The sequence below is a fragment of the Glycine max genome, chromosome 19 (assembly GCF_000004515.6).
Source record: "Glycine max cultivar Williams 82 chromosome 19, Glycine_max_v4.0, whole genome shotgun sequence".
Lineage (NCBI taxonomy): Eukaryota > Viridiplantae > Streptophyta > Magnoliopsida > Fabales > Fabaceae > Glycine > Glycine max.
The window spans coordinates 13,119,022-13,191,110 of NC_038255.2; the positions used below are offsets into that span (position 1 = coordinate 13,119,022).

A 72,089-nucleotide genomic window follows, 5' to 3' on the forward strand; every position below is an offset into this window, starting at 1 on the left:
GTTTTCATCCATAAATATAAAGAGAAATAACTAAAATGCACAGAAAATGAGAAATATATTATGTAAATAAAAATGCCAGAAGCAATCAGTAAGATAAAAATAGAAACATTATTAATTAACTGAAAAAGAAAAAGGTGATTTAAAAAATAAAACATCAAATATGATATATAATAAGTTGAAAAGTTGATAAGATAAAAAATAAACACACTTGCTAAAGTTAAATCAACAACACATAATAATAATAATAATAATAATAATAATAATAATAATAATAATAATAATAATAATAATAATAATAATAATAATAATAATAACAAAATTAATTAATTAATTAAATACAAAAAGAGAAAGTAAGGAAAATTTTTAATTTTCATTGCACTACGGACGTGATTTGTCTCCCTGTGAATCTCAGCATTAAAGTTGGTAGAGTATTTTCAATTACAATAAATAAGAAATTCATAGTATAATTTGTATTCACCCATAAATATAAAGAGAAATAACTAAAATACATAGAAAATAAAAAATATATTATGTAAATAAAAATGCAGGAAGCAATCAGCAAGATAAAAATAGAAACATTATTAATTAACTGAAAAAGAAAAAGGTGACTAACCCTTTATTCTTTTTATATAAAAATTTTCAAACCCCACCAGAAAAAGGAAAACTACTTGACATATCCTATTTTATACATCCAGTTTAACAAAACATGGGTTTTCAATTTAATTATAACTCATTAAGTATTGTAATCAACTGACATAGACACCCTCTTGATGAGTTCATTTTCATCCGGAAAAGGGAAAAATACATTGCAATATGAAACTCTTTTTCACTCTCACAGATCAAACTAACTTATATATGATCAATACAACATATATTGTAAAATAACAATTATATGTAATATTTTTTTTATTTCTTATTTCGCTGATCTTATTACTACACCCTTCATCCACAATTTCTGCAATTTGGCCAAAGGTGACGCACGGTAGATAGCAAGTTATCAAACCTGCATTGTTGATAATTACGAATTAATCATTGAATCATGTAAGAAATCAATTTTAATTTTTTTATTGAATTATATCGTACTAATTATGCAGCAAAAAAAATGTACAACTTAGAAGCGAGAGATGATGTTTCTATTTCGTCAATGTCTCGGAGCTACATATATTATATTATATCGATCATATAAATAGATATAGATATAGATTTTACATGTCTTGGGGTCTTCTCCACAGCCACAGAATTCAGCCGAGCATTTGGGAGGGGAAGAACGGCCACCTAACATGTTTCAGGTACAAAGAAAATTCTTAAGATAAAATTGAAAGAACCAAATCAAATGAAATGATGGCACGAAAATGTTTCAGCTAGATCTAGAGGATGTCCTCCAATCACAAACCTACCTGAAGGGTTGAGGTGGAAGATGGTATTGTCATCAGGGTACTCAGCTGGGATTTTACATGTGTTCGGGTCTTCTCCACAGCCACAGAATTCAGCTGACCATTTGGGAGGGGAAGAACGACCACCTAACATGTTTCAGGTACAAAGAAAATTCTTAAGATAAAATAGAAAGAACCAAATCAAACGAAATGATGGCACGGAAATATTTCAGCTAGATCGAGAGGATGTCCTCCAATCACAAACCTACCTGAAGGGTTGAGGTGGAAACAAACCAAACCCCAAATTAAATTAGCAAATTTTAATGTCTAATGAAATTTGACTCCATTTCAGAAAATGAAAATCTATACTGTTTGCAATTAAACCTTATATAGTTGAATGTCTCATAGATTTTCCTATGCAAAACATTACCTTTTCTGGTAAAATAACACAATATTTCCCAGATGTTTATAGAGACCATCTTTTTATTGGGTTGGTGGGTAGTGGCCACTCATTTCCCTTGTAAGTACATGCTGGCCTAAAAGGAAAAGAGTTAGGCTACCCTTGGTACATTACTGTTGATATATAACTGGAAATCTACAGACTAAAACTGTGTTCCTGATAAAATACCTGAAGTTCAATGTTAATGATATATTTAGTTGTTAATCTACACACTACAATTGTGTTCCTGATAAAATACCTAAAGTTGTCAAAATAGTTCTTACCTTACTATTGTTGTGTCCTTGTTTGAAGGCCTCAGTTTGTTTAAGCAATTTAGTTTTCTTCATCCTTGGTTGCCTTATTTCTTTGGTCTATAATATATGAATGGCATGTTTGCCTTTTTTTTTTGGTGAAGATGGGAACCAAACCTCTGACCTTTATTCCCTCACCTTATAAAATCCTTCAGGGATTCCAAAAATCTCATGTCCTCAACTAACTCTGCACTTATGTCATAAAGTTTGGAAACACAAATAGCTGTTGTTTGACGAACATATGGATCATCATCCTATCAAAAAATACCATATACGAATAAGAGATACAAACAGGGCAAGAAAAGAAAAACAAACTTTGGCATTGTGGTCAACCAGAGGAATTTCAAATTTAATTTAATAATAGATATATGTAAGTTGTAACGGTGCCATGTAAGTACCTTTAGGCATCTTTGAAGGGGATCACACAGATATTCAATAATTTTATCAACACGAATGCAGCCCATTGTCCATACAGCTAAGGCACGGATCAAACCAAGATGTGTGCATTCTTCCCCATTTTTTGCTAAAAAATCTGCCATACCCAAGAACCAAAATCATATAACAAAAATGGTACTAAAATTATATGCATAATAAACTTACGTTTGCGATTCAGCAGTTTAAGTTTCAATCTCTTTTTCAATTGAATTTTTCTCTAATGATCTAGTGGTATCTTTGGTATCCCCTACTCAACAAATTAAGCAATATCAGCTGGAGCAAATCTACCAAATCTGTTATTAGCTTAACATACCAAACATACAATATTCTATTGGTCCATGAAATTTTTTGCAAGATAATCACATTGAAATAAAAAATAAAATATATACAACACAATAACAAAAAGCATAATTATTAAATTGAATCCTACACAACTCACGAATTCAGTGTATAGGAGACAATAACATTTAGCGAGAATCATAAGAATGAAATTACAATACAGTTAGAAAAGTTACAAATTGCAGCGATAGGGAGTGGAAGTGACATTACATTATCAATAATGACATTACATTAATGACATCACACAGTGTGCCTTGCATGCCCATCAAGCCGGAATTGATATGCTATTGTGTTGAGCGTGAACCCTATAAATTGAGTACTTTTTCTAATTAATATGAATTGATAAAATAAAGTAAGGAGAAATTTAGAGAGAGATATTGATTTGGTATTTTCTCTTTTTCTTGCTGTTTAGGTTTTTATATATAATTTAAAAAATTAATATCATAATTGAAACTGACCAAAGTGTTCATATAATTATTTAGAATTTGTGCATTGAAAGCTTACTTTGAAATTTGTGATTTAATATGATGTATGCTAGTTTATATATATAGAGGTAGTTATTTATATTAATAATTTATGTAAATAATATTGTAGTGTTATCGTATGATTCCAAAAATTATTAAGTGTTGGAGTTTGATAATATTATGGTTAAATTTTATGAACATGTGTATGTTGTACCTTATGAATATCATTGGAAATGTTATGAGATGGTTGATGTGATGTTATGAGATGTTAAAGTATGGACATGATATCGATTGTGAATAAGTGGATGTGTTAACATTTGATGTTACATTAATTATATCGTGAGCTATGAATTATATAATAACCCGACTAGTGTTTTTGCGCAGTGTTAAAGAGAAAGTGTAGGTTCCTAGTTAGGAACCAGTGTTAAATTGTAGCGCAATTATGTTAAACATGTTTGAAACATGAGTGTGAGGTCGTGGTATTGTATAATTCATGAGCAGTGCTTATAAATGAAATATGTGATGAATTGTGGAATGATATGTTGCCTTGAGATTATAATATTGTTATTGAGATTGAGTAAAAGTGTAAAGTAGAACAGGTGTTGAATTGTGAGATATGTGAAAACATGTGATGATGGATTGTGACATTATGAGATGTGAAATTGTGAATGAGTTTTGTTTGTGAATAAGTGTGTGATTAACTCTTGATGTGACATTATTTGTGTTGTAAGCTGTGAATTGTACAATAACCCGACCAGTGTTATCTTGAGAAAAGTGTAAATGCGCAGTGTTAAAGAGAAAATGCAGGTTTCCTATTTAGGAACCAGTGTTAAAAAGAAAGTGTAGGTTCCTATTTAGGAACCAGTGTTAAATTGTAGCGCAATATGTTGTACGTGCTTAAGACACGAGTGTGAGGTCGTGGGTATTGTATAATTCACTAGCAGTGTCTGTGTGCTAAAATGATTTTAGGGGTTGGACCTGAATCAGGAGGGAGAGGCCCTGACAGACTCTTCGGAGTGTAGGCCTTGGGGGTCACCGGATTTGAGTGCTCCTTTAAGCCTATGCTGATCCCATATGGTTGGAGCATTCTCGCAAAACATCGTGACCCTGACTGGTCTCCCTATGATCTTACTTAGTGAGAGTGACCTGGCAAACCCATTGTGTGGTGTGTCTTGTTATGTACTCCTAAGCGCCCCAGGGTGGTTTTTTCATTGACATGGTACCACATTGCATATAGGCTTGAGTCTTAGCATAACTGTCTCATGCACTTGCTAATTGTTTATTATGAAATTGATGTGTTATTATGTCTTGATCAGAGAATGTGATTTTTGTGTAATGTGATTGATGATTGAAAAGTGTGATTGATGGATGAAAAGTGAACTTTGAATGACAAAGTGGTGGAATTACGTGAATTACGTGTAAGTAAATTTTATTTAGTTTACATGATATGTATATCTAGTTGTCTTGTTTCTCCATTAATTAGGAAAGTGATGATCTTGACACCATCAAAGCTTGCATGATTTACATTTTCCCCCTTTCTCAAGCAAATTCTTAATTCTTCTTGACATCATCAAAATTTTCATGATTTACATTCCCCCCTTTTTGATGATGACAACCACCTGTAGGTTAGGAGCAACAACAAAGAAAAAATATCTATTTGCATATAGTTTACTCCCCCTTGGTTTTGCAATGATTGCTTATATGAGACAGTTGAAGATTTCATATTTTTCATATGTTAACAAATTGTCTCATAAACAATAGATAATTTTTCTTACTATTTTATCTTTTATCTTTCTCTCCCCCTTTGTCAACATCAAAAACAAATCATGAATAGAGAGGAGAAAGATGTTACCACTTGTTGCAATGTATGATAATCAAGTGATACCAAAAGGCATTAAAACAATCATTCAATATTATTCAAGCAAAAACAATTACAACGACACATCAATCAAACACAATCAAATACAATCAATCATCAAATATTTCAAATCAAATTAATTAAATTAAAAATTAACAATCAACTAACTATACATAATAATTTCTATTAAAAAAATTCAAATTTTAAATTTTAAATTTTAAATTTTAAATTTTAAATTTCAAATTCCAACTTCCAACTTCAAATTTTAGTAACTTCACCTTCCAACTTCCAACCTCCATTTTCAACTTTCAACTTCCAATAACTTTCATTTCCAACTTCCAGTAACTTCCACTTCCAACTTCCATTTTTAACTTTCAACTTCCAATAACTACTTCCAACTTCCAACTTCCAAATTTGAATTTCAAATTTCAAATTTTAATTTTCAATTTTCAAATTTAACTTTTCAAATTTCAATTTTCAATTTCAAAATTCAAATTTCAATTTCAAAATTTCCTTTTCTAAATTTGAAATAGTTTTCTTAAAACATGAAACTTATTTGAAAAGTTTAATAGATTCTTTAAAAACAATCAAAAACTCAATCAGGAACAAACATCAAAGACAATACAATCAAACACACAATCAAAGATACAATCAATCAATCATCAAACACAGTCAATCAAATTCAATCACAATCATCAAGAACAGTCTAAAATCAAGTAGAAAACAAGCATCAAAAGTAATCAATCAAAGACAAGTGACCTGTTGGTATCATTTGATATTACTTGTTGGGGTTGTTGATCAAGTGGCCTTTGTTTGTTGTCTCCATATATCATATTCACTTTTCTTGGGGAGAAATGTGGCCTTCGTTTGTTGTCTCCATAAATCACATATTCATTTATCTTGGAGAGAAATATGAATAAACTTTGATGCAGCGTGTTTGGAGAAATTGCTATCAATGTATCGACTTTGCTCTTCTCCATTTTCATAGTCTTTCATCATGATACCCAGACTTATGATTTTCTTCTCTGAATCACTTGAATAATTTATGACATTATCTTCCCAAGTGATATATCCTTTCTTTTCTTTCTTCTCTTTGAAATTCATCTTGTCGGATTTTTCCATTCTTCTTTTAAACATAGGACAATTGAATCTCATGTGCCCAAGTTGATCACACTCAGCATTTTGGGGCTAAAGAGGAACCTTCTTCTTTCTTCTTTCATCATCATCTTCTTTCTTCTCTAGTTTTTTTTATGTAGTTGCATTTCTCTCTACCATTGTAGGAATAAATGAATCAAATTCAATGGCTTCCCATATCTTTATATCTATGGCTTCTATAATGATCTGCATTTGGGTTTTCCAATAATGATAACCCTCACCATTGAACATAAGAGCCTATTGATAGAATTTTCCTCAAAAAATGGAAATTTGGATGAGGCCATATCTATTCTTGAAGTTTTTAAACTTTATACAAGAATCCCGCTCTGATACCATTTGTTGGACCTTGTGGCCTCAATAATCTTAAGAGGGATAGGCTTAGAATGCAGAAGAAGCAACAACAATCAATTTAATAATGTTCTATAAACATGCAAGGCAAAATTGATTGCAATAACATAAATGAGATAAGGGAAGAGAGAATGCAAACGCAGTTTTATACTGGTTCGGCCACAACCCGTGCCTACGTCCAGTACTCAAGCAACCCACTTGAGATTTCCACTATCTTTGTAAAATCCATTACAAAGTCTGAACCACACAGGGACAACCCATCCCTTGTGTTCAGGAATCCTTTACAACAAGAGACTCACAGTCTCTTAACCAATCTCATTGAATAAGAAGAATGGAAGAAGAATTCTCTCTTCAAGAGAAGAATATTACAATAAAGATCATGTAGGAATCCTTATAGATTTTGCAAGTGTTTGGCCAAGGATTTCTTTTGAGAGAGCATTTGACAATGAAGTTCTTTTGGAATCTCTCTCATTGTCTTTTGAGAGGATAAAACACTTTTGTCAAAAAAAAACTCTCTCTTCAATTTCGTCCCAAGTCACACATATATATTGGCCTTTGATGACCATTCAAAATTCAAATGATAAGATGTGACTGTTGGCGATATTCCTTGAAAATCCTCTCTGGTAATCGATTACAGAATTAGTGTAATCGATTACATAGTTGTTTTTCTTGAACAGTTGTGACCCTTCATTTAAAATTTGAATTCCCAACATTCAGAGTCTCTGGTTATCGATTACATATGATGTGTAATCGATTACACACTTTCAAACCATTGGTAATCGATTACATGTATTGGTAATCGATTACATGTGCCTTGAATGACTTGAAACCTTTCATTGTGAGGCAAGGCTTGATCTTGAAGAAATCTTGAATCAAGGCTTTGTTTGTTGAAACAATCTTGTATTAATCTTGAAGCAAAATGAGCCTTGTTTGATTCTTCTTTTGACATCATCAAAATCATGTATACATACATTCACAAGAGTGACCTGGCAAACCCATTGTGTGGTGTGTCTTGTTATGTACTCCTAAGCGCCCCAAGGTGGTTTTTCACTGACATGGTACCACATTGCATATAGGCTTGAGTCTTAGCATAACTGTCTCATGCGCTTGCTAATTGTTTATTATGAAATTGATGTGTTATTATGTCTTGATCAGAGAATGTGATTTTTGTGTAATGTGATTGATGATTGAAAAGTGTGATTGATGGATGAAAAGTGAACTTTGAATGACAAAGTGGTGGAATTACGTGAATTACGTGTAAGTAAATTTTATTTAGTTTATATGATATGTATATCTAGTTGTCTTGTTTCTCCATTAATTAGGAATGTGATAACTCACTCCCCGTGTGTTGTTTGTGTTTGGATCCTGTGATGATCTTGAACTTTGTGTTCGGGAGAGCAGATGACTAGGTGAATTGATTTAAGGAACCTTGTTTTGAAGGACGTCGAGACACAACACTCTGATAGGATGTGGCATTGGGGTATAAGGTTTTATATTAATTGTATGAAGTCTTAGACGGTCTTGCTTAAACCGAGATAACTTTATTATTTATTTGGACAAGTTTGAATATGTTGTAGAAGAAAGTGAATGTGAGCCTTTTATCCCTTTGAAAAACTTGTATTTACAAATGTAAAAAAATACTATTAATTAATATTTGGATTTTTATTCCTTTATCAGTATATATGTGAAGGGTAGAGGGTGTCACATTCAGTGGTATCAGAGCCAGGTTGAACCTTTCGGCCAGTGTGTTATGTGCTTACCATATTCTGGTGTGCACTCTGTATGGTTACTTGTGACTAGTTTTGATGAACATGCTTGAATTATTAATTTATTTTCCTTTTCATGATCGAATGAGACTTAAAAAAAAAATAGTTGTATGTGCCTTGCATCCTTAATGTTTGCTATACCATAAATCCACTGTTGAGTCATGAGTTATGAGACTGGCCATCTCTATAATTTGTGAAGTGCGGTTCGACATTATGGCAAGCCGTTAGGTGATGCAAGAAGCCTTGATACTGATGGATAATGCTTTAATGAGCCCTTACCTTCTTGCGTGTATGTTGTTAATAAACTTATTTCTATCTTGATGTGTGGATTAGTGTTGTGAAAACATTTTGAACCATATATATGTCTTGGATGAGTATCTCTTTCTTGATGTGTAAACGCATGACTACTTAACTCACTTTATTTTGTGTGTAGTCGTGAATGTAGTAGTTGAAGTTTGTGATTCTTTAATACATCCTTATTAACTATTAAATTCTTACTTCTTATATGTACGTTGTATACATATTATAAGAACCTTATAATTCTGGGTATGTTAGTAGTATGGTGTTTTGCCTTAATTGCATAGATAGTATGGTTGTTTGTGATTTCTTGTTCTTAGCAATGTTGATACTCTATAGTTCGAGGACTCGTATCGAGATATATTTCATATAGAATACTCTTTTGACCATACCTTCTGATTCTAGTGTAAACTATTCTTTGTGTTGCGTACTTAAGTTGAGTAATTCGATTTCACTTGCAAGCTTGAGTATAATTCATTGTTTGTGCTATGAGCCTACATCAAACAATTGGATTATTGATGTTTTTGTCACAATCAAGTGATAGTTGATGTCTCCATATGTGCGTACACTGTGATTATGTTTTCGTTTCTAAAATTCATTTGGAGTATCTACTGTTGATTCTAGATGAGTGATCCTTCTTGATTTAAAATTATTGTCTCCTAATCAATCGAGTGTTCATCTTATTATTGGCTGCTCATCTTCCAATCATGTCTAGTTAAAATGCTTGATAATCTTTCTTGTTGTTACTTCTAATACGAATAAAGAGAGACTTCGCCTTTGACAATCACGTTAAGATGTTTTGAGAGGAAATACTTGAGTAGACATGATCATTGTTACCTATAGACGAAAGTCAAACTTAGTAAGACGTGTACCTGTGTTCCTTGAGGATATGTTTAGTTACCACCTGAGTGCAAGATTGAGAATCTTATAAGTATAGTACCCATAGAAACTTGTAACCGTAGTTCGTGGGAAATATCTAGTGTAGAGTTGTTGGAGAACATAGTGTAGTTGGAAAAGTTATGAAGTATAGTTAAGAGGTTTAATGTGGAACCTTAAGAAGAGAGTAAGGTAGTTAGTAAGACATTAATTGTTAAGCATAGAAGGATTCAAGAGTGAGTGTTCTTGCGTAAGGTAGGTGACCTAAAAGATTATTGATGATAGTTGTATGATTAGCAAGATAAATATTAGTTCTTTTTACCTTGTCGCAACGTGCCCTTCGCGGGCGAGCGAGGGCGAGGCTCACGGGTGCGCTTTCCAAAGGAGGAAAGGTGCGCGGAGTCGCCACCAACATTTATTTGTGGAAAACGTCGGGAAAACCGAAGGAAACCGGTCAAAATGAAAATTCTAAGTTCGGGAGTTATATTTACGCTTGAGGAAGGTATTAGCACCTCTCACGTTTGTTTCGAAGGACAACAACCTATTTTTTAGAATTGTGGAAATTGTGTTACCTTAACTTTATTTCTTTTTATTTTTTGAGGTCGACAAAAGCGGGGCTCTTGCTCCTACGTACCCTCCATCAAAGAGGAATTCAGACCCACGTAGTTCTTTCTTATGCGTGAATCAAGTGATTCTTTTACATGAGGGGTGATCATTTTAAGGCGTTGGACCTTAAAAATGATCATTTTTACTTAGTAAGAAACTGAAATGATAAACTTTCAAAAAAACCTATTTTTGTGGACGAGCTTGACTAGGCGAGTTTGATTTTAGCCTTAATTTCACTTTAGTTATTTAGTCAATTCAATTAAGAATGAGAAATCCCAAAGAGAAAACGTCCAATTTATTTTTCAATTTACTAAAGGTATTTTTTTTATTATTATATTATTATTTTACCTCTTTTTTTATTTCCAACTTGGTTACGGCACGACCGAACGGTCGGAATTTATTTTAACCAAAATTAACGGATGATACAATTCAAGTGATCGGTGGAATTTTTTTTTTTTTTTAGATTAGGCGAGAAATGACTTAAATAAATGGCTTAAGCACGTCAAAAGGGGGTATAAAAAGCGAATGAAAACGAGAATAAAAATACATGAAACAAAATGTGGACCACCACGGGTACATAGAATGAATTGAAAAGCTCGGTTTGAGGTACTTACCCGTTGAAGACTGAAGAAAACGAAGAACGAACGATGAATCTTGAAGAACGGTCGAGAATCTTCGCGTAATTACTCACGGAAACATTACGAAAACGTTACGGAAGCGCCTCGGCTTGGATTTTCTTCACAGAAACAATTTTCCTCAGCAATTTCGAGAGAGGGAGAAGTGCCAAGAAGGCTGAACCCTTTTCTTCTTCACTCCTCCCCCTATTTATAGCAAAATAGGGGAGGAGCTTGCCACCCAGCTCGCCCAAGCGACCTCAGCTCGCCCAGGCGAGCAAGGTTGCTTCCTCCAGAAGCAACAGCCTTCTGGAGGAAGGATCTGGAAGGCCCAAGTGGGCCAGATTGCTATTTGTACCCCCCTTTTTACTAAATGCACCCCTTTCTATTTTTTGGTAACTCTTTTCCGTAACGTTACGAAACTTTACGAATTTCGTAACGATACTTATTTCCTTCCGCAAGGTTACGAATCCTTACGGATTATGTATTTACTCTTTTTTAGCTTTCGAAGAAGTTACGGAAACTCACGAATTGCGCAAAAACACCTCTTTTCGATTTCCGCCACATTACGGAATTTCACGGATCGCGCAAGCCTGCTTCCTTTTGATTTCTGACACGCCTCGAGACTTCATTTATTGTGCAACAAAGGACGCCAAGTATCTCAAAGTGGCTAACCAAAGGTTGCATGTCATCAAGTAATAATCCCCGGACGAAATTAGGGTATGACAGTTGCCCCTCTTTACTTACCTCTCATCGGAGATAAGAGGAAAGCAAAGATAGGACACTGATTTCGTCCGTCCTGCCCTTTCCGCGATGACGACTCTCGTCTCTACTCCTTCTTTTTTCTTCTGCACAAAACAAAATACAAACAACAACAAGAACAACGAATATAATATACATATACACATATACACATATTTGGCGAAGGAACCGATCCGGAAAACAACAAAAGAACGTGTTTCCCAGTCACCAGAGGCTTCGCGCTTGATAATGGAGGACACATGAACAGCGCTAGGCAATGACATTCATGGGGCTATAAAAAAGGGTGGAGAATGGAGGATTGCCTTGAGGGTCCGCACTTAGGCAATCATGAAACACAGCTCCAAACTCGAAAGTGGAGGACACATGAACAGCGCTAGGCAATAACATTCATGGGGCTCTGAAAAAGGGGAGAATGGAGGATTGCCTTGAGGGTCCGCACTTAGGCAATTATGAAACACAACTCCAAACTCGAAAGTGGAGGACACATGAACAACGCTAGGCAATAACAATCATGGGGCTCCGAAAAAAAAAGGTGAGAATGGAGGATTGCCTTGAGGGTCCGCACTTAGGCAATCATGAAACACAGCTCCAAACTCGAAAGTGGAGGACACATGAACAACGCTAGGCAATAACATTCATGGGGCTCCGAAAAAGGGTGAGAATGGAGGATTGCCTTGAGGGTCCGCACTTAGGCAATCATGAAACACAGCTCCAAACTCGAAAGTGGAGGACACATGAACAGCCCTAGGCAATAACATTTATGGGGCTCCGAAAAAGGGTGAGAATGGAGGATTGCCTTGAGGGTCCGCACTTAGGAAATCATGAAACACAGCTCCAAACTCGAAAGTGGAGGACACATGAACAGCCCTAGGCAATAACATTCATGGGGTTCCGAAAAAGGGTGAGAATGGAGGATTGCCTTGAGGGTCCGCACTTAGGCAATCATGAAACACAGCTCCAAACTCGAAAGTGGAGGATACATGAACAGCCCTAGGCAATAACATTCATGGGGCTCCGAAAAAGGGTGAGAATGGAGGATTTCCTTGAGGGTCCGCACTTAGGCAATCATGAATTACAGCTCCAAACTCGAAAATGGAGGACACATGAACAGCGCTAGGCAATAACATTCATGGGGCTCCGAAAAAGGGTGAGGTTGGCAGGACCAAACGGTCTACCGGGTTCTTCCACCTGAAAGGCAAACATGCTTTTTGTAAAGAAAAATAAATCATTCGCGAGAGCACCATATCTTAGAGAAACAATATACTTGTGCCAAGGGTAATCTTCCTTGTAACCGCGAATGAAGGGCAGGACGTCAACTTTTAGCTTTCAAATGAACATGCAGGGGAAACATCGGGCTAAGCTGAAAATAAATCACTCATAGTGTATAAAACTCACAAGGCAAGTGTTTTATCCTATTCCCAAACCATAACTGCACCATGACTTTATTTTGCACACGACTTCCTATCGAATCAAAGATCAAACGTACGATGACGGACCAATAGGATTTTCTCGAGGGTGGTGTTTTTTGGAGAGGAAGCTGGGTGTTTCGGTCTTTTCCTCCTTGTTTATGTGGGGTGGGATATTGCCAGTCAAGAATGATTCTGAGTGGCAATCTGGCTTTGAAGAATTTCTGTCCTCTTTCTTTCATTGATCGAGAATTGCTTCTTTTCCCTTTTCACTTCTTTTTGATCTTTGATCGGGAATCCTTCTTTCCTTTCTTCTGTTCTTTTCTTTATTTTCATTTTTCTTTCTTTCTTTCTTTTTTTCATTTCTTCCTTCTCTTTCTTTTCACTTTTCCTTCCCCATCCCTTTCTTTGGGAAATCGGGTTTAGCATTCTATTTGCTCTCCCTTGAGGAGATTCCGCTGTCCTTTGCTTCGGGGGAAAGGAGGAGGATTCTTTTGATAGGCCAAGGTTCAAAAAGTCCAAGGTTGTGTTTCAATGGGGTCTTTTATTGTGGGAACCCAATCTTGATATCTGGGGCGAAACAAATTTGGGTGTCAAGGTGTCGATTTCGGGCCGAGCTTCCATATTGTTCCATAAGGCACGCGTGACAATGATGATTTGAAAACAAACGTGCAAAATTAGTCAAGGCTACAGCCAGGTGGGCACTCAAGCATCCTGTCTATGGCATTGTGATACTACGGTTGGGAATTTACACAGACAGACCCAACGTTTCCAAGTTATGTTCTTTCATCAGTTCAATGAATTCATCCATCCTTATCTCGGTTCATTCCGGAAAATAAACTCTTAGCATCAGTCCCTTGTTTCCATAAGATACGTTTGCTCTTTACGAATGATTTATACTTCTTAACTATAACATGTCGACCTTCGCGGTCTTTCTTTCTCTTTACTTTTTGTTTTATTTTTATATATGTTCACTAAAACTATACACCTGTGGTCCTTTATGAGGAAAACCTTTCTTTGTACATCTATATTTTTATACATGACAAACTTTTTCTGTACACGCATTAGAACTCTTCTCTTTACGTCACACGGTCTATATACAAACCCTATTTACATTCAAAGATTTTTCATTTTTCCCAACACACACTTATGGTTCACACAAAAGTTTCTTCATATACACTCGTTGCTCACACACACAAGAATTCCTTTCCACGCATCATTTACACACAAGAATCCTTCTATACACATTTTCCTTTTACATACATGTATAGATAAAAACCTTTTTCTTTTCTTTATGAACATGACTTTTATTCACAACGCTTCTTTCTTTTTATTAGGATTTTGGTTCATTTTATTTTTTAGAACGACGTTCCTAAATGAAAAACTCTACACGGTTCCAGAATTCCGACAAACACTATTGACAACAACGAAACAAGTACCGACGTAACAACTCAAATGATATGTATGTACAAAACAAAAGTCAAAACATGAAACAAACGTTAGTCCCTTAGTCAAACAAAAATAAGATGATATGTAACAGAAAAAAAACAAATGGAAACAAAAAGAAACATGGATCAAGGGATCTCCCAATCATGTGGCCCCGCTTCCTCCTAAGAAATCAAGTAAATCGGTCATCTCCTCGTCCTCGCGGGCCTCATCTGCCTCGTCGGGAGCCTCTGCTGGTGCCTCTGCCGGTGCCTCTCCTGCCTGGGCCTCAGGCCAATCTCCAGGCCATGTGACCTCTGCCCTGAACTGGTCCGGAGTAGGGCACGGAAAAGAAGTAAAGCCCTGGCTCTGCAGGCTGAGACTCATCTGATAAAGACAATCATGGGTCTGTACATGTGCCCGGTGGTTGGCCGCCTGCTGGCGAACCAAATGCCGCAAATACTGCTCCGTATCAAACGATATGGCTGGTCCAGCCTGATGAGGTGGCGGCGCGTCTGTGGCCTGCGGAGCATTCCCCTGGGCCTGTCTCTGTGTGCAATACTTCTCAATAAAAGCTCGGGTGATGGGCGGCCGAATCACCTTGCTAGGTGCGACGGGTACGCCGAACGACTGGCAGAGTCCTGTGATCAAGGCAGGAAATCCCAGGGCCCTGTTGGACTTATCCGGGTCCAGAGGGTGCCTGGTAGGCGCCATACCTGCAAATATATAGATGGCATCAGCGATTAACTGAGCCACGTGAATGCTCATCCGCGTCAGGATGGCGTACACCAGCTGACACTTCGGCAGGGGGAGGTCGAAATTATGGTCGCTGGGCTGGATGTTGCTGAGCAGCAAAGTCATCCAAATCTGAGTCAGGGTGGTCATGTTGGTGCGCATGATCCGCACCCGTCTCCCGGCAGCAGTCCAGGCAAAATCTTGCCCCGATATACATAGCAACTGGGCGATGGCCTCCTCATCGAACCCATCGGACCGGTTCCTCCTCTGGCCATACTCGCACTCCTGACCCTCTTCCAGCACTAAAGGATATCCCAGGAGCTGGCCGATAGCATCTGCATCAAACGGGATCCACTGACCCCTTACCCATGACCTCATATCTCGCACGCCTTCCTCCGTAGGCCAAGCATTGGCATAAAATTCGAGGACTATGTCTGGATCAAACTTGGCCATGGGGGTAACCAGTGATGCCCACCGCCGGTGAACTATCTCCTCCTGGAAATCGGTATACTCATCGTCCCTGAGCTGGACGCGTCACTCCCGGAGAAATGACCATCCCTTGATGGCCTCGAAGCGCTGCTGGTGTTCAGCGCTCCTAAAGCGGTGACTATCATACTCGGGAGCGGAACTAGTTCCTTCGGCCGCTTTATCCTTCTTGGATCTCTTTGAGGCAAGTTTCCTCGGGGCCATTTCCTGCGAGAACAAACATTTGGAAGTTAGTTTTACAAGATAATGCTTATCTTAACACAAAAATGTCATGCCAATCCCTCTGATTTAGACCAAACTCATATGATCCATTCATGCACACGCGCATGTGTAGAAAATATCCTATTACTCATGTCAACATACAAGAACATCCAACATATTCTAATTGCCATACACCTATATACATTCTGAAAAAGAAAAACACACTTTCATGCTCAAAGTGTTGCGTCAAACTTTACACCTAATTTATATCCTAAACATTTTGCTATCACAAACTACCTACATACATTTGAAGTACACCATACAAATTTTTGTTGTTTCTCTCATATTTATTTATATGCACATTGGAAAGCTAATTACATCCTGCACACATTTGCATCCAAAAGGGCATTCCATACTATCATACATTCATTTAGGAAGAAAATCATTCACACTTTGCTAGGAATTTTATGCTCCTTATATTTACCTATGTATACATACTATTGCAAGGCTTTTTCCACGCTACCTCTATGTAAAGTATCAAACATGGGGCAGCCCAAACTCGAGCAAAAACTCTCACAAGCAAGTCCTAATTTCCATGTTTTTCTAATTCTAAAACCAAATTTTGGATTCCTAGCCATAAGCATGTTTCCTTGCATTGAAGCTACAAGTTTGGGTTCCTAAGCTTGGAATTGCATCTGGGCACCTATTTTGAATCTCCTATGCTGTACCTACATATAAGAAACAGTCCCACTCTCCCAATTTTACAAAATCATATTTCTACACCATTGGGGCATTTCACCGAGCACTTGGTGAGCGCATGCTTGGACATAAATTGCAAGAGGATGGGGACAATGTGGCATGCCCCATTGCTTCAGAATACAGCATAGGCCTAAGGTCTTCTCATTCAAATCCTCAATTCAAGAAAACAAGCATAAAAAACAAACCAAAACTGCCCCACAAATACAAGCACATTCTCACAAATTGGAGCACCAAAAGATGAAGAAAATATGCCAATGGGAAGCTAAAAATATTAAGGATTGAATACTTACTTGATGGAGTGAATAATAACACCAAAAATGAAAGCAAAAGACAACCAAAAGTGGCTTGAGGGAGCAAGAACCGCAAGCCTTCGTGTTCCTCTCTTTTGAATGAGGGGGGCGGGGGGGGGGGGGGGGGGGGGGATTTTTTGGGTCAAAAAACCTCCCCCCCCCCCTTTTTTTTTTTTTAAAAGGGGGGGTTGCCCCCCCAAGCAGGCAACCCGCGGGGTTTTTTTTTAGGGGGAAAATAAGAAGGGCCCCCCCCTCCCCCGGGGGGAAGCGTTTCCCCCCTTAACCCCCCTAAATAAAAAAAAAGGGGGGGTTATCTTTTTAAAAACAAACAATAGCAAAAGAAACTGCGAACGCAAAGGATACTGGGCTGCCCCTGCAGCGACGTTCTCTGCTTGTTTAGCGCCGGGAAGGGGTGGCGCTTGGTCAGTCGCGATCCTATCCTCCATTCGCTTCCATCCCTAAGTACCTGCAAGTAAGAGCCAAATGATATGCGACCAATCGTGACCGGTCATCGTCTTACCTTGGTTGATTTCTGCCATTGACTTGTCTTGACTTCTGACCGTGGCCTGAGACGATTCTACTCCTTGCTATCACAAGATATGCATGTGCATGTGCATGTGCATGTATGAATGTTTCTAATGCGATGATTTTATTTTAGTGAAGGCTGGTTAGATTCAATTTTAAATAAGCGTTTGGGGCACCCCATACACCGAGCGAAGAGGGCTCAAGCTATAACAAATCTAAAACACAAAGTTTGAAACCAAAGGGAGGACTAAAACCTCGCCTATCTTTTCTTCTTTTAAAGGAACGAGAAAAATACAGAGGAAGGGAAACCCTGGAGGAAACCAAGAAGAACAAAAACTCAGAATTAAAAGGACATGCAACGGTCCTCTCGATCGCCCCAGACTTCAAGCGTAATATCGTTTAACTACATCGGAGTTCACGGGCGAGGGCAACTCCTCGCCATCCATGTGGGTGAGTATCAGAGCACCCCCAGAAAAAGCTCTTTTCACCACGAACGGTCCTTCATAATTCAGGGCCCACCTGCCTCGATTATCTTTAACAGCGTGGGACATCTTCTTCAGCACGAGGTCCCCCTCGTTGAACTTGCGCGGGCGTACCTTCTTGTCGAATGCGTTCTTTATCCTTCGTTGATACAAACACCCATGGCTCATGGCGGCCAAACGCTTACCTTCAATAAGGTTAAGTTGGTCGTAGCGTGCTTGAGCCCATTCTGACTCTTCTAGGCCTGACTCCGCCATTATCCTCTGAGAAGGAACCTCTACCTCAAATGGGAGCACTGCTTCCATCCCATTAACCAAGGAATACGGTGTTGCCCCAGTAGAAGTTCGTACTGAGGTTCTGTATCCGTGTAGGGCGAAAGGCAACATCTCATGCCAATCTTTGTATGACACTGTCATCTTTTGAACAATCTTCTTAATATTCTTATTTGCAACCTCTACAGCCCCGTTCATCTTTGGCCGATAAGGGGTAGAGTTATGATGCTGGATCTTGAAGTCCTCGCACATTTCCTGCATCATCTTGTTGTTCAGATTGGTGCCATTGTCAGTAATGATCTTCCTGGGGAGTCCGTATCGACAAATCAACTCCTTCTTTATGAATCTAACTACCACATTCCTTATGACATTAGTATAAGAAGCTGTTGCGACCCATTTGGTGAAGTAATCTATCGCCACAAGAATGAAGCGGTGACCATTCGACGCTTTGGGTTCGATGGCCCCAATGACATCTATTCCCCACATAGAAAAAGGCCAAGGGGCGGACATAACATTCAGAGGATGTGGAGGAACATTGACATTGTCCGCGTATGCCTGACATTTATGACATTTCCTGACATGAGCGCAGCAATCGCTTTCCATGGTGAGCCAATAATAACCGGCCCTAAGAATTTTTCTAGCCATAGCATGCCCATTGGCATGTGTCCCAAAGGAACCCTCGTGGATCTCCTCAATCATGAAGTTCGCCTCTCTGGCATCTACGCATCGTAGGAGAGTCATGTCGTGGCTTCGTTTGTACAGGATGGTACCACTTATAAAGAAACCAGTAGCCAATCTCCTCAACGTCCTTTTGTCATTATCAGAAATCCCTGGTGGGTATTCCTTGTTCTCGACATACTGCTTGATGTCGAAATACCACGGTTTCCCATCCCGCTCTTCCTCTATTGCATAACAATATGCCAGCCTGCCTTGAGATTTGAATTCGATGCACGGTAGATCCCCGTGTGGGGCAAGTTGAAACATGGATGCCAGGGTGGCTAGTGCATCAGCCATTTGATTCTCTTCCCGAGGTATGTGGTGGAAGGAAATGTCGTCAATGTACTTGGCTAACCTCAAGATGTGAGTTTGATAGGGTATCAACTTCGAATCCCTAGTTTCCCATTCTCCTTTCAACTGGCGTATGACCAAAGCTGAGTCTCCATACACCTTGAGTAGTTTTACATCAAAATCAATGGCCGCCTGAACCCCGAGGGCGCATGCCTCGTACTCAGCCATATTGTTGGTACAATCAAAACCTAGCCTAGCCGTGAAAGGAATACACTGATCATCCGGGGATACAAGGACTGCCCCTACTCTGTGGCCCAAAGCATTGGATGCCCCATCGAAGCAAACAATCCATTTGTCTATGTCCTCGTGCGTCCGCTTCTCTTCAAACAGGGCCATGATATCTTCATCTGGGAACTCGGGGTGCATCGGCCGATAATCCTGGAGGGGTTGCTGGGCCAAATAATCCGCTAAGGCACTCCCCTTTACCGCCTTTTGGGTGACGTAAACGATATCGAATTCAGATAATAGTACCTGCCACCTAGCGATTCGTCCCGTGAGGGCCGGTTTTTCAAAGATGTATTTCACGGGATCCATTTTGGAAATAAGCCACGTGGTATGGCTGAGCATGTACTGCCTAAGCCGATGCGATGCCCATACCAGAGCACAACACGTCCTTTCCAGCATTGAGTAATTCATCTCACATGCAGTAAACTTCTTGCTTTGATAGTAGATGGCTTGCTCCTTTTTCCCAGAATCATCATGCTGACCCAACACGCACCCCATAGACTCGTCCAACACGGTCATGTACAGGAAAAGAGGTCTTCCTGTTACAGGTGGCATGAGCACCGAGGGATTTGCGAGATTCTGTTTGATCTTCTCGAAGGCCTCTTGGCAGTCACTATTCCATAGGACCGCTTGGTTCTTACGTAAAAGCTTAAAAATGGGCTCACAGGTAGGGGTGAGTTGCGAGATAAATCTCGCGATATAATTCAACCTGCCCAAAAACCCCCGAACCTACTTCTCCGTGCGTGGTTCCGGCATTTCAAGGATGGCCCTCACTTTCTTGGGATCTATCTCTATCCCTTTCTGACTTACGATAAATCCTAGCAGCTTCCCCGACTTCACCCCAAAGGTGCACTTGGTTGGGTTCAGTTTTAATTGGTATTTCCGCAACCTTCCAAACAGCTTACGCAGATTGACAAGGTGTTCGTCCTCAGTCCGAGACTTGGCAATCATGTCATCTACGTAGACCTCTATTTCCTTATGCATCATATCATGTAACAACGCCACCATGGCACGCTGATAGGTTGCCCCAGCATTTTTCAGCCCGAAGGCCATCACTTTATAGCAGAATGTCCCCCATAGGGTGACGAAAGTGGTCTTCTCTACATCTTCGGGTGCCATCTTTATTTGATTATACCCCGAGAAACCATCCATAAATGAGAAAAGGGCGAATTTGGCTGTATTATCTACCAATATATCAATGTGTGGTAGGGGAAAATTTTCTTTAGGACTGGCTCGGTTCAAGTCCCGGTAGTCTACACACATTCGAACCTTGCCGTCCTTCTTCGGGACTGGGACAATGTTGGCCACCCACTCCGGGTACCGTGCCACAGCTAAGAATCCTGCATCAAACTGCTTCCTTACTTCTTCTTTAATTTTTAAAGACATCTTGGGTTTCATTCTTCGTAACTTTGCTTAACCGGAGAAGACCCAGGATTCAAAGGCAACTTATGCTGCACAATGTCGGAATCGAGACCGGGCATGTCTTGATATGACCACGCAAAGACATCTTGATACTCTTGAAGAAGGGTTATCAAGCCTTGATGGATAGGCGCGGTCATACCGGTTCCTACCTTTACTTCTTTCTTTTCCTCCGTGGTCCCCAAGTTTACCAATTCGGTTTCTTCTTGGTGAGGCTTCATTTCACGTTCTTCCTGAGCGACCAACCTCTCCAACTCTGGTGACAGGACGTCCTCTTCCTCTTCCTCGTTTATCGTTTGGCTTATATCTCGATCGAAATCGATTGTCAAACCCTCATTGTTAGGATCCTCAAAGAATTGACCCTCATATCTATACCAAACAAGACAAAAGAAACAAAAAACAAGCAAAATGATATGAGAAAGGGTGGGACCGCAAGAACAGATGAAACAAGATCTCTTTGTTTATTTAATAAGGTAGGTTTCACAAAACAAAAGAGAACGAAAATCTATAGGCTCTAATTACATTGAATCAGCGGTATAGACTTCTGACTGGCTTATCACGCGCCAGTTCCCTACTTGGGAATCGGGGTGGCATGGTTGCACAAAACTTGGTGGGTCTTGAGGGAACTCCTCTTCTATTGCTGCCACCTCCTCCTCGGACACCATTCCAGCACTGGTGAAACACTGGCTAATACGGCCGGGCCATACCCTATCCGCCCGAAATCTTGACGACACGTTCCTCCTCCCCGGCATCCCGGGTTTGTACCCTAATCCATACTTGTATGGATTTCCCTTGATATGGACCACGTCGGCATTCCCGAGGCAGTCCTTGCCTAGACCCATTCCGGGCTCAAATCCGTTCCTGAGCATAACACGCGCCACCATTATGGCCGCTTTGGAGAGAGAAGGTAGCGACGGACTTGGTTACACAGAGGCGCAGCTCACCACCTCAAAGGATTGGAAAGCCGTTTCCAATGATTCTTCCGCCGCTTCTAAGTATGGTGCGGAGGAGGGGCAGCTCACTAACATGTCCTCTTCACCCGACACTATCACTAAAAGTCCACCCACTGCAAACTTCAATTTCTGGTGAAGCGTTGAAGGGACCACTCCAGGGCATGAATCCACGGTCTTCCCAAGAGGCAGCTATAGGCGGGATTTATATCCATTACTTGAAACACCATGTTGCAAGTGTGGGGGCCTATCTGAATGGGAATGTCGATTTCTCCCATCACTTCCCGCCGAGTACCATTAAAGGCTCGCACCACCATCGAGCTTGGTTTTAAACGTGACGCACTAAAAGGAAGCTTTTCCAAAGTGGTCTTCGGCATCACATTTAAGCTCGATCCATTGTCGATAAGTACCTTTGCGACAACGTGGTCCATACATCTCAACGACACATGTAGAGCCTTGTTGTGTCCTCTCCCCTCAACGGGAATCTCTTCTTCCGCAAACGCGATATAATTGTTGGTGGTTATATGATTAACGATGCCTTCGAAACCCTCCACTGAGATATCATGCGCCACATGGGCATCGTTAAGGACCTTCATCAACAGCGCACGATGAGGCTCGGAGTTTATGAGTAGTTCAAGCAAAGAGATCCTTGCTGGAGTTTTATTCAGTTGCTCGACTATCTTAAACTCGCTTTGTTGGATGAGGCGGAGGAACTCATGGGCCTTTTTCAAAGTCACTGTTTTTCCTTGAAGTCCCTCTTTCTTTTCGGCCCCTCTTACCACTGGAGGATCTACTTCTTTCGAGGGGGTGGCTATATCTGTGGGCTCTTGGACCATGGGCGCTTTCCCTTTAGAGGGCAATTCTGCCGGGTGAGGGGAAGCGAACACCCGATCACTGCGGGTTACGCCACTGAGGCCGGTGATGTTGGTTACCTTAGCTGATAGGGAGTCAACTTCGGTTGTAATTCTTTCGCTGGACGCGGGAGAGGTATACTTCCACGGAACGGCCTTATTACTTTGATATGCAAATGGTGTTGGCTTAGGTGCCGTCCGGGGGTATATGGGTGTGGAGCCGGTCCCTTTCCTAGTAAAACATATCACTGGGGCCTTGGGGGTTAGAGGAACCTTCTTCTCCTCCGACTGCATGCAAATCTGTGGTTCTTCCCTCCCTCCTATGGACACTTCAAGCTGCCCGTAATCCATGAGCCGCTGAAGCAATTCTTCCACCACGGGATAGGTTTCCATGTCATGCGACTCCCCGATGTGAAACAAACATTCACCCCTTTCGTCTCCACCTCGGGAGACCATGCACGCCGCTTGCAGTGATTGATAGATGAAGCGTCTAGAAGTAACCACCTCTCCTAACCTCTTTGCCCGCGATGGCCTATCCTCTTTGACGGCGTTCACGCTAGCCCCTCCATGACTAGCTAGCGGGTTGGTTTTAACATTTGGGCCTTCCTCCTGAAATGATAGCCAGCCGGCACTAATCAGGTGCTGCACCTTATACTTGAACGGGATGCAGGAGTCAATATTGTGTCTGGGAACTCCACTATGGTACACACACTTGGCACCCAGGTCATACCACTTGGGGTAGGGTGGCTGGAGAACCTTCCCGGGTATGGCCACCACCAAATGATTCTCCAATAATGAAGGCCATAACTCGGAGTATGCCATGGGAATAGTAGGGAAGTTGTCTCTCGGGGGCGGGTGCTGTGCATATTTATAGGTCGCGCCGGGGGCTGTATTATTAACTGGCCGGGGTACGGCTGGAGCTGTGCGTTGGGCCGGCGCTCTTTCTACTGCGGGTGGTCCTTTTACTTGAGTCGGGAGGGAATTCCCGGCTCGGATTAAAAAATTTGGGGGATTGGGCTGGTATGAGCTTTGGATATTTTGGGGTGCTTTCATCCATGTTGGGGCGGTGGTGACCGCGTGGGCATCTCCTTCCTTTTTCCTCGCGCCCACTACTGGGGCTCTTCTTTTGTTGTTGGGGGCCATATTGGCAGCATATTCGAACTTGCCTTTCCATAGTCCAGATTCAATCCTTTCTCTGGCGAAGACGAGATCCGCAAAGTTAGCTGGCATGTAGCCTATCAGCTTTTCATAGTAGAACGTGGGTAACGTATCTACCATAATTGCGATCATCTCCCTTTCCGTCATGGGCGGTACGACTTGGGCTGCGAGATCTCTCCATCTTTGGGCATATTCCTTAATGGACTCATGCTCTCGTTTAGTCATACCCTGAAGCTGGTTCCGATCGGGATCCATGTCTGTATTGTACTGGTATTGCCTAATGAAAGTAATTGCCAAGTACTTCCATGATCGGATCTGGGAAGCTTCCAGGTTGGTATACCATGCTACAGCTGCCCCAGCCAAGCTGTCTTGAAAGAAATGGACCAACAATTTTTCGTCCGCAGAATACGCCCCCATCTTTCGGCAATACATCCGAAGATGCCCTTTTGGACATGTCGTCCCTTTGTACTTATCAAAGTCTGGTACTTTGAACTTGGGAGGAATGACGATATTGGGTACGAGACATAGATCCGCTAAGTCCGAGAATGGGTAATTGCCAAGGCCCTCGACTGCTCTTAACCTCTCTTCAAGCGCCTCAATCTTTCCCTTATCTTCTGCGAAGGGAACAGATTCTTTTACGGGTGTGGGTGAGGCCGGGATATGGTGGACTATGTTCGGTTAGGGTAGTTCATGTGGGGACGGATCTTTGAGGTGGAGCAGGGGGCCAAGATGGGTATCTTCTTCCCCATCATCTTGCCCGGGATAGTCTTCATAAGGTGGGAGTTGCCCCGCGAAAGTAGGGGCTTGGCTTAAATCTTCCGGGGTGGCACGGGGGGTGAAGTCCGGAGGCAGGCCATAAGGATAAGCTTGCGGACTATACCTTCGACCGAACACGGCCGTGTTTCTGTCTAGGCCCGGATTCAAGGCGGGCTGCAGCACCGGCTCCGCTTCCCTAACCGTACTGGAGGCGGTTGCCGTGGCTTTATCCTCTATGGTTTTCTGGAGTTTTAACATGACCTCTGAGATGGAAGCCATTTGATCTTTTAAGGCCGATAGATCGGCCTTCATCTGTTCCTGCATGCCCTCTTCATTATCCATTTTTCTGGATCGAGTGTTATAGGGGTGCCTTGGTGTTTTCTTAGTTATGATGAAATTCCTAAAGAAATAAACAACGGTGAGTATGCCACCAAAACATGAGTATGCAAATGGATGATCGGAGCACTTGGATCCACCCCAAGGTTTTTAGATAACGTAATGAGTCCAGCACTTCTCATTTTATAAAAAGAACAAAGCTTTCATCTAGCCAAGATTATACAAAGGTGTTACAAGAGAACCTAACGATTCCTAATTATATGGGCCATCAAATCTATCATGTGTTGACAGTAATTGATTAGCCCATGAATCTCCTCGGGGGCCGTACACACTTCGGCCATGGCTTTCGCTTTGGCTAATAGACGCGGGAGGTCTTGACTTCCATTCAAGGTCAAGGCGAACCTATCCATCCACATAGTCGCTTTTTCATGCAATGCATCAATCACCCTCCCTCTTGTTTCTTTTTCGGCGTATACTTGTGCAAAATCTTCCACTAGCTTTTGTTCATGGGCCATAGACTGGTTCAATTCTTCCTTGTATTGCCCTATGATAGCTAGCATGCTTTGCTCACAAGGAAAGGCGAGAGACTTCCTTCGGTTGGCGCTCCCCTCATGGGATACCCTAGCTGTCTTATGGCGAGTGCGGGATTATAATTAATACAACCCCTAGTCCCTATCAATGGAACATTAGGGTAGTCCCCACACGAGAAAAGAACTCCTTCCTTGCCTTCCTTCCAACGAGGAAACCAATTGATCGCGCTGCCCCCTATCCCAGCCAAATGTTGGTCCCAATCGACTCTTCCTTTTTCGGCGCATGAGCGATAGCTTTGAAGCGGACACGGGTGTCTCGTGTCTTGTCGGAATAGGTGTGAAATCAACCACACATAGAGAGCGGGTAAACAACAGACAATCCGTGCACTGTTTTTCTCACACCTCCGGTCAAAGGTGTCAAACAAATCTGCCAAGATAGCCACCACTAGACTTTCCTTGCTATGGTGATATGCGAGGAAAGCATCAATGGCGGCTAAGTCTACCAAATCGTCAACGTTCGGAAAGAGGACAACCCCAAAAATCAGCAAAGCTAAAATATCCATAAACGGGCCCCACTTCTCTTGGCTCGCCATATCCCTTGCCTTGCCTTCCAAGTATTTCCGAGGCAGGCCCACTACGCCGTTCCGAGTTTGCTTCATGCGATCCAACTCTTTTGCTGAATCTCCAACCACAGCTGCAATCTTGCTCGAGGAAGGAAGAAAGCCGGAGAAAAGATACGGTTTTCTCCCCCCAAGAGGGCATCCTAATATTTCCTCAAACTCTTCAATAGTTGGCACCATTTGGAAGTCCCCAAACGTGAAACACCTCAATGGCTGGTCATAGTATTGGGCGAGGGATACGACATCTTCCGTAAATACCTCGGTTGCGGTCAAATCTAGAATCTTCCCGTACACTTTGCGGAAGGCTTGCCTTTGGAGAGGTCCCATCAATCGTCCCAATTCCTTGAGGCTAGTGACATCTAGACTTTTAACCTTGACTTGATAAAACCTTTTGCCGTTTTGATTTGTCCCCATCATTTACCTAAAAAAGGGGTGGATCAAGACTCCGACATGAATGATGCGATGCGTATGCATGAAATGGAAAGAAAACAAGAAAAAAGGGTAATTCCTACATACGAGACCGCAGAGACCCAATTTTAATGCTATGTTTTGGGCATGATGGCGCCTCAACGTAGCATTAAAAAGGTTACGTATTACTCTAAAGAAACCAAACATCACTAGCAAAAACTATAAACCAAAAATGCATGAGAACGAATGGCACAGGAGCGTGTTTGCTCTTTGCCCCTATTTGGGAACCTAATAGGACAATATCTAGGGGTCTCTAATAACTACCCCCCAACAATTTATAACTCACACGGCTGTTTTATCATCACTCAAGATAATAATATTGTGGCGGTATGGAATACCAGCGACAACACCTTATAAAGAGAGAAAGCTCTAGACGAGGTTTCACTATTATCAAGCAAGTCGGAGACCTAGCATGATGATAGATTCACCTCCACTCCTTAAATTCCCATGAACCCGGGTGTAGGGCCCCTTTTTTACTCAAACCCGTGGGTGCTTAGAATGCAGTGTAAAGGATGCGAAATAGACAACAATTATTTACATTTTACACAGTTCAACAAATGCACACACGAAGTTTCACAAATCCACAATTCCTTAAAATAGGCCTAACTCATAAAAATAGTCCCCAGTGGAGTCGCCAACTGTCGCAACGTGCCCTTCGCGGGCGAGCAAGGGCGAGGCTCACGGGTGCGCTTTCCAAAGGAGGAAAGGTGCACGAAGTCGCCACCAACGTTTATTTGTGGAAAACGTCGGGAAAACCGAAGGAAACCGGTCAAAATGAAAATTCTAAGTTCGGGAGTTATATTTACGCTTGAGGAAGGTATTAGCACCTCTCACGTTTGTTTCGAAGGACAACAACCTATTTTTTAGAATTGTGGAAATTGTGTTACCTTAACTTTATTTCTTTTTATTTTTTGAGGTCGACAAAAGCGGGGCTCTTGCTCCTACGTACCCTCCATCAAAGAGGAATTCAGATCCACGTAGTTCTTTCTTATGCGTGAATCAAGTGATTCTTTTACTTGAGGGGTGATCATTTTAAGGCGTTGGACCTTAAAAATGATCATTTTTACTTAGTAAGAAACTGAAATGATAAACTTTCAAAAAAAACCTATTTTTGTGGACGAGCTTGACTAGGCGAGTTTGATTTTAGCCTTAGTTTCACTTTAGTTATTTAGTCAATTCAATTAAGAATGAGAAATCCCAAAGAGAAAACGTCCGATTGATTTTTCGCTTTACTTTACTAAAAGTATTTTTTTTATTATTATATTATTATTTTACCTCTTTTTTGATTTCCAACTTGGTTACGGCACGACCGAACGGTCGGAATTTATTTTAACCAAAATTAACGGATGATACAATTCAAATGATCGGTGGAAATTTTATTTGTTTTTAGATTAGGCGAGAAATGACTTAAATAAATGGCTTAAGCACGTCAAAAGGGGGTATAAAAAGCAAATAAAAACGAGAATAAAAATACATGAAACAAAATGTGGACCACCACGGGTACATAGAATGAATTGAAAAGCTCGGTTTGAGGTACTTACCCGTTGAAGACTGAAGAAAACGAAGAACGAACGATGAATCTTGAAGAACGGTCGAGAATCTTCGCGTAATTACTCACGGAAACGATACGGAAGCGCCTCGGCTTGGATTTTCTTCACGGAAACAATTTTCCTCAGCAATTTCGAGAGAGGGAGAAGTGCCAAGAAGGCTGAACCCTTTTCTTCTTCACTCCTCCCCCTATTTATAGCAAAATAGGGGAGGAGCTTGCCACCCAGCTCGCCCAGGCGAGCAAGGTTGCTTCCTCCAGAAGCAACAGCCTTCTGGAGGAAGGATCTGGAAGGCCCAAGTGGGCCAGATTGCTATTTGTACCCCCCTTTTTACTAAATGCACCCCCTTTCTATTTTTTGGTAACTCTTTTCCGTAACGTTACGAAACTTTACGAATTTCGTAACGATACTTATTTTCCTTACACAAGGTTATGAATCCTTACGGATTATGTATTTACTCTTTTTTAGCTTTCGAAGAAGTTACGGAAACTCACGAATTGCGCAACAACACCTCTTTTCGATTTCCGCCACATTACGGAATTTCACGGATCGTGCAAGCCTGCTTCCTTTTGATTTCTGACACGCCTCGGGACTTCATTTATTATGCAACAAAGCACGCCAAGTATCTCAAAGCGGCTAACCAAAGGTTGCATGTCATCAAGTAATAATCCCCGGACGAAATTAGGGTATGACAGTTGCCCCTCTTTACTTACCTCTCATCGGAGATAAGAGGAAAGCAAAGATAGGACACTGATTTCGTCCGTCCTGCCCTTTCCGCGATGACGACTCTCGTCTCTACTCCTTCGTTTTTCTTCTGCACAAAAAAAAATACAAACAAGAACAAGAACAACGAATATAATATACATATACACATATACACATATTTGGCGAAGGAACCGATCCGGAAAACAACAGAAGAACGTGTTTCCCAGTCACCAGAGGCTTCGCGCTTGATAATGGAGGTCACATGAACAGCACTAGGCAATGACATTCATGGGGCTCCGAAAAAGGGTGGAGAATGGAGGATTGCCTTGACGGTCCGCACTTACGCAATCATGAAACACAGCTCCAAACTTGAAAGTGGAGGACACATGAACAGCGCTAGGCAATAACATTCATGGGGCTTCGAAAAAGGGGAGAATGGAGGATTGCCTTGAGGGTCCGCACTTAGGCAATCATGAAACACAGCTCCAAACTCGAAAGTGGAGGACACATGAACAGCGCTAGGCAATAACATTCATGGGGCTCCGAAAAAAAAAGGTGAGAATGGAGGATTGTCTTGAGGGTCCGCACTTAGGCAATCATGAAACACAGCTCCAAACTCGAAAGTGGAGGACACATGAACAGTGCTAGGCAATAACATTCATGGGGCTCCGAAAAAGGGTGAGAATGGAGGATTGCCTTGGAGGATTGCCTTGAGGGTCCGCACTTAGGCAATCATGAAACACAGCTCCAAACTCGAAAGTGGAGGACACATGAACAGCCCTAGGCAATAACATTCATGGGGCTCCGAAAAAGGGTGAGAATGGAGGATTGCCTTGAGGGTCCGCACTTAGGCAATCATGAAACACAGCTCCAAACTCGAAAGTGGAGGACACATGAAATTACTCCAAACTTCGTGTTTACTATGATATTACCCTAATCCAAATAGTATGTCTTTCACATTCTATTATAGTTGAGATGTCACTCTCATGAGAAGACTTATGAAATACTATCATTGAGTAAACGAGGATCACCGGATTTAGTTGTTAAGTGCAGAGGAGTCTTGTGATCGGAGTAATGGAAAAAGTGTTTCAACTAGATACACAACTTGATATTGAGAATCATATGCGAGATATCTTTTTCTCGATCTTTCGGCAAGTTTCGGGGATGAAACTTCTTTTAAGAGGGGTGGAATTGTAACATCCCATTTTTTTCATAAATAAATTTAAGAATTTTTTAGTAATAATAATAAAAATAAATAAATAGAGTAAATAATAGGTCGTAAATGCCCCTAGCTATAAATAGCAACATGCTAGGTTTTTCAGACTGACTCCTCAGCCTCCTCTGCCTCTCATTTTCGGTTTTCCCCTTCTCCTCTCAAAACCCTTTCTTTTTCCCACAGCCCACAAAATCTGTCTCATAAAAATGATGATCTCGGTCTCATTCATCGTTGGATCATCGTGAAATTTGAGCACCACGTTCACAACCCAATTTTGAGCATTCTCACCGTTGGAAATTGTAAAAGCATGTCTGAGCTTAGAGGAAAACCCTTCGCATTGTAGCTTTTTATTTTCCCGCAGAAACCCAAAACTGTCTCGGTAAAACTACGATCCCGGTTTCTTTAACCGTTGGATTTTTATGAAATTTGGATATGTTGCTCAAAATGCAATTTAGCACACTCTCACCGTTGGGAATTTTGAGATATTATTCTTGGTGGGAGAAAAAGGAATCGCATGAAGACAGTACAAGCGGAGGCTTCAATCTCTTCTCTGTTTCTCTGACGTTCGAGAATTCTATCGAAGCAGTCGGAGGAAAAACTTGAGGAATCTCAGGGAACCTCTATAGATGCCGCTATCATTGTCGGAAGACACGTGAGTCCGCTTAGAGGTAAGGGATGAGTTATTCACAATTGGGAACTAGTGAGAACATGTGTAGGGATCCTTAGAGATATCAATTGGAATGAGTTTTTGAGTGTTTTTGCAATTTCATTTTATCCTTATAATTATTACAGTAAATTATATATGTTTGACAAACCAATTGTTGTGAAATTGATATGCTATTGTGTTGAGCGTGAACCCTATAAATTGAGTACTTTTTCTAATTAATATGAATTGATAAAATAAAGTAAGGATAAATTTAGAGAGAGATATTGATTTGGTATTTTCTCTTTTTCTTGTTGTTTAGGTTTTTATATATAATTTAAAAAATTAATATCATAATTGAAACTAACCAAAGTGTTCATATAATTATTTAGAATTTGTGCATTGAAAGCTTACTTTGAAATTTGTGATTTAATATGATGTATGCTAGTTTATATATATAGAGGTAGTTATTTATATTAATAATTTATGTAAATAATATTGTAGAGTGTTATCGTATGATTCCAAAAATTATTAAGTGTTGGAGTTTGAGAATATTATGGTTAAATTTTATGAACATGTGTATGTTGTACCTTATGAATATCATTGGGAATGTTATGAGATGGTTGATGTGATGTTATGAGATGTTAAAGTATGGACATGATATTCGATTGTGAATAAGTGGATGTGTTAACATTTGATGTTACATTAATTATATCGTGAGCTATGAATTATACAATAACCCGACCAGTGTTTTTGTGCAGTGTTAAAGAGAAAGTGTAGGTTCCTAGTTAGGAACCAGTGTTAAATTGTAGCGCAATTATGTTAAACATGTTTGAAACATGAGTGTGAGGTCGTGGTATTGTATAATTCATGAGCAGTGCTTATAAATGAAATATGTGATGAATTGTGGAATGATATGTTGCCTTGAGATTATAATATTGTTATTGAGATTGAGTAAAAGTGTAAAGTAGAACAGGTGTTGAATTGTGAGATATGTGAAAACATGTGATGATGGATTGTGACATTATGAGATGTGAAATTGTGAATGAGTTTTGGTTGTGAATAAGTGTGTGATTAACTCTTGATGTGACATTATTTGTGTTGTAAGCTGTGAATTGTACAATAACTCGACCAGTGTTATCTTGAGAAAAGTGTAAATGCGCAGTGTTAAAGAGAAAATGTAGGTTTCCTATTTAGGAACCAGTGTTAAAGAGAAAGTGTAGGTTCCTATTTAGGAACCAGTGTTAAATTGTAGCGCAATATGTTGTACGTGCTTAAGACACGAGTGTGAGGTCGTGGGTATTGTATAATTCACTAGCAATGTCTGTGTGCTAAAATGATTTTAGGGGTTGGACTTGAATCAGGAGGGAGAGGCCCTGATGGACTCTTCGGAGTGTAGGCCTTGGGGGTCACCGGGTTTGAGTGCTCCTTTAAGCCTATGCTGATCCCATATGGTTGGAGCATTCTCGCAAAATATTGTGACCCTGACTGGTCTCCCTATGATCTTACTTAGTGAGAGTGACCTGGCAAACCCATTGTGTGGTGTGTCTTGTTATGTACTCCTAAGCGCCCCAGGGTGGTTTTTTCATTGACATGGTACCACATTGTATATAGGCTTGAGTCTTAGCATAACTGTCTCATGCACTTGCTAATTGTTTATTATGAAATTAATGTGTTATTGTGTCTTGATCAGAGAATGTGATTTTTGTGTAATGTGATTGATGATTGAAAAGTGTGATTGATGGATGAAAAGTGAACTTTGAATGACAAAGTGGTGGAATTACGTGAATTACGTGTAAGTAAATTTTATTTAGTTTATATGATATGTATATCTAGTTGTCTTGTTTCTCCATTAATTAGGAATGTGATAACTCACTCCCCGTGTGTTGTTTGTGTTTGGATCCTGTGATGATCTTGAACTTTGTGTTCGGGGGAGCAGATGACTAGGTGAATTGATTTAAGGAACCTTGTTTTGAAGGACGTCGAGACAGAACACTCTGATAGGATGTGACATTGGGATATAGGGTTTTATATTAATTGTATGAAGTCTTAGACGGTCTTGCTTAAACCGAGATAACTTTATTATTTATTTGGACAAGTTTGAATATGTTGTAGAAGAAAGTGAATGTGAGCCTTTTATCCCTTTGAAAAACTTGTATTTACAAATGTAAAAAAATACTATTAATTAATATTTGGATTTTTATTCCTTTATTAGTATATATGTGAAGGGTAGAGGATGTCACAGTTTGTGTTTCTTTTTGGATTTGTTTCGCATGCATGAATCTCCTTGTCACTTGATTCTGGAGATCTTATAGAAATCTTTGATCTGTTGGATAGCGTCAACTGTTATCAATTTCCAAAAATAATCAGAATTTTAGGATTGAGATAATGAACTTTGGGATAAAACAAAATTTCAATAGACAAACACATAATAAATAAGGATCAAATTTTGTTTTTTTTAACGAACACTAAACTAATTATATGTGGTATCATTAAAGAAAAAGATGGAGCTGACACCTTGCTTGGATTGAAGTTACAGAGAATCTCCAATAGTTTGAAGAGCCTATACAGAAAACATGCATGTAATTAGATTTCAGATTCAAGAAATTGAAAATCACACTCATATATATTGTTATAAATTGCGTGAACAGCTTTAACAGGAGAAGAATCTCGTGACTCAACCACAAAAATAAAATAAAAAGAGAGGGGAAATTATTACTTTGCGACCATTTCCTGCGATACCAAAATAATCTGCAATAGGCTTTCAAGGAAAAAATAGCAACGAAGCATCCAAAAAAAACCACAAAAAATCAGACAAAAAAAAACATAAACACAGTTTTAATAAAATCAAAATAGAAGAACCTCTATCTTCTTCTTAACTTCTCCCACAACTTCTTTGCCAAAGCCACCGTTGTTACTGTAACCTGTTCCAAAAATAAAACCACAAAAAATCAGACCAATCAAAGAAAAAGAACCCAAACCAAAATCGCATAAAATACAATGAAGATGGAAGCCCTCAGCAGCTCTAAAACTCAACCGAAAACAAAAGAAAAAAGTGGAACTGAAGAAGACACCAAAATGAAGAAGAAAGAATGGAAACAGAGGAAACAAATTGGTGGGCAAATGACACAAATGAAGGAAGCAGGTTTGAAGTTGGTAGGGAAATGATCGGAAACGCTGGAGAAGAAGCCACGTGCATCACCAACAGAATGGCCAAAGCTAAACACTCAACGTGGCATAAAACATGGCACAAAACCAAGGCAAAGCTGAAGGGGCATAAACCGAATGAATTTCAGAAAGAAAGAAAATTGAATTGGGAATGAGAAGAAGAAGAAAGGAAAAACATGAATTTGAACAATACAGGGAAACTTTGTGGCATGTAATTGAGGAACGACTTTTTGCTTGCTCCAACACCAGCTCCCTCAACCTATGCATCAACAAATGAAGAAGGGCAAATCGCAGGTGTCAACAAATGAAGAAGGAAAAAATACACGTGCCAACAAATGAAGCAAGACCAAAATGACCATAAAATGACCATAAACCCAGCAAAAGGAACATGTGCCAATTTTCTAAGAAGGGGCACACCAGTAATTTTCCTGAAGTTCTCTTTTATAATATAGTAGATAAATTATTAATAATTACTTTTACCAAAAATATTTTTTCATATTTATAATCTAGGTATTCTATTGGTGATAGGTTCAAATTGAATAATAGGATTGGGATTTCTCAATTATACATGATGAGATGATCTGTATTTTTTTATATATATCCAAAAATTTTAATATTGAAATCGATAATTCACACGGCTAAAAGTGCACAACGTGTAAAAATAGGAGAAAACAAAAACTGAAGATAAAAAATATCTCCAGTGTTGAGGAAAGCTTCCAACGTTAACAAATTAAAAAACTTAAGCACAAGTCAGATTAGAAAATATACGGTGAGGAAAATATCTCTTAAAGAAAGCTGATTTGAAAAAAGAAATTTACTTTAAATTTTAAATAATAAAAAATATTTTCCAACGTGAAGTTAGTATATAAAAATATCATCAAGTTCAAAGTCTTGACCGGACAAACTAATCTCCATAAAATAAGCAGAGTGACCCTCCTCACTTTGTGGCCATGGCTTCACTCACGTGCCTTCGCCCAACCCACCCTCAAACCTCCAACCCTAATCTCTCTCTGTGTCTGTCTCTGTGTGTGTGTTTGAAGCTGGCGATTTTGAATTTGTGCCGCCTCTTGAAATTGTGGAGTATCCGAACCCGAGATTGAGGGCCAGGAATAAGCGCATAGTTGCCTTCGATGATTGTTTGTCCACGAAATGTTTGATGTAATGTACAATTAAGCTTTCTCTGTGTTGAAGTGTTATCTATATGTTTGCTTCAATCAAGTAGAATTATTGTGAACTTTTGTTGTGCTTTTTTTTTTCCTTTTTTAATTTCCATTTCCATTGAATTATTAATGAAATGTGGCATAGACAGTTTTTGTGCTAGAACACATAGTTGGTTCACCTATCTGTTTTTATTGGTTCTGACTCCTAGTGAGATCATGTCATTTGTTGAATGTTTGGGTTTTAGTGCATTTTAGTGCTTTTTTGAATTTTGATTTAGTTTATTTCGAAGAAAGCTTGCTCCTTTCTCAGTTGTGAATATTTTGATTCAGATTATGTAAGCTATTTTGATTTTTGAATACGGCATGAGCTAATCCAAATTAAAATTTATCCTAAACCAAAATATAAGTATATTTCAATAAATGTTTTCTTACAATACAAGAGTGGTCTTTATGTAAGCAATACCAACCATATTTGAAATTTGAGGGCATTAGGGCAGTTTGCTGATTCAAAACACTATTTTGTTTCAGGACTTTTGGCTAAAACAACCCTACAGTGTAAGCTAATACAAATAAAAACTGATCATAAACCGAATATATGCATTTTTCAATAAATGTTTTCTTACAATACAAGAGTGGTTTTTTTGGAAGCAATATCAACCATATTTGAAATTTGAGGACACTAGGGCAGTTTGCTGATTCAAAACAATGTATTTTGTTTTAGGACATTTGACTAAAACAACCCCACAGTAAGATCATAGAAAAGACAGTTTGAATTAGAAGTAGGCATGCAATATATTTTAAATTATATTGAATATAAAATAAGTTATGTGAATGGATGCATTAATATTATCAATATTGTAATTCAAATAACATCTTTGCAATTTACTGAAATGTTAACAATATTGGTTGGGTTCATTTTCCACAGAACAGATGGTATTGGTCTCTCAGCACCCCAATTAGGAATTAATATTCAACTTATGGTGTTCAATCCAGTAGGCGAGCGTGGTGAAGAAGAGGAAATTGTTCTGGTAAACCCAAGAGTTAGCCAATACACAAAGAATCTGACACTATTTAATGAAGGTTGCCTATCTTTCCCTGTAATTAATGCTGGCGTAAAGGTACCAAACACACAAATCCCTTGACCAGCCTTTTTAGCATAATCATACTTCAAGTTTTGCTAAAGATTGATTGTTTTTCTTCCACCTATTTGGTTCTTGCTGAATGTTGAGTTCCTTGTTTCATACAATCATGTTATTTTGTAAGATTGCACGATTCTGCCATTTTTAATGGTTTGAATGAAAGATCCTGATCATGTTCTGGAACATTTGGTGAGGTAGTCTAGGATTGGCATGATTACAAATAAAAATGGTGGTATCATTTGATTCCCTAAGCCTGACCAAAAAACCAATGGAACCCAAAATCCATTTTCGGCTCTTCCAACCCTGTTTTCTGCATTTCCCTATGAACAAAACATGTTCTCTGCCATCCTTCTTCTGCGCTTGTATTTCCCATCTGTTCTGGTGTTGCCTGTCTTCTCTAATGTGGCAATGCTCTTTCTTCATCTGGTTCAATGCTACTGCAGCATCAGAAGGTTGGGTGAGTGTGCTGTTGGTTCCTCTATTTCTGTCTGTTGAGTTACATTTTAGTTGGTTTTGGAAAGGCATCATGCATTCTGTGAGTTGTTTTCGAAAAACTAAGAGACTCTTTTGTAAGGGACTGAGCCCTATGAGGGCAGCTTCCTTAGTTATTCATATAAGGTTGTTCTCTGTATCACTGTTGTATAACCAACAGATGTTTCTGTTTTCAGTAGAATTCAATACACTGAGTAGCCTGCCTTCTTCTGTCATATTTGGTTTTTTCTTACTTCTTGTTATAACATTTGGTCCAACCTGCCTGATAAATGTTGTGGGGGAAAGTGGATGTGAGGGATCAATGTCAAATGTCCAATTGAGTTGACGTGTTGGAATCTCAAATTGCAAATGGGGTTGCTAAATGGGGGAGTTTCAATGCTCAATTGATTCCCTGATGGAGAAGATGCTACAGCAGAACTCCATATTACAGGAAGTATTAAACGGGATTGGCAACCTGGGGATAATTCAACTAATGAGCTTCCAACACAAACAATTTTTGCTAGTTGAGAGAGAATATTTTTGCTAGTTGAGTGAGTAGTGTGTGAAATGCTTCTGGTGCTGGCGGTCCTATCTCAAACCGAGGTGGTCGTTGGGATAACCAGGTCGATGGTGACCTTCTTGTACAACGGAAATGATTTTATCAGGCCCATAGGATGTGAGATTTTGATAAAAAGATAATCAGAAAAAGATTTTTCCAATCTTAATTTCAAAATTTGCTGATATCCGTTGGGAATTGATTCCTCCCAAATGGAAGTCGATTCCTTGTGAGAAATCTTTTATCAAAAATGGATTCCTTTATTTATGATTTGAATCTTTTTAGCTTTTTCTTTGCTTGATTGTATGGCTAAGTGTTACATAAAATTCCCAAGTCTCTAATTCTTGTCTAATTTTCTTGTCTCTAGCTTTTTCTTCTTCAAATACACATTTGGGATTCACTAAGTGTTATCCAAGGGGACTCAATGAACTCAAGAGGAGGGATGGGGGGTTGAATCGAGTTTATAAAGTTTTTCTTTGTTAATACACTCTAATTCCTTTTTATATGATAATGTTTCAAAACCTTGATTAAAAAGAGAAAAAACAATACACTCTAATTCTTCTTATATGATAATACATCAAAACCTTGATTAAAAAGAGAAAAAACAAGCAATTAAGATTTCTACCAATATAAATGAATATAGTAAATTTATAATAAAGGTAAAGAAATAAGGGAAGAGAGAATTGAAAACTCGATTTATACTGGTTGGTTACTTTTTGTGCCTACGTCTTTAACACTCTGTTTTTTGTAAAATAAATTTAAAGGTGTTTTATCTAAAAATAAATAGAGTTTTAAAAAAATAATGAAATTTTTATAATTAAATAAATAAGGAGAAATGATTTTATTAATTAAAATAATGATTTGAAGGAAAATAAAAAGAATGTTTTATTGATTCATTTGGTATGGAATAAAATAGAGTTCTTTTTTATAAAATAAATAAATAAATAAATAAAATAGAGTAAATAATAGGCTGAGAGTACCATAATTATGAATAAACATACTACGTTAGTTTTTATATTTATGACACGTCTCTATGCTCTCTTTTCCTCTCAAATTTGTTTTCTTTTCTCCCTTTCCCAATATTCTATCTTTTTCTCGTATACACTCAAACCTATCTAAGTAAAACTATGATCACAAACTCGTTAACCGTTGGATTGTTGTGAAATTTAAACACTAGATTCGCAACTTATTTTCACACGTCCTCACTGTTGGAATTTGTAAAATAATGTCTGTGGTGCGAGAAATGTCCCTCGCATAGAGCTCTCTCTCTTTTTCCCGCATGCATCCAAACCTGTCCCAGTAAAACTAATATCTTAGACTCGTTAATAGTTGGATCATTGTGAAATTTGGACACCAACTTCAGAACTCATTTGCACACATTCTCAGTGTAGGGATTTGTGAAATAATGTTTTTGCAGAGAGAAATTAGTCTCGCACGTTGACAGTGAAATAAAGACTAAAATCTCTTCTTCTTCTCTGTAACGCTTGGAAATCCTAATAGAACAATTAGAGGAAAAATTTGAGGAGTCTCACTGGACCACTAGAGATGCTGCTATCATTATCGAACTACACCTGTGAGTCTGCTTAGAGGCAAGAGATGAATTTATCGCAATTGAGGTTAGAATGAACACGTGTATGGGTCCTTAGATGATCAAATCGGGGTTTATTTTAAGATGTTTATTGTATTGTAATTCTTCCAATATGATTATGTGAAATTGTTTGAAGGGTTTTACTCTCCGTGTTGTGAGAAACATTTTTGTATAACTTGTTTATGTTTTGGATAAGATTAGTGTGATAAATAGTTATATTGGAATCATGAAATTGTGATTGAAATTGTGTATAAATGATAAATTGAATATGTGATGAATTGTGAGATAACATGTTGCTTTGAGATTATAACATTGTTATTGAGATTGAGTATAAGTGCAAAGTTGAACGTGTTAATTAGCGAGATACACGTAAACATGTGATGATGGATTGTGACATTGAGAGATGTTGAAATTGTGGACATAAAATTTTGTTGTGAATAAGTGAGTGGTTAACACTTGATGTGACAATACTTGTGTTGTGAGGTGTAAATTATACAATAACCTGACGGGTATTTATCTTGAGAAAAATATTTATGCACAGTGATAAAGGGAAGATGTATGATTCCTAATTAAGAACCTAAAGTGTTAAATTGTAGCGTAATGTGCGCAATGTGTTAAACGTGTTTGAAACACGAGTGTGAGATCGTGGGTATTGTATAATTCACGAGCAGTGTCTGCATGCAAAAATTATTTTAGAAGTTGGACCTGAATCACGAAGGTTAGACTCTAACGGATTCTTCGGAGTCTAGGCCTTGGGGGTAAAGACACTCGATTTGAGTACTCCAAGCCTATGTTGATCCCATATGATAGGAGCATTCTCGCAAAACAGAGTGACCTGACATACCTATTGTGTGGTGTGTCTTGTTATGTACTCTTAAGCTTCCTAGTGTGATTTTTCACTGACATGGTATCACATTGCATATAGGCTTGAGTCTTAGTATAATTGTTGCATAACGCTTGCTAATTGTTTATTATGAAATTGATTAGTGTTATTACGTCTTGACCCGAGTGTGTGATTCATGTGTAATGTGATTGATGATTGAAAAATGAATTTTAAATGATAAAGTGGTTTAGTGATATGGATTGTATTAAGTTAAGCTATATTATAAATACTTATATAATTTATTTTGATCATGTCTTTGTTTATTTGTATTTTTTTAGAAATGTGATAACTCACTCACTGTGTGCTATTTGTGTTTGGATCTTGTGATGATTTCGAACCTTTTGTTCGTGGGAGCAGATGACTAGGTGGATGACTTTAAAGAACATCGTGCTAGATGACATTAGGATACAATGCTCTGATAGAATGTGACATTGGGGATGAGTTTTTATTATAATTGCATGATGTTATTTTATTTTATTTTATCTCACTGATTTAACAAAATTTCTTTTGTAAACTTTGATGGCCTTGTTTTGAGTTGAATATGATTTTAATAAATTTTATTTGGTAATAGTAAAGTGAATGTGAACCTTTTACCCACGTCAATTTGTTTATTTGTATTTTTATATGTTTTATTTATTTAGAGGGTGTCACAATGTCCAATTCCCAAACAACCCGCTTGAGAGTTTCACTATCTTTCAAGTCCTTTACAATAACAGAGCATTTTGTGTTTGTGTCTCTGAAGAATCAAGAGATACAACACTCTTGTTATTATAAGGGATGCCTTACCCTTTTCAAAAGTTTAGACAAAGAATATAAGAATCCACTCTTTGATTTAGAGAAAATGTTACAAATTGAAGCACTAGAAGGTTTCTCAATAATAAGAGTATTTGGCCATGCTTTTGATCAATAACTTGATGAATGAGAATGATCGTTAACAAGATCTTTTCAAAAGTTTCTTATCATTTTTTAAACTTGTTAAAATGATGAATATTTATAGGCAAAATTCGTGTAAACAGATAGGGATATATTTCCAAAACATACCTTTTGGTGTAATTTCTAATTTCAAATTTCTAGTAATTGATTACATAATGTGGTAATCAATTACATCAATTCCAAAAGTTGAAAGACAACTTTAATGGTTTTAAAAGAAACTTGAAGAGTTGATTTAAATTAATCAAATGGTCAAATATTCTTATTGAAAAAACTTTTTAAGAATTTAACCAGTCTTGAATCTTCTAATTACTTGACTTGTTCATGTTCAAGATTCTTCATGTTATTTTGCTTTCTCCTTTTTGTCATTTACTTTTTGACATCATCAAAACCTAAAATATTACATAACCACACTAAGTGCATCCCATTAGTCATCAACTTTCTCTGCCTTCTGTTGGATCAAGTGGCCTCAGAATAATTAAGAAGGGGGGTTGAATTAATTATGAACGTGTCTTGACTAATTAAAATCTATCATTCTTAATGTTACTAGATTCAATTAGGATTTTACTACTAAGTTAAGAAAGTAAAGAACAACAATAGAAACTTAACCAAAAGTAAAAGCAATAATTAAAAGTACATAGTGGGAATTACAAAGTGTATGGAAGAAGAAGACAAACACAAGATTTATATTGGCTCAGCCACAAACTGTGCCTACATCCAGTCCCCAAGCAACCTGCGGTTCTTGAAATTTCTTTCAACCTTGTAAAATCCTTTATAAGCCAAAGATCCACAGGGGATGTACCCTCCCTTGTTCTCTTTGAAAAACCAAGTGGATGTACGCTCCACTTGAACTGATCCACAAGAGATGTACCCTCTCTTGTTCTCAGTATAACAATCCAAGTAGATGTACGCTCTTCTTGTACCACAAAGGATGTATGCTCCAATGTGTTAAGACAAATAATTCTCAGGCGGTTAGTCCCTTGAATCTTTGTAAGGGGAAACAAAAGATATCTCAGGCGGTTAGTCCTTTGAAATCTTTTGCTTAAGGGGAATGGAAGAATCAAAAGAATTCTCAGGCGGTTAGTCCTTTGAATCTTTTGTAAGGGAGAAGAGAGACACAAAATAATTCAGGCGGTTAGTCCTTCTGTTCTTTTGGAAAAGGAAGAAGAAAATGAAGAAGATGAATAACACAAAGTTTTGAACAAAGAACTTTTCTTGGAAGAAAAAGTGTTGAACAAAAACTTTTAGAAAGATGAAGAGAAATGAATTAGAAATATCTGTAAAGAACTTGTTATGAAACTTATTGAAATAGATTGAAAGATTGATCGAAGGATGTTGAAGGATTGATCGAAAGATTGATTGAAAGATTGATGAAAGATGATGAAAGATTGATGAAAGATAATCGTTAGATTCATGCCATGGTCACTTATTTATAATCACTTGATGACTCAAGTTAAAGTTTGTGACTCTTGGAAATTTCTTTAAAACTTGTCACCTTTTAAAAATTGTGACTCTTTTGAAAACTAGTCACTTCAAAAGTTGTGACTTTTGAAAAAATCTTCAGAAACAAGTCACTTGAAGAATTGATACTTTTGGAAATTTATTTTTCGAAATCAGTCATTGGTAATCGATTACCATCAAGGTGTAATCGATAACACATCAACAGATGTGACTCTTCATGTTTAAATTTTGAAAATCAAAACGTTTAGAACTCTGGTAATCGATTACAAGTATTATGTAATCGATTACACAAGTTTAAAATGATTTAAAACTTTTTAGACACAAGTTGTGACTGTTGAAATTTGAAATCTAACGTTTTAAAACACTGGTAATCGATTACTACCTTCTGGTAATCGATTACCAGAGAGTAAAATTCTTTGGTAATGATTTTGTGAAAACTTATTGTGCTACTCAATGTTTTGGAAAACTTTTTTAGTACTTATCTTGATTGAGTCTTCTCTTGATTCTTGAGTCTTGAATCTTGATCTTGATTATTCTTGAATCTTGATTCTTGAATGTTTGGAATTTGCTTAGCTCTTGATTCTTTGACATCATCAAAATAACCTTGGAAGGCATTGCTTCCATAATCTTCCCCTTTTTGATGATGACAATCTTGAAATCAAGAGAATGCATACAATTTTTGTTCTACCGTTCACTCATCCCTTTCTTGCCCTTTCTTTTTGAATTTATGCTTAATTTTAAATTTTTGATTATAGAATATCTTGATTTCTTAAAATACCCATTTTTCTCTCCCCCTTTGGCAACATCAGAAAGGCCAAAGTGCGTAAAACGTACATAATTTAAAACATACACAAAGCATATTTTCTAAAACAAACATAAAAGATTCTAAACCATTCATTAAGCAAGACATGAATAAACCAAATTAAAATGCAAACCACATAGTCATATATCACAATCCATAAATATTCAATCATACTAAACAAATATTAAAAATACTAAGTGTTCAAATGTCATAAGCATATAGCCAAGTACAAGGCTTTAGAAACAAAATATAATAATAATAATAATAAAGTCTAAACTAATGGTGGGGGTGGAGGTAAATCAAGGCAGTCGCGAATGATGGTGATATCTTCTTCAACCTTTGTGATCCTTGAGTCCATTGCATTGAATCACATGTCCACTTGTTGTTCCAAAGCATCAAACCTTTCACCAACATAGGTTTGGAGTCCATCAAACCTGTCCAAAATACTCTAAAGGAGAGAAGAGTCCCCTTCAACCGGTAATTCTCCTTCATCATCATTTGGTTGAGCACCCTTTTTTACCCAAGAGTCATCATGCTCTTTGCGGTAACCAAATGACACAACCACAGCAACACCGATCAAGAAAGATCTCTTGATTGGAATATATGGTTCAGAATCAAGAGGGACGTTAAAATGTGATGGAAGCTTGCTTGTGGGGCTTCTATGGAGGCTGGATCTTTGAGCTTCAATGAGGTCCTTTAATGGTGATTTTCCACCATGGAGATGCAGCGGAAGACAAAGGAGAAGAGGTGAGAGGAGGCGCCATCCATTAAGGAATAAGCCATGGAAGAAGGAGCTTCACCACCAAGATGAGCATTGAATAAGAAGCTTGGAGATGATGCTTCAATGGAGGAAAAGAAAGAGGGAGAGAAAGAGAGAGGGGGGAGCACGAAATTGAAGGAAGAAAAAGGGAGAGAAGTTGAACTTTGAGTTGTGTCTCACAAGACTCTCATTCATCCAAGTTATAACAAGTGTTACACATGCTTCTATTTATAGACTAGGTAGCTTCCTTGAGAAGCTTTCTTAAGAAAACTTCCTTGAGAAGCTTCTTTGAGAAAACTTCCTTGAGAAGCTAGAGCTTAGCTACACACACCCATCTAAAAACTAAGCTCACCTCCTTGAGAAGCTTCCTTGAGAAGCTAGAGCTTAGCTACACACACCCATCTAAAAACTAAGCTCACCTCCTTGACAAAATACATGAAAATACAAAAAAAAGTCCCTACTACAAAGACTACCCAAAATGCCCTCAAATACAAGGCTAAAACCCTATACTACAAGAATGGCCAAAATACAAGGCCCAAAAGAAGGAAAAATCTATTCTAATATTTACATAGATAAGCGGACTCATACTTAGCCCATGGGCCCAAAATCTTCCGGTCATATCCGCTTGGTTGGTGCAAACCAACCGGCGAGCATCGTGCATGGAAAAATCAAATTTCCAATCATCATCTAGTGTACCTTCAAATGGTACACCTTCGCTAGTCAATTGAGTCAAATCATAGAAAAGTGATTGGTCAATGACCATCTTTATCCCATAAACATCTGAAATCAAGGTACTTTCTTGAATTTCAAGATTAGAATAAAAAGCTTTTACCAATTCAGAATACACAGGCAATTTTAGAGACATAAAGGGAATGAGATTTGAGTTTTGAAATGATTGAATGCATTCGAAACTCTCATCGGAAAAGAAATCCATATCTATGAACTTAGGGTCTATGATAGAACGAGAGGAGAAGAGGTTTGTGTATCGTATACGTTGTTCTTCCAATGAGAACAATGAGGAGGAGGAAATGGAGGAATGAATTGGAGTATCCTGAACCTCGGAATGCCGTTGACTTCTACTTGAAGAACCTTTGAGCTTCTTTGATGGTTCCGCCATTTGAGAGACTTTTTTGAAATTTCAATCGGTTGAAATGAAAGAGAATGAAAAAATATGAATTTTGGGCTTTGTGGGAAGTGATTTGGATAAGAAATGAGTGAGTTATGGCAGAAATACGAATTGGGAACGAGGGTTTCGTGAGAGAAATGAAGGTTTCTGATTTCTGATTTTGAAATATGAATTTATAGGAGCACGGACGTGTTGCAATCAATTACAACATTTGGTAATCGATTACACTCTTCCTGACTTGCTGTAATCGATTACAGTATTGTAGTAATCGATTACTAGAGAGCTTTTCAGGAAAACTAAGTGTTGAATGAATTCTTAGCATGAAAGGATTTGAAAAGGGGTCAAAATATTTTATATCTAAAAACTATTATATGAAAATAAATATATATAACATAATAGATTAAAAAAAACTTTATGAATGACTTTTAAGCAGGTAATTCACATATCATACAAAAAATCATGCAAGAATCGTATGTACTATCAACTATTTGTTTTAATAATAAACTTCATGCTTCAAGAAAATAACTCAATCAAACATATAAGCACATAGCAATCAATCAAGACAAAAAAAAAATTTGTTAGTCATCATATAAACAAGTTAATTGAAAGAAAAATTTCAATCAACTAAATTTAAAAGAGAATGGTTTTGATGTTACCTTTTTCATGGTTCAAGTGCCTAGATCTTTGAAGATGGAAGTCAGCCTTTTTTTTTTCTTACTTAAACTTCTTGGGAGATGTTTTCATCACTTTCATAGTCCTTGAATAGAAGGTTGATCTCCTTCTCTGAACCATCAGATGAGTCATTGTCATCCCAAACATTATATGCCTTCTTCGATCTTCTTTCTTTATAGCTTTTCTTCTCATTCTTCTCGGGCCATGACTCATTTGAGGGGAAGTTTGCCTTTATGTGACCGGGTTGATTACACTTGTAGCATTTAAGTGTAGGAGAAACTTCTTGGGATCTCTTCCCATTGTTGAAGTTATGGCTTCTCTCCATTCATCTATTTTTGACGAATTTATGAAACTTCTTCACAAAGAGTGAGAAGTCCTCTTCATCATCAGATTCTTCTTCTTCTTCTTCTTCTTCTTGCATTGAGGAGGAGACTTTGAGTGCTATGCTTCTTTTCCTTTTGTCAGTCTCTTCATTTTGGTTGAGACGTTGGAGTTCCATTTCATGTTCCTGCAATTTGCCAAACAAAGTGGCAGGAGACATAGAGGAAAGGTCTTTACTTTCAGAAATGACAGTTACCTTGGGTTGCCATTCCCTACTTAAACATCTTAAAACTTTATTAATTAAATCTTCATTAGGGAAGATTTTTCCTAAGGAGGCAAAATAGTTGACTATGTGTGTGAATCTTTTCTGCATACTTTGGATGTTCTCATTAGGGTTCATCCTAAATAATTCATATTCATGTGTAAGGGTATTGACTCTAGATCTTTTCACATCAGTGGTGCCTTCATGTGTAAGTTGGAAAGTATCCCACATCTCCTTTGCATTTGAACAGTTTGACACTCTAAAATATTAATCTATTCCTAGGGCAGAAGTGATAATGTTTTTGGCTTTAAGATTATATTGGATTCTTCTTTTATCCTCTTCAGTCCACTTATCTCTAGGTTTTTGTGTTGTGGTGCTAGTGCTTGCATCTACTATGGTGGGTATGTAAGTTCCTATTTCTATTGCTTCCCAAATATTTAAATCTATGGTTTCAATAAAGATTTGCATTCGGGTTTTCCAATAGTGGTAACCCTCACCATTAAAGATAGGTGGCCTATGGATGGAGTTTCCTTCAGGAAACAGAGAATTTGAGGAGGCCATGAATCTTGAAGTTGTTAAACTTTCTACAAGAAACCTGCTCTGATACCACTTGTTGGATCAAGTGGCCTTAGAATAATTAAGAAGGGGGGGATTGAATTAATTATGAACGTGTCTTGACTAATTAAAAATCTATCCTTCTTAATGTTACTAGATTCAATTAGGCTTTTACTACTAAGTTAAGAAAGTAAAGAACAAAAATAGAAACTTAACCAAAAGTAAAAGCGATAATTAAAAGTACACAGCGGAAATTAAAGAGTGTAGGGAAGAAGAAAACAAACACAAGATTTATACTAGTTTGGCCACAAATCGCGCCTACATCCAGTTCCCAAGCAACCTGCGGTTCTTGAGATTTCTTTCAACCTTGTAAAATCCTTTACAAGCTAAAGATCCACAAGGGATGCACCCTCCCTTGTTCTCTTTGAAAAACCAAGTGGATGTATGCTCCACTTGAACTAATCCACAAGAGATGTACCCTCTCTTGTTCTCAGTATAACAATCCCCAAGTAGATGTACCCTCTCTTGTTCTCAGTATAACAATCCCCAAGTAGATGTACCCTCTACTTGTACCACAAAGGATGTACCCTCCAATGTGTTGGGACAAAGAATTCTTAGGCGGTTAGTCCTTTGAATCTTTGTAAAGGGAAACAAAAGATATCTTAGGTGGTTAGTCCTTTGAAATCTTTTGCTTAAGGGGAAGGGAAAAATCAAAAGAATTCTCAGGCGGTTAGTCCTTTGAATCTTTTGTAAGGGAGAAGAGAGACACAAAAGAATTCAGGCGGTTTGTCCTTATGTTCTTTTAGCAAAGGGAGAAGAGAATGAAGAAGATGAATAACACAAGTTTTTGAACCAAGAACTTTTCTTGGAAGAGAAAGTGTTGAACAAAAAATTTTAGAAAGATGAAGAGAAATGAATTAGAAAGATCTGTAAAGAACTTGTTATGAAACTCGTTGAAAGAGATTGAAAGATTAATTGAAGGATGTTGAAGAATTGATCGAAAGATTGATGAAAGATTGATGAAAGATAATTGTTAGATTCATGCCATGGTCACTTATTTATAATCACTTGATGACTCAAGTTAAAGTTTGTGACTCTTGGCAATTTCTTTAAAACTTGTCACCTTTTAAAAATTGTGACTCTTTTGAAAACTAGTCACTTAAAAAGTTGTGACTTTTGAAAAAATCTTCAGAAACAAGTCACTTGAAGAATTGTGACTTTTGGAAATTTATTTTTCGAAATCAGTCACTGGTAATCGATTACCATCAAGGTGTAATTGATTACACATCGACAGATGTGACTCTTCATGTTTAAATTTTGAAAATCAAAATGTTTAGAACTCTGGTAATCGATTATAAGTATTGTGTAATCGATTACACGAGTTTAAAATGATTTAAAACTTTTTAAACACAAGTTGTGACTCTTGAAATTTGAAATCTAACATTTTAAAACACTGGTAATCGATTACTACCTTCTGGTAATCGATTACCAGAGAGTAAAACTCTTTGGTAATGATTTTGTGAAAACTTCTTGTGCTACTCAATGTTTTGGAAAACATTTTTAGTACTTATCTTGATTGAGTCTTCTCTTGATTCTTGAATCTTGAGTCTTGAATCTTGATCTTGATTATTCTTGAATCTTGATTCTTGAAACTTGATTCTTGAATCTATGGATTTTGCTTTGCTCTTGATTCTTTGGCATCATAAAAATAACCCTGGAAGGCATTGCTTCCACACCTTCTCTTCTATGGATTTCTTCACTTGATTGTATGGCTAAGTTTGTTCATAGCCAAACTTTTTAAACTAATTTCATTCATGATCTGATGGTAATTGCCCATATGCTTAAATAGAATTGTTGTGTCTGAAGGGAATTCTTTTCTTTGAGAGAATGATTGAAGAAGTTCTTGATAGTATTTGTGGACACTTACAGGTTAGAAAAAACACTCGCTGTTTTGTCACTCCGTCACTTATGTACTTCCCTTGAATTGGGAAATACATCATGAGGAAAAGATTTATTTCATCACATAAGTTAGCTAGGCAGAGTTGATATGAGGTTTACAATTATGTTATGCCACACACTTACTATAAGGTGGAGGTGGCTGAGCCTTCAGTAATCAAAACTAAAATTCTAATTTCTACTTGTGGTACTGTGTTACCTTTTCTTTTTATTATTTTTGCTTCAATAACCTTTTGGTCTCTGGTCAAATAACAGTGTTAAATGATGATGTGATAGGTTATTGACTTGTCACGTCATCAAGGAGTCTATCATGACAGTCATGTGTAATTATTTTTTAGTAAACTTTGTTTGTAAATGTTCATCTGTTCAAAATAATTGATGATGTCGGACTGCGGTGCCAAACTCCTTCGTGATGTAGCTAGTCAATGATATGCTATAGTCACTGTTTATCTCATCAATTATCACTATTACTTGACACCAGAGGCTAAAGCAAAAAAAATTAAATCTTTAAAAGACTTGAACAAAAACAAAAAACTTTAATGGACTAAAATAAAAAACACCCTATTTTATGGGGACCCAATGTTTATTTACCCTTTTATTTTTTAATTTTGCAAAAAGCTTCATGGTAGAGGGTGAGCCTTGGCAAAACTGTTAGGCTACTACCTTGTGACCAGGTCATCATAGGTTCAAATCTTGGAAATAGGATTTTTACTTGACTGCATGCATCTACCCTCCCTAGTCCCCGTTGTTGGATCGAATGGCCTCAGAATAATTAAGAAGAGGGGCTGAATTAATTATTCATAAACCTTTACTAATTAAAAAATTACTCTTCTAAGGCTTTTACTAAATTGTTAAGAGAATGAGGAGTAGAAGAGAAACTTAACAGAAAGTAAAAACAGAAATTAAATGCACAACGAAAATTAAAAGAGTAGGGAAGAAGGAGAGAAACACACAAGAGTTTTTATACTGGTTCGGCAACAACCCGTGCCTACATCCAGTCCCCAAGCGACCTGCGGTCCTTGAGATTTCTTTCAACCTTGTAAATATCCTTTTTCAGGCAAAGATCCACAAGGGATGTACCCTCCCTTGTTCTCTTTGAAACCCTAGTGGATGTACCCTCCACTAGAACTGATCCACAAGAGATGTACCCTCTCTTGTTCTCAGTCAAACCCAAGTAGATGTACTCTCTACTTGTACCACAAAGGATGTATCCTCCAATGTGTTAAGACAAAGATCTCAGGCGGTTAAACCTTTGATACTTTGTGAATGGGGATACAAAAGAATTCTCAGGCGGTTAGTCCTTTGAACACTTTTGTATTAGGGAAAGGGAAGAATCAAAAGAATTCTCAGACTGTGTCGTTTTGAATTCTTTGACAAGGGAGAAGGGAGACACAAAAGAATTCAGGCGGTTAGTCCTTTGTTCTTTTGGAAAAGGGAGAAGAGAGACACAAAAAGAATTCAGGCGGTTAGTCCTTGGCGAATTCTTTTTGGCAAAGGGAGAAGAGATGAAAAGAATGAATAGCACAAGTATTCAAGGTTTGGAAAACCAGAAAACTTTGGAAAGCTTTTGGCAAAAGGAAGAAGAAGAAGAAGTTCAAAGAGACTCAGAAATCAATGTGGAAAAAAGTGCTTGTGTAAAGAATGAATTGGAAAATATAGATTTAAAATGCAAAACAAAGCCTTGCTTTTATAGACTCTTCATGTCTGGTCAAGAGGACCATTTAGAAGAGTTATAACTTTTTAGAAAAACTTAAAACCAATTTGAAAAAGTCAAAAACCATTTGAAGAGTTATATCTTTTGATTTATTCAGAAACAATCACTGGTAATCGATTACCAAATCAGTGTAATCGATTACACAAAGCTTCTATGTGAAAGGATGTGACTCTTCACATTTTGATGCAAGCTCCATTGGAGCTTGTAGGCCTAGGATCTTCTTCATCAATGGATTCCTTTGCTCCTTGGAAGATGAATGGCAGCGGAATGGAGAAGGAAGAGAGAGAGGAGACGCCACTTCAAGGAGAAGATGAGTCTAGAAGAAGCTCACCACCATAGGAGGCCATGGATAAGAGCTTGGAGGAAGAAGGGGATGAATGAAGGGAGAGGGAGAGAAGAGAACGAAATTTTGTGCTCCAAATGAGCTTTGAAATCTGAAGTTTAATATTCAAATGATCAAAGTTCAAAAAAATGCACACACATGACCTCTATTTATAGCCTAAGTGTCATACAAAATTGGATGGAAATTCAAATTTCACTTGAATTTGAAATTGAATTTGTGGAGCCAAACTTTGGAGCCAAAATTTCACTAATTATGATTAGTGAATTTTAGTTATGGTTCAGCCCACTAATCCAAGATCAATTCCAAGATTCTCCACTAAGTATGCTTAGGTGTCATGAGGCATGAAAAGTATGAAGGACATGCACAAAGTGTGACTATATGATGTGGCAATGGGGTGTAGTATGCAAATGCTCACCTCCCCCTCTAAAATTTAATTGGATTGGGCTTCTACCAATTCAATTAAATTTATTTCCAACCACACACATCAAATATCCACTTAGTGCATGTGAAATTACAAAACTACCCCTAATACAAAAACTAGTCTAGGTGCCCTAAAATACAAGGGCTGAAAAATCCTATATTTCTAAGGTACCCTACCTACATTATGGAGCCCTAAATACAAGGCCCAAAAATAATGAAACCTTAATCTAATATATACAAAGATAAGTGGGCTCGTACTTAGCCCATGGGCCCGAAATCTACCCTAAGGCTCATAAGAACCCTAGGGCCTTCTCTTGCATCTCTGGCCCAATCTACTTGGAGTTTTCTATCCAATGCCCTTGCGGGGTAGGATTGCATCACATTTGAATTTGAATTTCAACGTTCAAAGGCACTGGTAATCGATTACCAAAACATTGTAATCGATTACAATTTTTTTGAAATCAATTGGAACGCTGTAAATTCATTTGAAAACTTTTTCAAATTCATTTTGCTACTGGTAATCGATTACAACAATTTGGTTATCAATTACCAGAGGGTAAAAACTCTTTGGTAAACATGTTTTGAGAAAAATCCATGTGCTACTAAGTTTTTGAAAAAACCTTTTCATACTTATCTTTATTAAGTCTTCTCTTGATTCTTGAATCTTGATTTTGATTCTTGAAGCTTGATCCTTGAATCTTGATTCTTGATTCTTGAATTCAACTTTCCTCTTGAATCTTGAAGTGTTCTTCAACTTTCCTCTTGAATCTTGAAGTGTTCTTGATTCTATCTTGAACATCTTGAACTCATTCTTGGATTGACCTTTGAGATTTTTGTCATCACCTTTTGTTATCATCTTTGTTATCATCAAAACATCTTTGAATCAATCTTGATTCATCATGAAGCTTTGCTTCTACACCCGCTAGGTGGGAGGCTCATGTGCTAGGCTTATCTTTTTTCGGAAAGCATTGTGGCAAATTCTTGTTGGTTACAAAAGTTTATTGTCATAAATTAGGAATAAATACTCCACTTGGAACTTGGAAGAACAGTGTTTGCTTACTTTTTCATGTTTGCAATTTCCTTAGTGAGTTTTGAAATTGCCATTTCAACAATTGCATAGGCAAATTTTTAACATTTCTCGCACTTTTGTTAAGTGTATTTTTCAACTTCTATCTAAGTTTAGTCCTTTATTTTTATCTTTTCTCAATTTGTTCCTTTATCTCTTCTTTTAGTTTCTATTTGGTCCTTTGGTTTTAGTGAAATAAAAAATTTCCACAATTAAAAAAAATTGTCAAAGTTGACCAAAATTACCTCATTTTCAATGATAAAAAGCTGTATCGACATCAAGGACCAAATTGAATAAATAAAAAGAGATAAAGAACTAGTGAGAGAAAAGGATATAGGAGTAGACTAGGAATTTAAATAAAGACAAGGGATAAAGAAAATAATTTAGCTTAACTTAATCTTATATTTTCACTCCTTTGCATTCATTGCCTTTTAATTATCCTTTCTAAATTGGGAAGAGCTTATTTGGGTTCATGGAAGTGACTTATACCTTTCTATAAATTACTTTGAGTTTATTTCAATAAACTTATCGGAAAAGTGTACAAAATAAACTCTTTTTAGCTTATTTTTGGTAAAGCTTCACAACCAAGCCAATGAATAAGGACTCATGTGATAAGAAGTTATTGAGTAGGTATTTTTATTACGTTTAAATAAACACATCCTTTGTTATTTTTTAATTAAATATATTTTTTCATTAGTAATTTATATTTTAATTTATATACAAAATCTTTCATTACTTTTTTTTAAAAAAGTATTATTATTTTTTTCAAAAATTAACCCATGTGTATAACATCCATGAAGCATAGCTACTCAATGCCTCAACATATTTGAAAGAGAAAACTCTAAAGTTCACGAGTTTTCACCAATCAAGAGCAAAATATGTAATCGTATGACTTATCCTAAAGAACTTGCTCATCCAAAGAAATTTCCTTAATGATGCAGGAATTATACTCCAGCCAGATGCACCTAAGTATGGCTGAATTGCACACATAACAACAAAAAGTTGGCTTCATTCCTTCAACCAAAACCAGTATAGCAACACAACCAAAAACTAATCCAAATATAATACATATGGCAAACACAACACTCTCTGAAAATTCCAACAAAAGCATTGTTCGAATAAATATTTACCTGAATAGACTAGGATCTGATTCTGAGCTCAATTGTTGGATCAAACAGATGATACTTTATTTTTGGAGAACAAAAATTGGTGTTTACTCAAAACTTATATTGTTGTAAGAGTGACACAAACTAATCATTCAAAATGATTTATCACATTTCTAATTGTTTATTTCATCTGTCGGACAAAATGGAGATCTATCATGTCTACATTGAGTACACAGGAATTGAATTCTGGAGAAAGAATGTTAATAAATGTTTTGGTAAAATTATTACAGGCCCGAGAAACAAAGTATAAGGGAATGACTAGACTCCTAAGCCCTGAAAAGATAGAAAACCGCAGGAGGAGAAAGGTCACTGTTGGTTTTGGGAAACGATGATCATCAAGGTCTTTGTGATGATAAATTTTATTTTTTCCATTCTCATTGATATTTAGTATTTACATTGAATTGAAAACTGCTTCTTGCTTATTTCACAGGTCAACATTGGGCATAATAATGAATTCACACTTACCAGACATTTCTAGTTTGAATAAAAAGATGAAGCATAGATTACACGTACTGCATATGGTTGGTTATGTTGGAGATGCATCATTTATGTGTATATAGAAAATGAGGTAGTGACACTGATTATCATTATACTCATCGAGTTTTCTCTGGGTGGACTTCCTTGTCTAGGTGCAATTGTTTATGAAAAGTAATTGGAAGACATCTCTACTGGATCAATGTCATTGTTAGTTGTTCATGTTGCCCTGAAGGGAAGAACTGTCTTGAAGGACTATTTCATATGTATTTATTTATTTTATTGCTTTATATTATTTTAATTCTAGTTCTAAACTTTTAGCTCTAGTGGCGATTGAAGAGTTGTAGGCATTTACTAGGTATTATTTTAGGATTTATTACCTGAAAACAGCTCATAGAATGGAGGAAAACCTTTCTTTATATGGTTTTCTCCCAATATCCCGAAAACCTTCAATCTCTTCCTAAGAAGCATGGACTCGGGACACGGGACATGGGACATGAAACGGACAAGGGGACACGACAAAATTAAAAAACATTGGACATGGGGCAAAACACACACACACACACACATCCTTCTTGCTAGAAGTCTCTTCTTGAGAAGTTCCTTCTTGGCCCTTTTCTCCATCTAAGTAGCCTTTGGAATCTTTTTGGTTAGAAATGCTAGTTCTTCTTCATCTTCTTCAGAAAAATCATCATCACTATTCTCAGCATCAGACGTTCTACTGAGTTAAATGCTTTACACTGATGCTTTGTCTTGGTTTTCTGAGAGGCCTTGAGAGCTATGACTTTTCCTTTAGGTAGTTGTATCTTACCCATCAACTCTTGTTCATGAACCATTTACCTAATTTGTACCCTTATGTGTTGTTCTGAGTGTGTTCCAAATTTCCTGTGCAATTTCTCATTCTTTTATTCTATCATACTTTGGTATGCTCAAGGCATATGTTAAAAAGAACTTGGCTTTAGAGTTTAGAAGAACTATTACTTTCTTATTTGACATCCATTCTTCTCTAAGTTTTCCTATTTTAAATTTAGCTTGATTTATTTTTGTTGATTTGTAGGGACCAATATGTATGAGTCCCACAGATCCACATCTTGAGATTACCAAAATAGCTTCATTCTGCCTTTCCAATCATAGAAGTCTTTTCCATCAAAGCCAGGAGGCCTATTGGTTGAAGCACCTTCAGGTATAAATATTGTTGGAACTTTTCCAACCATCACTTCTTCTAGGATCTTCCTTTCACATTATCAAGTGTGCTTAACCCTAAGAGTTAAGCTTTGATGCCAATTAAAGTGACATAAATACCATAAGAAGGATATTGGGGTTTTATAAACTTTTATTTTTTAAAAAAACAAAGAGGTTTTTGATATAAGTTCAAAAAGAACAAGTTCACAATGAAGATTTGTTCTCAGCTCATAATGAAAATGCAAGCAGTTCATAATGAAATTTCAAACAATTATAAAGATAAAGGGTTCTTATACAGATCTAAGCTATGGTTTAAAAGAGAGTTATTTATTTGAAAAGACATTAATTGATAAAAACAAGTTTGGTTTTAGATGTATTTGTGAATAGATTATTCATTTTAGAGCTTAATAAAAAAAGTTAATAGATCTTGTTCAAAATCAAAACTACGATAGGGAAGAAGAAGAATGCACAATAATTTTTATATTGATGCACCCCAACCTTGGACTACATCTAGTCCTCACCCTTCAAAATGAGATTTCACTAACATAACTAGCCACTGTTAGACCAGTAACCACTAGATTTCAACAACCATCTAATACTTCGACTAGACTTTAAACCTAATATAAGCTAAACTAGCAACACCACTAGATTTCGAATTTGCAAGCCACTGTTCGACTTACAATAGTAAAGAGTTTCTATGTTTTTTACTACACAGACACAAATCATTCTCCTCACAGAGGGATTCCACTTAGGAATATAGTCTCTCACTCTTATCTAGTATCCATTACAGATTACATGCACAATACTAAAGTGGGTCATTCTCACAAAGAGGGTTAAAGAAGAAATTGCAGATTTCTTGCTTAGAGGTTTGCTCAAGTTTTTTTTTTTTTTTATTTTGATTGCTTCAACTTAGTTTAAGATGCTCTTCAAAAAGACCTCATAAAGCTCACAAGAAGATTGTTGAGGTAGGCTCCACTCAACTAATCTGGAGGAAGTAGGTGGACGTGACAATTGTCATGAGTTGACCGCTTATAGAACCATTTTGAGGTAGTCATTCTAAGGTTCCTAATCTAAGGAAACTTTTTGATGAGCATTATGAAGCAATTGTCATGAGTTGACCACTTGTAGAACCATTTTGAGGTATTCATTCACAAGAAATATGATGTTTACCCCGGAATAATTGCCCTTGAGTCAATATTGCCTAAAACAGACAATGTCGGCTTATCAAGTAGAAAGCTGATATTTAGCCCCATAACAGTTGTTCCTAAGTCTATATTGTCTTAGAGAGGCAATATTGGATTATGAAGTAGAATCGATTTTACGCTTATCAGTTAGGTTTGGATGATCTACTAACCACTGGACAACTTACCATTTCTTGGATTTTGATGTTTACAAAAGTATAAATTATTCCTATCCTCACCATTTGAAGCGCACCACATGTTTTGCATCCAGTTGTGAGATAATGATCATATGTAGGCTCAACATTGATCCTGTAATGAATCCTTCATTGAATTCTATAAAAGGCATCTCTTTTTCATAAACAAGTGTAGAAATACAATCAGGTGAAAAATGAACACAATTTCTCTGAAGCAAACTTCTGCATAACTTTAGTGGACAATATACTCATAACTTAATTTCCTTTATTCTTTGCTCAAGAAAGTTATTTGTATTCGAGCTTAACTGGTTATTCACTCTAAGTGTTATTTAATCATTGTATTTATTTAAACTTTTGTTTGTGAAATCTAGGAGTGACTAAGTGTTAAAGAATACTTAGGTGGCCTTAGATTCAGGGGGAGTCTAAGGGTGTATCAAGAGTGACAAAGAGAATACTTGTATAGCCTAGAAGTGGCAAGACATAATAATTGTTTGTAATCAAAGTTTTGATTAGTAGAACCCTTTACAATTGCATAAAGAAGAACTAGACGTAGCTCTATTTGAGTGAACAAATATAAACAAAGTGTTTCTACATCTCTCTTAAGTGGTTTTTGTTGGACAAGTGGCCTCAATAACTTAAGAGGGAGGGTGGATTAAGTTTTAAAATATTCCTAATTAATCAAGTTCTAAATTCCTTTTTAAATATACATGTTCAGAATATAGAAGATGAAGATGAAGATGGAAACTATTTCAACAATATTCTTCAAGTATGCAAGATAAAAATATGCGAGATAAAAATAACCAAGATAGGGAAGAGAGAAATGCAAACTCATTTTATCCTGGTTCGGCTACTTCCCATGCCTACGTCCAGTCCTCAAGCAACCCACTTGAGATTTTCACTATCTTTGTAAAACTCTTTTACAACTTCTGAACCACCTAGGGATTCCTCTCTCTTGTGTTCAGGATTCTCACAATTCAAGAGACAAACAGTCTCTTGATCACAACAATTCTTTTAAGAAAGTACAAAAGTTTTTTTTCTTTCTTTTAGAGAAGATGATACAAGTTGAAGATATTAGAAGAATACTCAATTGATTTGCAAGTGTTTGTCCAATAAATTTTTTATGAGAGAATAAGAAAATAAGGTTCTGAAAAACTCTAAAAATTTTCGTAGACAAGTCACATATTTATAGGCCTTTGGTGGCTTTTCAAAAACTTTTGAAGAGATGTGAATTTTAAGAATATTTTTCAAAATTCTTTCACTGGTAATCGATTACACAGTTATACATTTGAGGGGTCATGACTTTTCAATTTGAATTTCTGAAGTTTCGTTATTGGTAATCGATTACAGTTAATGGGTAATCGATTACAATATTCCAAATTCAAATTTTTAAACTTCTTTTTGAAAAACCAATTTGCAATTTGTCTCTGGTAATCGATTTCAATGCCCGATAATCGATTATCAGTGGAAAAATACTTATTTTAGCAATGATAAAATATTTTAAAACTTTTTATAGTCATTTGAAAATCATGTTTTTGAGGCCAAATGTTTTTAACCAATAAGAGATTTTTTTAACAAAAATAAACTAAGTGTTATCTTTCTCTTGATCTTGCTTTCTTGATCTCGAATTTTGACTTGAAGTAATCTTGTGTTGCTTACATCTTGGCATCATCAAAACCTTCATACACACACATTCACATTCTCCCCCTTTTTGATGATGATAACCATCTGATAGAATGTATAAAAATATTTCTTTGCGATACGATCACCTCCCCTTAAATTTGCAATCATTGCTTAGTAGAATAAATATTTTCAGAAGATATACCCTATACCTTACAAATTTCTCTCCCCCTTTGGAAACATAAAAAATAAGGAAGCACCTTAAAAGCATAAAGAAGGAGCAAAAAGATCCATATATGACTAGAAATAAACAATCATTCACATAATAAACAACCAAGTGTTGAAAGTATGGAAAACACCAAAACAGAACATAGTGTTAAACATATCAAGTTCAAAACAGAATTATAAATGACCAAATCCTAAATAAACAAAATGAAGAAAGTTTGAAATATCAAGGAATTTAAAGACAAATAATGCTAGATAAAATGGTCCTGAAAAGCACTATGGATCTGTCGGAGGATCAAAACATTGATGGATGAAGTTCATATCATCCTCAAGATGTGTTATACGTGAATCCATAACATCAAAACGATCACCTACAAAGGCCCAAAGATCCCAAAGTTCACTTAGAACATCATGCAGCAGTGAAGAGGAGGGATCCCTTTGTGGTAGTGGTGAAGGTGTACGTTCATCAGGAGCAGTAGGTGGAAGGTCTTGTTTCCGCACCCATTGACCATCCATATCCTTCCGATATCCAAAGGACGCAACAATAGCAGCTCCAATGGCAAAAGAGCATTTAACCTTTACAAAGGGTTCATCATCTAGAGGAACGTTAAAATGTTGGAGAAAAAGAGTGACAAGTTGGGGATATGGAAGAGGTGCATTTGACAATAATGCCTTATGCATACGGTAGCGGACAAGATGGCCCAGTCAATTTGACAACCGGTTTGAAGGGCCCACAACAGAATCGAATCCTCCTTAGAAGCCTGAGCAAGATTTGTTGAATGAGGAAGCAAGATACAACACAAAATGTAGTGCATGATACGACATTCAAATGTTGGAGAAAAAGAGTGACAAGTTGGGGATATGGAAGAGGTGCATTTGACCATAATGCCTTATGCATACGGTAGTAGACAAGATGGCCCAGTCAATTTGACGACCGGTTTGAAGGGCCCACAACAGAATCAAATCCTCCTTAGAAGCCTAAGCAAGATTTGTTGAACGGGGAAGCAAGATACAACACAAAATGTAGTGCATGATACGACATTCAAAAGTGAATGAACCAGCAAGCAATTGCCCGGTCATATTAGCATTTTCATTGCAAACCATTTTGTGGGCTCATGATTTGAATAAATATGTTTCCAGTCATCAACCAAAGTGCCCTCATGATAAGAGAATGAAGTAAAATGCTCTAATCACTTGTCTTTCACAAGGTATGCAGTTATCCAAAGAGAAGAATAAAATGTAACCTGAACAATTAGATGGAGTTAGGCATAAGACAGATATCAAGGAAAGTAGCTTAAACCACAGTCTCACGGCTACTGTTTCACTCAAGCACAAGTGTTTAAGCTATTCATTCATAACAACTAATAAGAGGTCCAATCTTTGCACTTCATCTCACGCAATAAAGTCAAAAATGTATAAAAAGAATCAGGAGGACTTCTCAGGCTTGTAGTGAGGCTTGGCTACAAATATTCATTGGTTTTTTTTCTAGGATTTAAAGGTTTAGATTCTAAGAGAGCGTAAGTCCTAGACTTATCCAAATGATCTTGTGTCATACAGGTAGCTTTCTCACTATCTTTTCCTCTTAATTTGCTTTTGACCTTATTGTAACAACACAATTTATTCTTTTTTTTAACATACAACTTATTTGTTGTGTGTGCTGATGCTTTACCTTTTTCTTTGCATTCTAACTGACTTTACTCCCCCAAATTTGGGGTAAATTTTGCGTTGAACCATATGCTCTCCTAGAATCTAAGCAAGGTATCAGGAGATAACTATTTAAGTTTAGGATTCAATTTATGACAAAATCATTCAGCTTGTAAAAGGAGCAAAGGATACAATTATTTTGCAAGGTAAGTCGTTTGGTCAAAAGGCTTGTGTATACATAAATCATGGCCTTCATCATGTTCTCATTTACACATATCATTCTAAAATTCAGAGATTCATGCAAAGATTATTACTCACAGCTAGTCGTTCACTCACAGTTTAAGTTCACACTCTCACCGGTTTTGGTTCAAGCTTTTCTTTCTCAATCAATCTGTCTACTAACTAACAATTCTAAATGCAAGTTCACATTCTTGTTCTTTCTTTGTCTAACATACACAGTTGCTCAAACTCATGAAAAGAAACACAAATTCCATCAAAATCATGCACTCAATTCAAAATAAAAGCATACACCCATTTTTTTTTACAAAAAGACAAAAGTGTTTCACTTCCATATCATCAAAATCATGTCAAACTGTTCAAAATGCTCCAGAATAAGAAAACCAACTATCCATAAATAAAACTAGCAGTGTATGTAAACATAAAAGAAATATTGGACTGAAACTATAATAGTAATAATAATAAACCAAACAACAAAAAGTGTCAGCAGGAATCAAAATTCCTGTGATTGGTCCTGGGTGTCCTGTGTGTGAACATCCTCCTTATCTATCAGATGCAATACTGAAGTAGCTTGAAGAGAAGTGTCCATAGCCCGGACTGATGTAGTCGGGCCCTCTGGCATCTCTAGAAGAGGAGTGGAGTGGTCTGCTGTAGGCTGAGGTGAGGGTATATCCTCCCTTTGTGCAGAAGGCTCTGAAGTAGCCTCAAGGGATCGTTCAGGTGTGGCAGCAGCTACCTGTCTCACCTGTGTCTCCTCTGCCTCTTTTCTTATAACAAATGGCTTTGGGATGGTAGCCTCAGATGACTCATCCTCCACCTATTGAGGTACTTAGGCTGTGGGACCTTCATATTCCCTGTGAAGAGAAGGTTGGGTCCCGGGCCAGGCTACCATCTCAGTGAACTGCTCCACTGAAGGAATAGATCCTGGAGGTGCCACCACCTGTAAAATTTGTAGTAAAATGATTTGTCCCCGATGAATGCTCTGAAGCATAGCTTCAAAGTGCTGAGAATTTGTCTGAACTGGGACAGAAGGAGCTGTTGAAGTGGATGCTGTAGTAGGAGCTGCAGAAGTAGAAGGAAGCTCAGCTGGCCTTGCCCTCGCCCTCCTAGCCCCTCAAATAGAAACTGTTAAATCCTCGGGGTTCCAACAGTTCTTCCTTATGAAGGCCAAGTTAATGACCGGGCTCAGGCGCTCAAAACTGAGGCTATCAGAGACAACTCCTCTGGCTCTACATAATGCGGTGATTAGAGCAGGGAACCCAAGTCTAGAAGTGTTAGACTAGGCTATAGAGGTCATCTGGCCAAAGATCAGTGCTCCTACGTTCATATCCAAGCGAGAGACTAGGCCAAATATCAGCCTAGCTCTATCCACTGTTAAGTCAGAAGTGTGTGATGTGGGGGCCAAGTTGGAGTAGGAGAGGACACTCCACACCTGAGCTAGTGTAGTCAGATCCTTCCTGAGAATCTTCCCCGGATGACCCTCTGAGTTCAAGATGAACCCTCGGCTAGGTATGCATAAGGCAGCCTCTATGTCTCTGTAGTCTGTAGGCAACCTGCAATATCTGGAGTAAGCGGGTAAGGTCTCCCCCTCAGCTAATACCACAAGTGTCTCCAAGAATGTGTTGAGATTGTTAGCATCAATCTTCACCAAATGACCTCTGACTCTAGACTGCTTTGGTGGATGATCCTCAGAACTGTATAAATTTGCATAGAATTCTTTCACCAAGGCTAGGTCTATGCTCCCATCGACTAAATTGGTGAGGCGTTTATGGAAATTACGCCTCTCTAATTCAGCCTTAAACTCATCTAGCTCAGAATGATATATCTCTACTTTCCTCTCTGGAAATATGTTTCTCCCCAGAACATTATCTATGTATCTGGTCCAAGCATCTAAGGAAGAGAATCTCTTTGTGTCATACTACGCTGTGGGTCTTAAACCAATACTCTTTCTCTTTCTGGAAGCCATCTGCAAACACAGGAATCAAACAGTTGATCAGGACTCAATTTATTAAAAATCAAAACTGAAAAAGACACTGGCCGCTTAGCGAGACATGGTCCGCTTAGCTGGCCTTTGCAAAAAAAAAAAAAAAAACACTACCGCTTAGCGACATGTGGAGCCGCTTAGTGGCAGTTACAGAAATTCAGCTTCTGTAGAATTGGCTTAGCTGGACAGTGCCCGCTAAGCTGAACATCTGCCGCAAGGATATGCGCTAAGCTCCTTAAAGGCTGCGATTAGCGGCACCAACTCTTCAAAAATTTCACTAAGTATTGGGAGCTTAGCGAGCGAAGCTCGCTTAGCTCAGAGGATGCAGCAACAAATCGCGCTTGCCCAAGAAAGCTCGGCTTAGCGTGCGGCTCTCAACAAAAAAAATGTCTAAGTTACCTGGGCTTCGCTTAGCAAGTTCATCGCGTTTTCCAAAAAACACAGAAAACATAGTTCATTTTCTTGCACTTTTCAAGCCTCTAAAAGGCATATCAGACATGCAATGTGTGCATCATACTCAATACAGTATACAAGCGTATATAGTCCTAATCTTAAACTAATTCTAACAAAACATTAAAACCCTAAAAATCTAACACTACAGTGAAGTCTTCTATCCTAAAGTTTGGACAAGAAAACAGAGAAAAGGAATCAAGGAACTTACTTGGATGGTGTATGGTTGTTGCTTCGAAGTTGATAATGCAAAAAGAAAGCACAGATGCAAAATGTGCAAATTTTTTGGAGAGAGAGAATGCAAAGATGAAGTTTCCGAAATCTGGAAAGTGTGAGTGTAACTGGTATTACACTCACTTAAGCAGTTTTCAATACTTTCACTTAGCGGACCACTGCGCTAAGCGAGCCAGAGAGACGTTTGGTTTCTCAACGACGCTTGCTTAGCGGACCCACACACTTAGCCGACGTTTCAAATTCAAAATAAGTTTTTTTTTTCGCACAGGCTTGGCTTAGCGCGAGGATAAGACCGCTTAGCGAGGTCTGTAGATCCGAAAAGTTGCAACTCTCGCTAAGCCAGGATCTGGGCAGCTTAGCTAAAATGATGCATCTTAAGTACAGAGGAGCATGCACTTAGCTGATAAGGGCTCGCTTAGCGCTCACATTGCCGCAAGGAATTCAGCTTAGTTGCCATGATTGGCGCTTAGCTTCATGAACCTCAGTTATGGCCGTAAGGAATTTAGCTTGGTGACAATAGTTCGCGCTTAGCCAAGGATAAGATGTCGCTTAGCGATTAGGCTGAAGCTTAGCTGAATTCAGATCGAATTGAAGTTGGCTTAGCTTATCCTTGGCCAGCTTAGCGGACCAAATCAGCCTCAGATGCAAGGGTTGGGGGCTAAGCACTTGAGACTCTCGGCTTAGTGCATGACCAAAGATGTGCTTAGCGTGAAGCTAGCGCTTAGCGAAAGGACTGTTTTTCATTAAATGTTTTATAAGTTATTTTTCAGTCCCTTCCTCAATAAATTGAAACCCTTATATCTAACATTCAATGATAGGCTTATATACTCCTATGTACAGATTATGCAGCAACTTCCCAAAGATCTAATCCATGAAAACAAAAATTATAGAAATTAAAACTGGGTTGCCTCCCAGGAAGCGCTTCTTTAACGTCATTAGCTTGACGCTTTTACCTCACTGGGCGATCTTATGTTTTGGTTCTTACTTTTAGAACCTCTTGACCTCCTTCCATTACTTGTAAGCAGACATTGTGTTCTGGAGCAGGCTTGTCTTCAACAAACAAATCAAAATCAATTTTCTGATCTTCAAAACCTAGCTCCAGCTTCCTCTTCTCCATATCAACTATGCAGCTTGCGGTCAACATGAATGGCCTTCCCAATATTACAGGGATGTCAGTATCTTTAGAGATATCCATTACCACAAAGTCTGCCGGGAAGATAAAATGTTTTACTCTGACCTACACATCTTCAATTACTCCATATGGCTTGGTAATGGAGCAGTCAGCTAATTGTAAAGTCATTCGAATGGGCATTATTTCCAACTCTCCCAATCTTTTGCACATGGAGAGTGGCATCCAATTGATACTGGCTACCAGGTCAATAAGAGCTTTTCCCACATTGACTTCTCCAATTGAACAAGGAATAGTTACACTTCCAGGATCTTTATGCTTGGGTGGAAGGATCTTTTGGATCACAGCATTGCAGTTTCCTTCCACTATGATGTTTTCCTAATGAATATATTTATGCTTCCTTGTTAACATATCTTTCAAGAATTTAGAGTAGAGTGGCATCTGCTGCAAAGCTTCTCCGAAGGGCATGGTTATTTCCAGTTTCCTGAAAATATCTAAAAATCTCGCCAGATGACAATCTTTTTCCTTCTTGGAAGGTACCACAGGATATGGTACTTCCACACCTTCATCCATAGCTTTTTCACTTCTACTCTTCTTTGCATTCTTATTATTTTTTTCTTCTTTTTCATTTTTTTCATTTTCTATTTTTTTTTCTTGGTCCTTCAATTCTTTATTCTTGACCATTATTTGTTCCTCTTTTTCTTGATTACTTTCACCTCTCACCTCATTTTTCTTGCCATCAGTACCTTTCTTGTCAGTAGTTTTCTTCTTATGCACAACATTATCCTCATCCTCAGCCTCCACAAACCTTTTACTCCTTGTCATCACACTTTTTCATTCCTCCTTGGGATTCGGTTTTGTATTTGCCATAAAACTATTGGATGACTTGTTAGCTATCTACTTGGCCAATTGTCCCACCTGGACCTCAAGGTTCTTCAGTGCTGACTTAGTGCTTTTATGATTTGACATTGTTACCTGCATAAACTGAGTCAAGGTCTCCTCCTGCTTAGTACTCCTCCAGAATATGTTAGGTCCTTGTTGGATTGGCCTATTTGAAGGCCCACTCTGGTCTTTGTTGAATTGGTTGCGAGGGTGTGTCCTCCACTGTCCTTGTTGATTATAGAGATCCTGCTGGAAGCCTAAAAATCCTCCTTGAGTATACCTTTGTCGCTGTTGATTTCCCATATAATGAATTTCTTGAGTGTTTTCTTTAGTGGGAATACATTGGCATGTTTCATGAGCCTCACCACAGATGGTACAACCTGTAACCTACAAAACATAAGAGTGCGTAGGTTGACCAATAGACAACTTAGTTGGCATCTTACCGAGTGTTTTTGTTAAAATCTCAAGTTGCTTAGAAAGCAACTTGTTTTGTGCCAATAAAGCGTCATGTGATGATAGATCTAACAAGCTTTTCTTCGTGGGTTGATGGGTTCTGTCTCGTAGAATGGCATGATCATTGGCTGACATGTTCTCAATTAGCTCAGTTGCTTCTTCCGGGGTCTTCAATTTTATCTTTCCCCCTGCAGAAGCATCAAACAGTTGCTTGGTTTGTGGTCTCAACCCATCTATAAACATATTCAATTGGATTGGCTCGAAAAACCCATGAGTCAGAGTTCTTCTCAACAAGCCTCTGAACCTCTCCAATGCTTCACTCAAAGATTCATCAGGAAACTGATGAAATGAAGAGATTGCAACTTTCCCTTCCGCAGTCTTTGACTCTGGGATGTATTTCTTTAGGAACTTTTCAACAAATTCTTCCAAGGTTTTTAGACTATTACCCTTGAATGAGTGGAGCCACCTTTTGGCTTCTCCTGCCAATGAAAATGAGAAAAGGCTGGGCCTAATAGCTTCATCTGGTACACCGGCAATCTTAACAATGTTGCATATTTCAATGAATGTTGCCAAGTGTGCATAGGGGTCTTCATTAGGTAATCCTTGAAATAAGTTCCCCTGTATTAAATGAATTAAGGAATGTAGGTAGTTGATGTTGTTAGCTTAGACTTCAAGACGTGCAATGTTGGTGAAAAATTGTGGTACTGAACTACTTGAGTAATCCTCAAGGGTAACCCTCTGGTCATGCTCTTCTGCCATGGTAATGACTTCAGGTACTTGAGTGGCGGATTCCCTTGATGATGGTGAATCAGGTGATAATAAGTCAGAGAAATGAGTCTCCTCCTCAAGAATGGATGCAACTGTTCTGTCTTGCAGAAGTTTCCTTCTCCTCTCGACCCTGTTCCTTTGCAATGTAGCTTCAATTTCTAAGTCCAGAGGAACTAAATTGCATGTGGGAGATCTATGCATATACAATACAAACAAAACAACGGTTATCCAGTTTAAAAAGAAAAGACAAATAGGAATTAAGAACAAATATTCACAAAAATAATCAAAGAATAACAAATAAGTAATAGACACCTAAAAACGAACTAACCTCCCAAATAAAAAGAAGTTCCCCGGCAATGGCGCCAAAAACTTGTTCGCTTCTGAAAAGTGCACCGAATCGCACAAGTAGTATAAAACGGTAAGAACCGAGTATCAAACTCTTGGGGAACTTGTATTATTTGGTAAGCTATTTCAGCAAATAGGTGTCTAGTGTGTAAAGATAAGTGTGAAAATGAACAAGTGTGTAAACTATCTGTGCAAAAAGGAAAATCACGCGAGAGAAATGATGTGTAAAAACAAGTAGAAAACATGTTGACCTTCCTAATAGGTGCCTGATGCTAAAAAGATATTTTCTATCTAACAATGCTCATGTGTTCCTATGGTGTCTCTTGAGATACTAAACCCTGATTCCTCATGATAGTTTAGCCTAATCCTGATCAAGCATCATCTGCAGATTCCTCTTGTTGGACTAAACTCAACCAGGATCGCATTAAGAGACACATACACAACTAAATTATCGCACTCTGATTCCTCGTGATAGTACGACAACTTAGCCCTGTACTATCAATGACTTTAGAATCAGACCAGTTTCCACTGTTGAATGACCCTAACAAAGCATGCATCTACGTGATCAAGGTAAAAGCATACTAGAGTGAAAAGCAGATAGCACAGAGAACACACAAAACATCATTAAATAGATAGAAATATATTTACATCAGGTACCTACAGGGAAGATCCAACAGAGGATTTAGCTTTCCATAACTAGGAAGCCTCCTTTACAACAAAGAGAAGAACAAGATGAAAGATTGCAAAAATACAAGTGGTGAGAATGTCTCTTTCACCTCTAGAAACTCACAATCACTCACAAACTCATCTCAAGCTCTTAAACCAGCTCCTGCTTCAAGCTCTAGTCTCTGCAAATCTTCACACAACAAAATCTCTCAAAACTCTCTGGAACTTGGACCTTTCTCTCTCTAGAATCTCTAGACATGCAAAGCTCTAAATCCCAACCCAAACTCCCTTCACAAAATCTGATTTCTGGCTTAAATAGGTGGCCTTGTTCGTGCTCGTGCGCTTAGCGCAATTATGGACCGCTTAACGCACATTAGTGAATTTTGGCTTAGCGCGTGTCTTTCTCGCTCATCTTCTTCCAGAGTCTTCCTCGTGCTTAGTCCATGAGTGTTGCGCTTAGCGGACGCTCGCTAAGCCAGTAGATTGGCTTAGCGAGAAGGTGAAAAACAACACTTTTCAAAGCATGCCTAATTAACCTGAAATTGAGAGAAAATGATTATTAAACACACAAAATGGAAGTACTAAGTATTTATTATCTATACTTAACAGAAAATACTTATAACACTACAAAATAACCATAAATTGGAAGAGTTTGATACAATTTACACAAGTTTTATACACAAAAGTTAGTCGTATTCACCGACTAACACTGAACAAGCTGAAATAAATCACAATCAAAAGCAAGATGTCCTAACTACATGCAAGAAATTAAAATGAAGATAAAGAAGGGAAAGAAAAGCTGGGTTGCCTCCCAGTAAACGCTCTTTTAACGTCATTAGCTTGACAAGTCAAGTGTCTTCAAGGTGGCATGAAGGTCACAAAGAACACATCCTCCTTACAGTTCCACCTTTTAGCTAGGAATTCCATGAACTTCATGTATTTTGGAAGTGTATGCCAACTCATTGCAGGAGAGGGGTTGGTGATCTGGGAGAGAAAGACACTTAATGCTCTCTTTTGCTCTCCATGCCTTTGCTTCTTGACAATCAATTGATGAGGAAGGGTATTGATTTGAGAGAAAATGATTATTAAACACACAAAATGAAAGTACTAAGTATTTATTATCTATACTTAACAGAAAATACTTATAACACTACAAAATAATCATAAATTGGAAGAGTTTGATACAATTTACACAAGTTTTATACACAAAAGTTAGTCGTATTCACTGACTAACACTGAACAAGCTGAAATAAATCACAATCAAAAGCAAGATGTCCTAACTACATGCAAGAAATTAAAATGAAGATAGAGAAGGGAAAGAAAAGTTGGGTTGCCTCCCAGTAAACGCTCTTTTAACGTCATTAACTTGACAAGTCAAGTGTCTTCAAGGTGGCATGAAGGTCACAAAGAACACATCTCCTTTCAGTTCCACTTTTTAGCTAGGAATTCCATGAACTTCATGTATTTTGGAATTGTATGCCAACTCATTGCAGAAGAGGGGTTGGTGATCTGGGAGAGAAAGACACTTAATGCTCTCTTTTGCTCTCCATGCCTTTGCTTCTTGACAATCAATTGATGAGGAAGGGTATTGATTTGGAGCATACTTTCTTGTTGAATATCTTGTTGTAAGTACTCTTCCCATTGTTGTGCTTTTTCCTTACCTTTCATTTCATCTTTTTCTCTTAATCCATGCTCTTTGGTAGGGATTTCCTCTTGGGCTTCAGTCTCTACAAGGTCTTCTTCTATTCTGGCTACACATTAGTCATTTCTTCTGCTAGCTTACCAACCTGAATTTCTACACTTGTAAATGCTAATTGAGTTGATTCAGTTGTTTCTCTGAATTGCATCAACAAGTTATCCAAATTGGCACCTTTTTCTGCTTCACCTTGATTGTAGAGTTCTAACTCAAGTGTCCCTTGAGACTTTTCTATGGAGTAGCTCTTGGCCACATCAATTTCTTGACTGTTCATTACATTTTGATTTTCTTTAGAGCTAGCATTATATGCCATGTATTCTTCAAACACACTTTCAAGATTAGGAGTTCCTCTTTCTTCATATCGATCATAAGGACTTCACTCTTGTCCTCACCAAGAGTTATTTGTGAAATAGAGATGACAATGACTATTAGTATGCTCTCCTCCATAAAAATCACAAGTTATCAGGGGTGGTTGGTTGACTCTTGAGTGTATATAGTCAAGATGCTCAGTCCACCTCTTAAAAAGATCTTCCATTTCTCAATTTTGTCATGGAATAAATTCTTCTGAGATTTTTAACACTGCAAGGATAGACTTTAAAGAAGGAAAAAGGTAAAAAAAATAGTTAAGAAAATAAAAATACTAGTAAAGTTCCTTTAGAACTTGGTTGGGTTGTCCTGTATTGCAAGATTTTTCTTTTATGCTATGCTTCTTTATTCCTACAAATGTATTAGGTCTCCAAATACACTGGAGCTAAATCACTTGCAAAAACTCGGCCTTACAGATAAAGGATTAACAAGAGTAGCAATCAACCAAGTCATTGGTACTAGTTATTCAGAAACTATTTAAGAAAGAATGAAATAAATCAAAGAATAAAGAATCAACGCCTTAAAACTGAACTAAACTCTACTAACAAGAGTGCCATAAATTCTTTGTTGGATTTCCCCTGCGGTTACTTTTTGTTCCACTTTTTCTTCATACAAATATATTTAAGGGAAATCCGGTTTGTCAGAAAGCGCACCAAATCGTCAAGTATTTAAAAATTAAAACGGATGAATCCAAGTATCGAACACACGAAACTAATGTTAGCCTGAGTTAAGTTCAGAAATGAAGCATTGTTGAGAGAACATGTATGATTGATAATTTCAAACAGAATATAAACTAAACCTTTATGCTAAAAACTATAAAATGCAAGGTAAGTAAAAGTGACAGCAGTAGGTAGAAATGTTGTGTCTTTCTAACAAACAAGTTGATGCATATAAATATCTTTCTCTAATCAATCACGCTCTTGTATTCTATGTTGTAGTCTAAATTACTAAACCTCAATCCCTCGTCAGACTGAATCAATACAAGCTTCATCCTCAGATCCCTCTTGTTGGACTAGGCCCAATTTAGATGACCCTCTTAGGTTTAGACTCACTTAAACTGAGTTTCATCTGCAGATCCCTCTTGTAAGACTAGACTCAGCTTACGAAAGTTTAGCCTAATTTAGCCTAAGTTTCGTCTGCAGATCCCTCTTATAAGACTAGACCTAGACTAAACAACATTATTTTAACAACATAATTAAAACAAAAAAACTTAATCCGCACATTCCTCTTGTAAGACTAAGTTTCGATCTTGCTTCAATCAAGTTCTAAGGCAACAATTCATTTCCCAATGCTAAAGTCACCTAACTATGCACACAAATGGATGATCAGACATCAGACCAAAAGCACACAAACATTAAGCATTGTAGGAAGCATTGAACATAGAAAACATAATCAATTAGATATTAAGTATGTACATCTACTATTCATTAGAAATCCCCAACTAGGGTGTTTAGCCAGCCATTACAAAAGAAACCCCAACAATAATAAATTACAAAACCTAGGTGTCTCTGCAAAATCTGCTCCTCTTGCTTCCTCCAGAGCTCTTTTCCCGAAATAGGCACTGTGGTGAGCTATTGAATTCTATGCTCAAGGCATTGTTACCCTAATTCTGCACAAAACAAGCTTTAAATAGGATCTGAAATTGCGACGTTGCACTTAGCGCCACCCTTGCGCTTAGCGCGAGTAAGTGGGTTTGGGCTTAGCGCCAATTGTGCGCTGAGCCTGGTTGAAGACACATGTTGCGCTTAGCGCACTAATCTCGCACTTAGCACGTCCTTGATATTGATGCCCTACCAGATTCTTTTGTCGCGCTAAGCGCACTGAAGCTGTGCTTAGCGGTGGATGCGCGCTTAGCCCACTGATGAGCTAAGCTTAACTGTCACTTTTGGCACTTCATGACTTAGCCTCTTTTTCACCTACAATTGCACATATTTCATCATTAAATCCAATGGACATATTCTAGAGACAACTTTATCCATAAAAATAAATTTATTTACAAAATTACTCCAAAATAACCATAAATTGGGGAACTATACAAGTTTTGGAAAATGATTTCTATACAAAAGTTAGTCGTATAAGGCGACTAGCACTGTGCACGATAGGGTGACCTCGACACTTGCTGCCTAGTTTTCCTAAGTGAAAGTGTCATGTAGACACGCTTAGGCTATTTCTTGACGAATAGTACGACATTGCATTTAAGAGTTGAGTCAGGTGCATGCATCATTATGAGCATAATTGATTTGAATAGTGGAAAAAATTGATGACTAGTGTATTAAGTGTATGTTGAACTGATGGATTATTGAGAATGATTGTGGTTATTGTTATTGCTTTCTTACTAACCATTCTCATCTGGTGTTTGTTGATCTTTTGTAATAAACTCACCCTTGTAATTTAGTATTGTGTGGTTGGTACTTTTGACGATCGTGAACCCTCGTTCATGGGAGCGAATGAGCAGCAATAGGTGATGTTGGAGGGAGAATCTTTTGTTGGAGCCTCCAAGCCTATGTGATAACGTTGGAATTTATTTTGAGAAAGAGTTGTGTTTTGTTATCAACTCTTCCTTAGTTGGTTCCTTGATTATTTTTTATTGGGCATGTAAATCCCAGGTTTATATACATATAAAAAAATTTGAATTATGTTCTGACATGTGAATGATGTATAATGGTTTAATACACACATTCACACACACACACACACACACATGTATATGTATTTGTTTACGCATTTGTGCATTATTTTGTGAGTGTATATCGTGAAAAATTTATCCTTGTTTTAATAATCAAATTAATGGAGTTTTCATTTAAAATTGAAATGTCGCATTATTTGGTGAGTGTATATCGCAAAAAACTTATCCTCATTTTAATAATCAAATTAATGGAGTTTTCATTTAAAATTGAAATGTTGCATTTTATAGTAGTGATATCGTAGCGACGAGACGGGTCATTACAACAACACTCAACCTCACTCCCTACACTCCAAACCCCACGACCAACCCTCACTCCCTCAAAGCTCTCTTCTCTCCCCTCACTTCAGCCTTCAAAGAGAACACAAAATCACTCATCTTGCTTCCGTAAACACAACCAAACCGTGAGTGATATAGGAGGAGGAGGAAACCAAATTCAAATTTCT

At 37.8% G+C, this 72,089-nt stretch overlaps 1 long non-coding RNA gene across 3 annotated transcripts; it reads left to right on the top strand.

The window, feature by feature from the left end:
• Positions 1–1,211: 1,211 nt before the first annotated feature.
• On the top strand, positions 1,212–36,342 carry LOC113000444 (uncharacterized). 3 transcript variants are annotated; one of them, XR_003265722.2, is made up of 3 exons: positions 1,212–1,289; positions 1,362–1,534; positions 35,968–36,342. It is a non-coding gene; the product is annotated as an uncharacterized lncRNA (long non-coding RNA). The 3 variants fall into 3 exon arrangements; XR_003265720.2 differs by lacking the exon at positions 35,968–36,342 and adding an exon at positions 8,124–8,310; XR_003265721.2 differs by lacking the exon at positions 35,968–36,342 and adding an exon at positions 8,124–8,310 and having other exon boundaries at positions 1,366–1,534.
• The last annotated feature ends 35,747 nt before the right edge of the window (positions 36,343–72,089 follow it).